Source organism: Hordeum vulgare, chromosome 2H, assembly GCF_904849725.1.
Source record: "Hordeum vulgare subsp. vulgare chromosome 2H, MorexV3_pseudomolecules_assembly, whole genome shotgun sequence".
Taxonomy (NCBI): domain Eukaryota; kingdom Viridiplantae; phylum Streptophyta; class Magnoliopsida; order Poales; family Poaceae; genus Hordeum; species Hordeum vulgare.
The window spans coordinates 494046916-494119004 of record NC_058519.1 but is presented as its reverse complement, the minus strand read 5'-3'; positions in this window follow the sequence as shown (position 1 = coordinate 494119004).

The window sequence follows — 72089 nt, the reverse complement described above, 5'->3', positions numbered from 1 at the left end:
GGAACTCGTCAAAAGACCACATCCTTGCAAGCACAATATCATCGGCACCAAGTGGATCTACTGAAACAAGCAAGATGGGGATGGTCAGATTGTGAGAAACAAGGCACGACTTGTAGCCCAAGGCTACACATAGTTGAAGGAATTGACTTTGATGAAACTTTTGCACCAGTTGCTAGACTTGAAGCTATTCAAATATTGCTTGCGTATGCCAACCATAAAAATATTACTCTATATCAAATGGATGTGAAAAGTGCATTCCTCAATGGTAAGCTTGAGGAAGAAGTATATGTTGCTCAACCCCCATGTTTTGAAGACCCGAAGCATCCTGACAAAGTCTTCAAACTCAAAAAGGCACTCTATGGCCTGAAGTAAGCCCCTCGGGCCTGGTATGACACATTGAAGGAATTCCTCATGAAGAAAGGCTTCAAACCTGGTTCACTTGATCCTACTCTTTTCACAAGATCCTATGACAATGAACTATTCGTGTGCCAAATATATGTCGACGACATTATTTTTGGTTGTACCGACAAATGTTACAGTGATGAATTCGCGTACATGATGGGTGAAGAATATCAAATGTCCAGGATGGGGGAGCTGAAATTCTTCTTAGGTCTGCAAATTCGTCAACAACGCAATGTCATATTCATCTCACAAGAGAAATACCTCAAGGATGTCCTGAAGAAATTCAACATGCATGAATGCAAAGGCGTCAAGATTCCTATGCCTACCAACGGCCACATGTGGACTGACGAAAATGGTATAGATTTTGATTAGCGGGTATATCGCTCTATGATTGGCTCGTTATTGTACCTATGTGCATCTAGGACAGACATTATGCTTAGTGTTTGCATATGTGCACGGTTCCAAGCAAAACTGAAGGAATCATAAGGCTGTGAAACATATTCTTCGATATCTAGCTCACACACCAACGCTTGGATTATGGTACCCCAAGGGCTCAAATCTTCACGTCGTTGGATATTCTGATTCTGATTATGTTGGTGATCGTGTGGATCGTAAGTCAACGTCAGGAACATGTCATTTCCTCGGACGATCCTTAGTCTGCTGGTTCTCAAAGAAGCAGAACTGCATATCACTCTCCATTGCTGAAGCTGAATACATTGCTGCTGGATCTTGCTGTGCTCAACTACTATGGATGGAGCGAAACCTCGAAGACTACGCATCAACATGAAGAATGTGCCGCTCTACTGCGACAATGAGAGTGCAGTCAAGATCACCTACAACCCAATACAACACTCGAAGACCAAGCACATCCAAATTCGTCATCATTTTCTTCGTGATCATGTACTCAAGGGCAATATCATCATCGGCCATGTGAAGACTGATGGCCAGCTAGCAGATATCTTCACTAAGCCCTTGGATGTGAAAAGGTTTTGCGAGTTGCGGTGTGAGCTAAATATCCTAGAATCTTTGAATGTTCTATAATAATGCACACATCCTAACACTTACGCAAAATTGATGACTTAGATGCACAACACACGAAGTAACATTTTTCTTTAATAAATGAAGAATAACACTCTAAGTGTGAAGAAATTAATGAAGGATTTGATTCTCAGGGTCCTATGACAATTGTATGCGACGCTTGAAATCATCATTCTTATACGGTAGGTCACACCACCACCAAACTTTGAAATTCTTCAAATTCGATATTAATCAAAGTTGAAATTCTTCAAATATGAGACTTTGCACAAATTCTTCAATGTTTTGAAAGTCTTCAAAATTTTCAAATTCTTCAAAATTTCCTGTGATGATCTTCATTTACTATATATTATATAATGAGATTTCAATATCCTCAACAACATTCACTTATTTCTAAGTCTTCAAGTTGGTATTTCTTCTAAGTGAATGTGATCGGACCCGTCTCCCCTCTATGCTAATCTCAACCCAGTCTATTCTCAATTCTTCATATGCGCTCTATATGACACTTGTTCAAAGTCCTCACCGAGTCCTTGTCAGCTGTTATCTTTGCAATAAAATCCTCAAATTTCAAAAAAGGAACCATTACCATTGTAACTACACCCAGTACTCACGATAGGATAACCACGATCTCCACTATCTCCATGCTTCATATGTGGGTAGCACGTGTCATGCGGAGACGAAAGGGCAGGGGCAGTTTCATTCAAAGATTTCGCCTCAGACCGTTTTCACTTGAGCTATAAATAGCCCCTTCCCCCCTCCAGTGAAAAACCCTTCTCTCACTCTCGACTTCTCCGCTCGAGCTCAAAACCTAGCACCGCCGCTAGCAATCTTCATCTCAGGTGAGGAACAACTTCACTGCCTTGACCTCGTCGTCGCCAGACTCATGCCGACCGCGGATCATCTCCCTCCGTCGCCGCCGTAGCTGTCTTCAGTTGCCAAGTTAGGGCACTGAAGATCTGAACCAAAGATCTTCTGTTTTTTACTTCCCTAGTTCATCGTGTTCTTCATACAGGGTAATTAAAATCCTATTTTACTGCCCCTGTTGATCCATTTATTTTCTTGACATCTGTGAAATCAGTTATTCCTCAGAAAATCCTTTAGCTGTGCACACCCATGTGTAGAACACTTGATGAATTTCACCAAGTCACTAAATTCTTCACGAGATTCTTCAATTGTGTAAATTTTTGAATCTGCACAACTCTCGAACCCAAGATCAGAATGCTTAGTCAAATTCCTCAACACACTGGTCAAATTCCTCAACAGTAGTCATTTTTAAATTTCGCAAATCTGAGAACGCATATGACCTCTCCAAACTCTTCGCACCTATACTCTATTCACATGTACAAAATATCACCTGATGAATCACTAGGTTCTCATCAACTTAACTCATTTGCAGCATTTCTTGAACAAACTATACGTGTGTCATCAGATTCCTCAAGAATACAAATTCCTCAGCAAAAACCTCAGTTGAAAAAAATGGAGGAGTATAGAAAATAGAAGGGTGGCAAGAAGCTAGACCAAAACACTGCTTTTGAAATCCCAGAATAAATATATGATGATTACTGCACGCGAGATGAAGAAATTCATGGGAAAGAAACCGCTGCAAAACGCAAGATCAGGCTTCAAAGGATTGAACACACATGGGCAAAGGAGTGGAAAGAATACAAGTATGTCACTCCAAAGTATGCCAAGAAGTTTGCCTTCAAACCTCCTTGCAAAAGACTGCCTCTCGGAGACCAACAAAGTGCCCATCCTTCAGGCGTGACCACAGTTGAAGACTATCCTGAAGAAAAAGACAAGTATTTGGCCAAGCTGAGGAAAAGGTCAGACGAAGCTGTAACAAAGTTCAGTGAGGATTCTGCTGCCGTAGCTACTGCTGCCTCCTCCTCTGTTCTTGAGGCTTCTGCTACAGAACAACCCCCCAAGAAGATACTGATGAAGAAAGCAAGTGTCAAGTCAAAACCCTCAACAACATTATCCAAATAGCAAATTCCTCAGAGAGAAACAACAACGACTCCCAAGTCCTCAACTGCAGCACATTCTTCACTTCCACTGTAGCCATAGCCCAGGCAGCATCAAACAGGGAATCCAAATTCCTCATTATCATCTGCCTCTGGCTTAGCTCACAAATCTTCACCTGGCATACTAAAGACAAAGATGACTGCTCGGAGAGGAACAAGGCGATCCCAAGAAAGTTGTCCTCAATATTCCTTTTGCATCAGAGGGAAGTGAGGAATATGATGATGAAACTCTTCAAGCCATCATCAGGAACAAACAAGAAAGGGTTGCACAAGCTACTCGCAACACCATTCCCCTCGCACTCGATCCAAAAGTGATGCTGAACTTCGTCGATCTTTGGTACGAAGATCCAAGCACACCCATTGATGATTTGAAACTTCCACCTGGACTCAGTTGTATGGTAACCTCATTCATAAATGAAGGAAAGTGGAAGGATCAACAAGCCAAACAAGCTCGGGCTGCAAAGGTTAAAAAGGAGAAGTACTTGAAACAAAACCTCCTTAACCTGACACCTGAGAAACTTGTCTATATTCAAGATGAGCTAAAATCCCTCACTGACAGATACACAAGTCTTCATGCAGACCAAAAGGGTGTCAAAGTGAGGTTTGCCAAGGCCGCAACGGATGCCATTGATGAATACAACAACAGGGTTGCAGCTCCAAAGCAACCAACAATTCCTTAGCCCAGCTACACTGTACAACTGGCCGATTCTGATGAAGATGAAGAACCTGTTGCTGATGAGTTTGCTCGGGATGTAACTGCTGAAGAATCTGGCAGGCCTGAAACTGCCTAAGCAATGCCTGAAGAAAATGCCCCTTCACCAATGTATTCAAAAGTGAAGAAAGTGTCACTTCCGTGTGCCTCAGACGTGAAGAAAACAAAAGCTGTTGAGAAGGAAGCCAAGAAGAGAAAGGCATCAACACCTTCAAAGTCTTCAAAGGCAAAAGGTGTGAAGACTCTGTTTACTACATCATCATCTCCAATCGATGCAACTCCTCTCAGCGTTGCACCATCATACATGATTGTACCATTCGGTGAAGAGCATATCATTCTAGAACAGGAGAAGGAAATGGATGAAAATCGCTCTACAACATCCACACCAATAGATGAGGAAATTCAAGCTAATCAATTTCCTCAAGTCCAAACACCTCCTCCTCAAAACCCAGAAACAAATACTGAAGAAAAGGAGGCTGATGTGGACATTGGCTGCACCACACGTGTAATCCATGATGATTTCTAGGAAAAGGATCATCCAAACTCACGAATGACCTCTCAAATTCCTCAAACTACTGCATCTCCTTCAGCTACAGAAATTTTGACTGGCTCTAAAGAAAGGAGCTCACGTGTGAAATTAGCACCAGACCAAGAATCAACTACATCAGTTGATGAAAATGAAAGTGTTGTACCAGAAACTGCATCTGCCCCTAATTCACAACAAATTCCTCAAACTGAAGAACAAGTGCCTGAAGAAACCGCCTCAACACAAAATAAAGATTCAACCGATGAACCACCTATTGCAAATCCAGAAACTGCACACAACTCAATTACTATGTTGTTGTGCTTGTGGAGAAAAGAAAGAAATTTCATGACACACACATTCCTCATTGTGATATGGAGGAAATTCCTTGCTTTACTCCGGTTCTGAGTGTGCTTCACGATGCAGGGCTACTACCATTCTGCATGGATATCAGTGACTGGAATACATACATCATTCTTCAGTTCTATGCCACACTGCATATCTTAGGTGACCCCAACAAAATCAAATCTTGTGTCGTGGACTGGATGACTCAGCACACTCACTTAACAGCTCCACCCACTGAATTGCTTCGAGCTCTACCAATCTCAATTCCTTCAGATGAAGCAATAGACTTGTATGATGAAAAAGAGTTGCCAAATCATCTAATGGAGGACCTATCTCCGGTCCAACCTCCAAGGACTAGATTCCTAGTGAAGGAATTGAAGTATGTGCCCAGAACAGTCTACAGAATATTGGCCTATTCCTTCGCTCCTATCAAAGGGCATGATAATGAAGAAGATGTCAGAATAATGAAGAACATCCTGTTCAACGTCATTCACGGAATAAAAATGAACCTTCATGACTTCTTCTTGAGAACTTTGGCCAACAATGCCTTGTCACCATTTGAGCTAAAGATTTATGCACCTTGGATCATGAGATTCATCAGAACCTGATCGGCAATAAACTATTAAGCACACTATCAGAATCATCTTGGCTATCTGCCTCCTCTCAAAGTCATCAAGAAATCTTTTGAACCAACTGAGGGCAAAGGCAAGTCTGTGATTGATGAAGGAAATCGGCCACTGAATAGTCAATTTTGCAAGGCTGCATCCTACTCCTCATATGATGACATTGCCACCCAAGAATCTGATAGCAGAGCAAAACCTCCAAGTCCAACTTCCCCACGAGTGATGACTAACACAGATCTTCTCCTTAGTCTTCATCAGAAAGTTGATCAAAACCATAAGTGGGTTAAATGCAAGTTTGGCTCCATTGTGAAAACCCTCAATGATACTGAAAATGCAGTGAAGAAAAATCACTATTATCTTCATGAGGTATTTGATCGCACTTGGGCCATATTGTCACATCTCAAGACTCCCGAGGAACTCAAAGAACTTGAATTCACTCAAGACTTTGACTGGTCATGGCCACCAAAGAAGAAATTCAAGAAGATCCCAGTTCTTAACTTGGTGGACAACTCATATTCTTCATTCCGCTCTGCTGATTCTGATGAAGAACCCGCTGATACTGCAACAGCCCAACAAGGAAGACTGACACGAATAATGCTCGCACCTCTCCTCCAACATAGAAGTGAAGTTCTTCATGGGCGTTAGCCCTCAGTTTCGTCCCTTTTTGTCACTTGATGATAAAGGGGGAGAAATCTGAGAGTTAGTCTTCAAGTGGGTTAAATTTATGGGCTTATAAACTTTATTAAGTTACAAACTCTCGTTTCTTCTCAAGTGTTTGATGTAATGAGTTGTAACTTAAGCCCGATGGTGTTCTGACACTTTCGAACATTTTTCCTTGCATGCTTATTCCTCAAGTTAATTAATGCATGCATGCTGAAATTCGTCAAACACCATTTTTCGATCATGCATTTCAAATTCCTCATACTATATGTCAAATGCATTCATGAATTACAAGATACACGGGGAGATCTCCATGATATATATCATCAATGTGCATTTGTTGTCCAACGCAAATTCCTCAAATATGCACATCTTTAGGGGGAGTTTCTCTATATCTTGCAATCAAATTCCTCAAACTCTGTACTTACATTTCATAGTATTATCCCCGTTGAAAACTTAACCTACTTATCATCAACCACCAAAAAGGGGCAGATTGTAAGTGCATCTAGTGCCCCTTAGTGATTTTGGTGGTTTGAAGACTTATAAGTTAAGGGACTAATAAGTTTGTAAGTGTACACATGCTCTAAGTCGCTGAGGAATTTGAGTTATTTGATGAATATCGACCACTAAAAATGTATGTCTTCGGGTGAAGACTTTGGTCATTCCTAGAAGACTATGAATGAGAAGAAATTGATATTCCTCATGAAGATATTGAAGATGAGGAATCCGGTGTGTCCTGAAGAAAATACTTTGAAGCATGAATATTTACTCTTTCTATTTCATATTCTTCATTCTTGAGTCATAGGAACACCGTACTATTAAAGGGGGTCAAGGTACAACTACGGAAAGAATTTCCTCATGATGCTCAACCCAAACCTACACCTACGAAATCATCAAAGTGAGGAACATGAAAGACATGCAGACTTTCACAGTTGAAAAAGTTCCGACCGTTGCCACGCCATGCGCCACCTGTCCCAAATCTTATCCACCCAACGGTCATATCATTAAGGGCATTTCTATCAAATCATGTAGGGATGCTCGTACACAAATAAATAGCCACCCCCACAACCACTAGCTTGTTGGCTGCTCCGAGAGAAACTATCACTAGTCATTTAGAGCAACCCAAATTCCTCAATACCTTTGAGCAAAAATCATCAAGTAAGGAAATACCCCAAACACCCAAAACCAAACAAAATCCAAGTGATTGAGCATCACTGAAGAAGTTATTCCTGTGTGGAATCGACACTTGTTACCTTTGAGGAGTGTGCATCCTCCAGACGGCTAGTCGTCATGGTCTAGAGCATCCAACAGTCAATTGTCGATCGCCGGATGACTGAGTTTGTGAGGGTTTGGAAGTCTGCCCTGAAGACTTACCACGAGTGTTGGGTGAGGACTGTGTGTCCTTAGCTCAAGGAGAATATGGTAGGGACTGTGTGTCCTTTGGTTTCAATACCAAGCCGCTCCAAACCAGACATACAACTGTCACATCAGTTGGAACTAGGTCATCAACAACTGTCTTCATCGAGCTACTGGTTCTATTTCTTCAACTCTTTTCATTTCCTGAATTGCATGTTGAAGACTTTCTTCTGTATTGTTTGAAGAATTTGACTGAAGACCTTCTGTGAATTCCTCACCTCAAATTCTTCACCTGAGTTATTCATCACCTGCTTATTCTGTATACATGGCCTGTGCAAACCAATTCTCACAATTCATGCTGAGTACTTTGTTGTAGTCGTCTTTACAGTTCTCGTAAGTACTATTTTCGATGCACTCAGTTCATGACTGAGGACTTTCCTCACTAGGAATTTCCTCACTGATGAGTTTGTAAAAATTGCCTATTTACCCCCTCTAGTCGATATAACGCACTTTGAATTGGTATCAGAGCTAGGTACTCCCATGTTGTGTGTGATTTTGGTTTAACCGCTTGGAGTTTTAGTTATGTCGAGTGCATGTATGATCAATGTTATTGTAGGCTGTCCTACCTTTGAGGGAAAGGACTTCCCCTACTGGAACACCAATATGCAAATGCATCTTCAAGCAATTGACAATGATCTCTGGTACATTGTGGAAAATGGAGTTCCCTCCATAACTACCACTATCTCTGTTGCTGATGTCAAGAAGTTCAAGCATCTCAACTCGCAAGCAATGAATAACATCTCTGGCCACCAGAGCAAAGGTCAGTATGGCAGAGTCCATGCTTTGGGCACAACTAAGCTTATCCGGGATAGGCTGTCCAAAGTCAATGAGGGAGTCTCAACACAGCATGACTCTCGTGTCGATGTTCTTCGCAATCTCTTCAACCGTTTCAAGAGGCTTGACAATGAAAGGTGCCAAGACACCTTTGGTCGCCTCACTGACATCTCAAAAATTGCCTAGACGTAAGAGCCATGTGCTTGTAGTAAGCATATTTGGTATCCACGGGGCAACACTCCTGCTCTTCTTCTTCTTCTTCCTCATCCAAGATTGCCTTGGCCTTCAAGGCAACGTTGGGCTTCTTTGACCAGTGAACATGAGCTAGAGCATTGTACATGTTCTTGTTCAAGATGTTCATAGCAACAAACTCATCCAACAGTTCGCTCGAGGACAAGGAGTGTAAGTCCGGTCTTCGATGGATCAGGGAAGACATGCCTTTGTTGAATGGCATGATGGCCATGAGGAACTTGCGCTTGCCCAAGTGTCCTCTATGTCCTTGCTCCCATGGTCTGGGTGAGAGGCTGCAAGGGTGATCAATCTCGGGTAGAGCTCCCTTGGGTCTTCATCTCCATTCATCACAAACTCATAGGGTCCATATAGAACCACCTCAAATTTGCATCCTTGAATGCTTGAGATCCCTTTGTACAATGAGTTTTTTATGACGTACAATGAGTTGATGTGTGCCCATGCATCTTTGGCAATGGTGAAAGTACGCAAGTGGGAGAGCCCTTCGGGTGGCATGACATATTTAAGAATGAACAAAGCGGAAGCATTTAGTTGGCTGTCCACTTATTCTCTTGGCGTCATGTTGTTTAGACCATGAGGGTTAATGCCTTGCTCAATCACCCTCCATAATTGTGTTGATCTTTGATTCAAAATGAGACTTTATACGAAAAACCCAATTAGGAAAGTTAGTCAATTCAAGCTTGGGTGGGGGCCCATTAGGGTTAATATAAGGTGAAGGAACAAGTACACCATATGCATTGGTGCCATATCCAATAATTCTATGAGATGTTTTGGGAAGTCCGGTACTAGCCAATTCCTTGTTGGAGTCTCATTTTGTTTCTGAATGGAATGGGTTAACCAAATCCTTCAGATCGGTGGGGAGTATAAAATTCTGAAGGAATTTATTTAGCGTGTTCGTGACCTTGCTCACCATGGATGATTTGAGAGAGGCAATGGCCTCATTCAAATCATCGTGGGTGACCACGGTTGTGGACGCAGCTGCGGAGTTCTGCCCTCCGCCACCCACGTCGACAACCATACTCTTGGGGCAGTTAAGCCTTTAAAAGAGATGTATCTCTCATACGAATTGAAAGGATCGATATGGTTGACTTGAGGGGGTGAATAGGAAACTACCAAATTTTAGCTTTTCTTAACAAATTATGTTTAGTAACAAATAGGTTATCTAGATATGCAACTAGGTGAGCAACCTATATGATGCTAGAAACAACAACAATATGAGAAAGCAAGGAATACGACAAAATACTAGCTTGCACAAAGTAAAGGTAAGAAGTAACGACAAGTGGATCCGATGAAGACGAGGATGTGTTACCAAAGTTCATCCCATTTGAGGGTAAGTACGTCACCCTTGGAGCGGTGTTGAGTCATAATTCTCCCCAAGAAGCCACTAGGTCCATCGTATTCTCCTCACGCCCTCACACAATGCAAGATGTCATGATCCCACTAGTGGTACCCTTGAAGGCCACAACCGAACCTTTACAAAAAAGGTTGGGGAAATCTCCACAACTTAATTGGAGTCTCCCAACACCACCACGAAGCTTCACCATAATGGATTGAGGCTCAGAGGTGACTCAACCGTCTAGGGTTCTCAAACACCCAAGAGTAACAGATCCTCAAGGGATTACTCAGGGGAATCAAATTTCTCTTGGTTGAAGTGTAGATCAAGATCCTCTCAACCAAACCCTAGAGAATCAAAAAGTTTTGTTGGCTAGCGAGATAGATCGGATGAAAATTGAGCTTGGAACAACAATGGAGCTTAGGGAAGGAAGAGGTGGTATTCTTGGGGAAGAAGACCCCCCTTTTTACACTGGGGAAATATCCAACCGTTACTCCCTCTAATCCTACACACAAGCGGTACTACCGCTCATGGGAGCGGTACTACCGCTTGGGCGGCTATGCCTACTACACAGTGCAATGGCACAAGGACACAAGCCGGTAGTGCCCCCATAGTTGTACTACAACTTGTTGTAGCGGTACAACCACTAGGGTTGCAGTACAGGGCCCATGGACACAAGGCACAGACAGGAACAAAGGCAGTACTGCTAAAGCGGTACTACCACTCGCAAGAATGGTATTAGTGCCTATAAGCGATAGTGCCTTGCCCTACTGTCGCCCCCTATATCCATTGAGAGTTTCGAGTGGAAAAGGGGAGCGGTAGTGGCAGGAGGTACTGCCGCTTATAGGGAGTACTACGGCGCCGCACTACCGTCCCCACTATCGAACAGTGCGACATGAAAACTCAAGATTCTAGGGGCAGAGGTATTACGCGTGGTACTAGATAGTGGTACTACCACCTGGAGGCGGTACTATCGTTTGGTACATTCAGGACCAGAACAAAGGGCACAGTGAAGCAACTCCATTGATTCAAGAAAGGAGCAAGGGTGCAAATGAAAGTGTGTACGTGTTGATTCCACTGAAACCTTTCCAATGTGTACTCCCTCTTAATAGTACGGTTCTTTTGCGACTAAATTCGACCAAAAACGAAATGCAGGAAAAATAACCGTCTTCACTATTATCCACCGAGGGGCTAGAATTGTCTTGTGCCATGTGATGAATTATCTAAAGGAGAAATAACTATCTTCACTATTTGCACACGATTACTCCGCAAATGCATTGCCAACAATCACCAAAACCACTAAGGGAGAAATGTGCCCTAACAAGGGGGCACATCATGTGAGCTAGTGGCTCTCTCATAGGTCTTTTTGTCTCCACCCAAAACTTATAGGGTCCCTTCTAGTCCAGAAAAAATAACCGTAAAGTTTCGTTACGTTTGGACTTCGTTTGGTATTGATTTTCTAGAAGTGAAAAAAAAGAAAATCAGAAATTGACACTAGGTAGTGGGTTAATGGGCTAGTTTCCAAAAATGATATTAAATGATCTCTAAAGTATGTAAGATTGATATAAATTTAGCATGAAACAATCAGAAGTTATAGATACGTTGGATACATATCAAGCATCACCAAGCTTAATTCCATTTCATCTCGAGTAGGTAAATGATAAAAACTGAATTTTTGATGTTGAATGCTACCTAGCATGTTTATCTAGTAATATCTTTACGGTATAAATGTTGAGAAACGATGACTTAATAGATATCAAAATGATAATAAAGATGAATGCTAGCGAATGACAATTGCTTTTCAAAATAATGTTATCCCCTAATTCATTTAATCATGTATACAATAACTCTAACTTCCTAATGCCAAGTATAAATCATGATCACCCCCGTGCCTAACCAAGCATTTGGCTCATACTTTCTCACGCGCTTCAACCTTAACAACTTTACTCAATACATGAGCGTCAGCCATGGACTTTAATCACTTGGATAGTCTCACACCAACTAGAAGGATCTTTAGGCTATGGATATGCCTTCTAATCGATATCGGTGTGAGGAATAGAGATTGCAATGTAACTTGTGAAGCACTACAGATGTAAGTTTATGAAAGCTCTCTACTGAAACTAAGGGGGTGTGCATCTAACTCACTTGCTCAAAACCTCAGGAATTTGAGGAAACCCTTCATATGAATATGAAAGACAAGTTCTACAAGGTAAAATTCCCACTAGTATATGAAATTGACAAAACATGAAGACTCTCTATATGAAGAACACGGTGTTACTTTCAAGCACAAATGTTATAAAGGATATTCACATGAAGACTCTCTTTTTATTTTTCCTTATTTTTCCTTTTTTCTTATTTTTTTCTTTAATTTCAGAACCTCATCCTCATTCGTTGGAGGAATCATTAGTCTCCATCATCTCAAAGTTAGTTATCACCAAATAAGGTTAGCTCATGGTGAAAAATTCAAAACTGACTTTCAAACACATAATGTGCATTTTCAATTCAATATGTTGGCATTTGGTTTATCTGGTACACTCGGAACTTTCCAAGGAGCTATAAAATTCACATTAGACCATGTTTCCAGAGTGTGTGCTCTAGTGTTCTTTGATGACATTCTTGTTTTTAGTAAGACATATGTTGATCATTTGAAACACTTGAGGAAGGTGCTCCAGTTGTTACATGAACATCAATGGAAGGTTAAAGTGATGGGTTTACAATATAAAATCATCTACAAGAAGGGTATTTAAAATGTTGCAGCTGATGCTTTATCCGTGTTCCTCAAGTAGATCACCAAGTGTGGGCTAAATTTGTTCCTACCCCTAGTTGGTTTCAATAAATTGTTCTTAGTTATCAACAAGATCCTTAAGCACACGAGTTATTACAGTAACTGAGTGTTTCACCAGTGTCAGCTAGTTCTCCTTATTGTTTATAAAATAGTCTTATCAAGTACAAGGGCAGACTCTGGATTGCGAATTCTCCTACCTTACACTTATCAATTTTTAGGGCATTTCATGACAGTCCCCTGGGAGGTCACTCTGGGATTCCTGTTACTTATAAGAGAATGCATGCCTTGTTTTGCTGGGTGGGCATGAGAAAGTGTATCATAGATATGGTAGTTGGTTGTGTGGTGTGCCAACAGACCAAAATAGAAAGGGTACACTACCCTAGATTGCTTTGCCCCATGCCTCTTCCCAAGGAAGCTTGGGAAATCATTACCATGGATTTCATTAGTGGTTTGCCTACTTGTGTCATATACAATTGCATCCTGGTAGTCATCAGCAAGTTCACTAAATATGGGAACTTTATTCATTTACAAAACCCTTTCAATGCTCAAAAAGTGGTTGAAGTTTTCATTGACAATGTCTACAAATTGCATAGTATGTTGTATCTCAGATTGTGATCCTCTTTTCACTAGTACATTCTGGCAGATCGTGACAAGAGTTACAAGAATTGAATTGAAAATGAGCATGGCCAATCACCCTGAAACAGATGGTCAGATCGACAGGGTCAACTATCAAGTGGAGTGATATTTGCGATGCTTTATAAGTGCTCATCCCAATCAATGGTCAAAATGGGAGTCATTATGCAAGTTTGGGTATAACACCAATTGGCATTCAATGATTTACAAGTCTCCCTTTGAGGTTTTATATGGACATGCTTCTCAATATTATGGTATTACACCATCTGACACTATTGTTCATCCTCACATTGAGGAGTAGTTACAACAATTGGTGCTAGTACTGGATACAGTGTGCCATCATCTAATAGATCTCAACAGTGTATGAAATCTCAAGCACACAAAACTTGTAGTGAGCACTCTTTTCCTGTGGGGGACTCTGTCTTTTTGAATTAGTGTCCTAATACGTCTCCAACATATCTATATATTTTTATTGTTCCATGCTATAATATTATCATTCTAGGATGCTTTTTGGGTGTTTATATACAAATTATTATTATTTTTGAGCACTAACCTATTGACCTAGCGCACAGTTCCAGTTGTTGTTTTCTGCATGTTTTTGGCTTTTCAGATTTAGAGTACCAAACGAATTCCAATTGCCCCAAAATATTTTTATGATCTTTTCTGGACCAAAAGAAGACCTTGAAGCTTCGGAAGGAGACATGAGTCCACATGAGGAATCCACCACACAATGATGACCCACAAGTATAGGGGATCAATCGTAGTCCTTTCAATATGTAAGAGTGTCGAAGCCAACGAGGAGCAGAAGAACATGACAAACGGTTTTCCGAAGGTAATTTCTACAAGCACTGAAATAGCGGTAACAAGTTGTTTTATAGAAAGATAATTGTAACAAGTAATGAGTAGGAATAGTAAAAATAGGTGCAGCAAGGTAGACAAATCCTTTTGTGGAAAAGGATAGGCCAGGACAATTTGTTATAATAGGCAAAGCGTTCTTGAGGGAACAATTTGTTATAATAGTCACTTTCATCATGTCGGGTTAATTCGCGTTCGGTACTTTGATAATTTTATATGTGGGTGGACCGGTGCTTGGGTGATGCTCTTACTTGAACAAGTCTCCCACTTAGGATTAACCCTCCCGCAAGCATCCAAGTATGAAGAATGAATTCTAACCATAGCATTAAACATAGGGATCCAAATCAGCCCCTTATGGAATAGCACATAAACTGGGGTTTAAGTTTCTATCACTCTCTCAACCCACCATCTAATAACTACTCCACAATGCATCCCCTTAGGACCAAATATGGTGAAGTGTTATGTAGTCGACGTTCACATAACACCACTAAGGGGATCACAACATTCATATCATCAAAATATCGAACAAATATCAACTTCACATGACTACTTGCAACATGACTTCTCTCGTGGCCTCAAGAACAAAAGTAACTACTCACAAGTGATAAACATGCTCATGATCAGAGAGGTATTAAACAACATATTGTATTTGAACCTATGATCTTGCACCAAATAAACCATAAAGCATCAACTACAAGATGTAATCAACATGTTGTTTAATGGCCACCCTGGGGGGGGGGGGGCAGCGCGCCCTGGTGCCTAATGGCCACCTGGCAGCCCTCCTCTAGTACTTCTTTCCTCCAATATTTTTTATTTATTCCATAAAAAATCCTCGTGAAGTTTCAGCCTATTTGGAGGTGTGAAGAATAGGCATCTCTAACGTAGCTTTTTCACGTCCAGAATTCCATCTGCCGACATTCTCCCTCTTGATGTAAACCTTGCATATTATGAGAGAAAAGGCATTAGAATTACTCCATAAAGTGGTATAATGCATAAAAACACTATAAATAATAGTAGCAAAACATGATGTAAAATGGACATATCAACTCCCCCAATCTTAGACCTTGCTTGTCCTCAAGCGAAAGCCGATAACGAAAATCATGACCACATGCTTTGAGAGAGAGGTGACGATAAAAACAAAATACGAACATAGTAGCATCATGCCAATTATTATAACAACAAATAGACTATATAAAATACTCCGTCATAGAATTTTCATCATAAAAACTTCTCATAAACAAGTAACAATTCATTACAACATAGAAGTATGAAACATAAACTCTATTGAAAACTAACAAACTACGTTTTCAGTCAACTTTGCAACACAATTCATCACATTTTCAGGAAGGGTCACATATCGGAGCTTTTAAGCACGTCTACATACTCAACCATCATTTAGTCTTCTATGATTTCTAACACTCACTGCATACTTATAGCAAAAGGTTTCAACTGGACACATAGAAAGATAGGGGCTTAAAGTGTCGCCTCCCAATGTATTCACCTCAAGGGTGACGTCAACAATAATATCTCATGACCACCCACATTCAGCTAGATATATATGCCTAGATCTTTTCCCACCATATGATGCTTGCAAAAGAGAAAATAAAAAGGAGTAGAGAGTAATACTTTAACTCTTGCATAAAAGTAAATACATAAAAGTAAAATATAGGCCCTTCGCAGAGGGAAGCAGAGGTTGTCATGCGCTCTTTGGTTGTATGTCAAATCCCTTAGTGCAAAGAAAAGTTATATTATATTTCCCCTTATGATGGCATCCTTTATTATGCATTTTATTGCTTTTATTATCACCATCACAAGTTCGTACAATTCTTAATTCCCTTACACTAAATGATCGAACACATTTAGAAGCAATTTTTATTGCCTTGTGCACTAATGACAACTTACTTGAAGGATCTTACTCAATCATAGGTAGGTATGGTGGACTCTTAGAACATGGATTTGGGTTTAAGGTTTGGATGCACAAGTAGTATGTCTACTTAGTGCGGAGTTTTGGCTAGCAAGAATATTGGGCAAGAACCACATGTTAGAGGATCTATAACAATATAACTTCTATGTGAACGTGAACAAACATAAATCATTATGTTATCTTCCTTGCCCAACGTTAACATTTTTGGCATATTATAATTAATGGGGGCTCACAATCATAAAAAATGTCAAGGATAGTGTATTTGCATGTAGATATTCTCTCCCCTTATTAATTCTTTCATGTGTTGCATCACCGACCAATGCTATGTTTGTCAACCTTCAACAAATTTTACCACTTATACTTTTCCTTATGTGATGTCACTACTTACTATAAGATTATCCTATGATATTTTTCATTATTTTCCTTTATTTTGATTGCAGCAAGAAATTAAATAAGCAAAAGCTCAAACTAAACTTTATTATATAACTCCCACTCGATTACATAGATAGATAGATAGATCACGAAACTAACGATCAAAAAGATGGATCGAACCAAAATTTTATTTGACTAAATCATGAAATAACTAAAGACCAAAATAAGATGGATAAATATAATAAGAGTGATGGTCATACGATACCGGGGCACCTCCCCAAGCTTGGTACAAGCCAAGGGGAGTGCCCATACCCGTGTACCCAAGTCTCCTTCTTTGGTGATGAAGATGAAGGTGGTGGTGGTGCATTTTTCTTCTCCAACTTGTGTGTGATGCTAAAATTATCCTCCCTCATACCCTCATTCTCCAACTCCAGCTTTAATATCTTTTCACACAATGATGCCTTGCTCTCCTGCAGAAAACGGGAAGGGATAAATTGGACCTCAGGTTTGTATTTTTTAGGGAGGCTTGACTTCTTGAATTCCACGTGCATAACCCCTGGTTGAGGCTCTGGATCTTCCTCTTCCTCGTAGATATTCTGCTTTGCCTCCTTCATATGTTCGTCTTCCTCCTACGTAATCTAGCCATAGGGATCCACCTCTGCATAGACCTTAGAATTTGCGATGTAATCGGTGACATAGCTCTCTCCCTTTGAATCTTGAGACGACATATTTTCCAATCTGCCAGGAAAAACAACATGAAACAAGAGCATAGGATTTCTCCATGGTATTGGGGTCAAATCATCGTGGAATATATATAAAGAACTTCTATGCTGGGAAATACTTGTCCTATAAGAAAATGGAGCCAGGAAGGTGCTCGAGGGGCCCACTACCCACCACGACATGCCTGGTGGGGCTGGGGCGCCCTCATGCCTAGTGGCCACCTGGGTTGCCTTCCCGTGTGTCTATCAATTTCCTAATTTTTCTAATATTCCAAAACAACACAAAACATTTTTGCGGATTTTTTGGAGTCCGTTTAATTACCTGTCACATAGCTCTTCATTTTAATGGTTATGGAGTGTTCTGGATGGCCTCCTTTATGTGTTCCTATGGTGTAATAGTTTGAATAATATTTGTTTCAACATTAATAGGTGTACCTGAAATACAGTGCTTTATTCTTTGTCCATTGACCACCTTTGGGTTAGCGCCTTCAGGATTATTGATCTTAATTGCTACAGACAAATAAACTTCTTCGATGACATATAGTCCTTCCCATTTGGAAAGAAGTTTTCCCGCAAAAAATCTAAGACGATAATTGTACAATGGAAGATATTCACCAACTTTGAATTCTGACTTTTGGATTCTTTTATCATGCCATCCTTTAACTTTTTCTTTGAATAGTTTGGCATTTTCATAAGGTTGGGTTCTCCATTCATCTAGTGAGCTTATATAAAAACCTCTTTTCACTGGCAAGTTTGGAATCATAGTTGAGTTCTTTAGTTGCCCAATAAGCTTTATGTTCTAACTCAAGAGGTAAATGACATGCTTTTCCATAAACCATTTTATAAGGAGACATGCCCATAGGATTTTATAAGTTGTTCTGTAGGCCCACAATGCATCATCTAATTTCTTAGACCAATTCTTTCGGGACCTATTGACAGTCTCTTGCAATATTAATTTTATTTCTATATTGGTTAATTCTACTTGACCACAAGATTGAGGATGAGAGGGAGATGCAATTATATGGTTAACATCATATCTAGAAAGCAACTTACGAAAAGCACCATGAATAAAATGTGAATTACCATGAGTCATTAGGTATCTACAGACTCCAAAACATGGGAAAATAATTTCCTTAAGCATTTTAATAGAGGTGTAATGAGCAGCTCTACTGGTTGGAATAGCTTCTACCCACTTAGCGACATAATCAACAACAACCAAAATATGTGTATACCCACTATAGGAAGGAAAAGGTCCCATATAATCAAATTCCCAAACATCAAATGGTTCAATAACAAGTGAATAATTCATAGGCATTTCTTGACGTCTACTAATATTACCAATTCTTTGAGATTCATCATAAGAGAGGACAAACTTACGGGCATCTCTGAAAATAGTAGGCCAATAAAATCCAGTTGTAATACCTTGTGTGCATTTTCATCTCCTGCATGGTGTCCTCAGTAAGCCTGAGAGTGACACTTCTGAAAGATTTGTTCATGTTCATGCTCACGTATACAACGTCTAATAATACCATCTACTCCCTCTTTATAAAGATGCTGGTCATCCCAAAAGTAATGTCTTAAATCAAAGAAGATTTTTTATTTTACTCATAGGTGAAACTAGGTGGTATGTATTTAGCAAAAATATAATGAGCATAATCAACAAACCACAGTGTGTTATGAGAAACATTGACCACATCTAGTTGTTCATCAGGGAAGCTATCATCAATAGGTAGTGGGTCATCAATAATATTTTCTAACCAACTCCTTTCCTATCAGTGATATGCAAATCCAATTCTTGTAGCAAAAGAACCCACCTAATAAGTCTAGGATTAGCATCTTTCTTTTCCATAAGATATTTAATAGTATCATGATCAATGTGAACAATTACTTTAGAATCAACAAAGTAAGATCTGAATTTGTCACAAGGAAATACAACCGCTAAGTATTCTTTTTCAGTGGTAGCATAATTTCTCTGGGCACTGTCTAGAGTTTTACTAGCATAATGGATACTATTTAATTTCTTATCAACTCTTTGTCCTAGAACATCACCAACAACATAATCACTAGAATCACACATAATTTCAAAAGGCAAGTTCCAATCAGGTGGTTGGACAATAGGTGCAAAAGTTAAGGCTTTCTTAAGTGTTTCAAAGGCTTCTAAAAAATGATCATAAAAACGAAAAGAAACATCCTTTTGTAGTAAATTGGTAAGAGGTCTAGAAATTTGGGATAAGGCTTTAATAAACCTCCTATGGAAACCAGCATGACCAAGGAAACTACGAATACCTTTAATATCTTTAGGACATGGCATCTTCTCAATTGCATCAACTTTAGCCTTATCCACCTCAGTACCTTGTTCACATATTTTATGACAAAAGACGATACCTTCATTTACCATAAAGTGGCACTTCTCCCAATTCAACACAATGTTACTTTGCTCACATCTGTGCAAAAATCGATCGAGGTTGCTTAAGCAATCATAAAAATATGTTCCATAAACAGAAAAATCATCCATGAAAACCTCAACAATATTTTCGCAAAAATCAGAGAATATAGCAGTCATACATATTTGAAAGGTAGCACATGCATTGCATAATCCAAAAGGCATACTTCTATAAGCATAGGTTCCAAAAGGACAAGTAAAGGTGGTTTTCTATTCATCACGTTGTGACACAGGTATTTGATAAAAACCAGAATAACCATCTAGAAAGAAAATATGTGTGTGCTTCGATAATCTTTCTAGAATTTGGTCTATGAAAGGTAAAGGATAATGATATTTTATAGTAGCTTTTTTAAATTTTATAAAATCAACTACCGTTCTATAGTCATTCACAATTCTTTGTGGAATGAGGTCATTTTTATTATTAGGAACAACAGTAATACGTCCTTTCTTAGGAACACAATGAACGAAACTTAATTACCCATCTACTATCAGCTATGGGATAAATTACACGTGTTTCCAGAAGCTTTAATATTTCATTTCTTACCACTTCATTCATTTTGGGATTCGGTCTTTGTTGGTGATCAAAAACGGGTTTGGCATCTGGTTCCATATTAATCTTGTGCTAACATAGAGCGGGACTAATGCCCTTAAGATCATCAAGAGTATACACAATAGCAGCTCGGTGCTTCCTTAAAGTTTTTAACAATCTTTTTTCTTCATGCTATGTAAGGTTAGCACTGATAATAACAGGATACAATCTTATTTTCATCAAGATAAGAATATTTCAAAGTGTTAGGTAATTACTTTAATTCAAACACATGATCAACCTTGGGTGGAGAAGGACCTCCTAGAGTTTCAGCACGCAAGTTGTGTTCAAGGATAGGCTGTTGTTCAAAGACATTTTATCTATTTCGTTTCTTTCACGCATATGCATATCATTTTCATGGTCTAGAAAATATTGTTCTAATGGATCAGTAGGATGAATCACAATAGAAGCAAGACCAATTATTTTATCTTTACTAGGCAATTCTTTATCATGGGGTAGCTTACTGAACTTAGAGAAATAAAACTCAGGAGACATACCACCAAAATTAACATTGAAAGTTTCCTTTTTGCAATCTATTTGAGCATTGCCAGTGTTCAAGAAGGGTCTACAAAATATCATGGGACAAAAATCATCTTGTGGTGAGCCAAGTACTAGAAAATCAGTAGGGTATTTTACTTTTCCACACAACACGTCAACATCTTTAACAATCCCAAGTGGTGTGAGGGTGTCTCTATTAGCAAGTTCAATAGTAACATATATTTCTTCTATTTCAGCGGGTGCTATCACATGAATAATTTCTTGATATATGGTAAAAGTAATAGCACTAATACTAGCACCCATATCACATAAAGCATGATAACAATGATCTCCTATTTTTACTAAGACGACAGACATGCCAACAATGGGTCTATTTTATCTTTAGTATCAAGTTTGGCAATTCTAGCAGCATAAAACACAGAAATAAATAGCATGCCCATCAATATTATCGACCAAGAGATAATTAACCATCGCAACACTAGGTTCTACCTTTATTTTCTCAGAGGGTTTGGTTGTTCTAACATAACTTCTGTTAATCATGGTTGAAGCTTTAGGATGTTCTTTTATCCTTACATGGAAAGGTGGTTTCTCAATATAAGCAGTAAGCACAACTCGGTCAACATTGTAAATGATAATTTCATCCTCAACTTTAATTGGTTCTTCAACTTTTTAGTTAATAGGTGGATGATATTTAAACCATTTATCTTTATTAGGGAGACCAATATGAGTAGCGAAGGTTTCACAAAATGAGGCTACTATCTCAAGGTCAAGTCCATATTTAGTGCTAAAATCATTGAAAGCATCGGTATTCATAAAAAATTAACACAATCAAACTCAAGTTTTATACCTGAATCTTTACCTTTGTCGAGTTCCCAATCTTCAGAGTTGTGTTTAATGCTTTCCATAAGATCCCACCTGAAATCAATAGTCTTCTTCATAAAAGAACCAAAACAAGAAGTATCGAGCATGGTTTGATCATTACATGAAAGTCGAGGATAAAAATTCTGAATAATAATTTCTCTCGGGAGCTCATGATTGGGCATGAATATAACATTGACTTAAGCCTACCACAAGCTAGAGCGATAATTTATCCTTCACGAGGCCAAAAAATATAGATAAAATTCCGATTACGATGAACAAGATGCATATGATAATATTTTTGGTGAAACTCCAATTGCAATCGATTCTAGTTCCAAGATCATATATCATCACATAGCCTATACCATCTCAATGATTTACCCCAAAGATAAAGGGAAAAACTTCTTCTTGACTGCATCTCCGGATAAACCTGCAAGATTAAATAATCCACAAACTTCATCCACATAGATTAGGTGCATATCGGGATGTTTTGTTCCATCTCCTGCATACGGATTAGCTAGCAGTTTCTCCATCATACCTGAAGGAGTTTCATAACAAAAATTTAAGTAGGTTCCGTAGGTTCAGGGTCAAATCTTGGTGTTTCCGGTTGAGATGAAGATACCCCAAACACACCCCTCAAAGGATTGCTTTCCATAGTGACAACTGATGGTAAATTTTAGCACGTAATATAAATTTTGCCTTACCAAATTCCGCTTACCGATACGTCTCCATCGTATCTACTTTACGAACTCTTTTGCCCTTGTTTTGGACTCTAGTTTGCATGATTTGAATGGAACTAACCCGGACTAACGTTGTTTTCAGCAGAATTGCCATGGTGTTGTTTTTGTGCAGAAATAAAAGTTCTCAGAATGTCCTGAAAATTTACGAAGATTTTTTGTGGAATAAATGAAAAATACCTACGCAAAGATCCACCGGAGGAGGTGTGCCAGTGGGCCACAAGCCCACAGGCCGCGGCCACCCCCTGTCCGCGCCGTGAGGCCTTGTGGGGCCCACGTGGCACCACCACCTCCAAACTTAGCTCTATATCTTTCGTCTCGCCCGAAAAAAAATCGGAGAGAAGGAGTCATCGCGTTTTACGATACGGAGGTGCCGCCACCCCCCGTTCTTCATCTGGAGGGCAGATTTGGAGTCCGTTTTGGGCTCCGGAGAGGGGAAATTGTCGCCATCGTCATCATCAACCTTCCTCCATTGACAATTCCATGATGCTCTTCATCATTCGTGAGTAATCTCATCGTAGGCTTGCTGGACGGTGATGAGTTGGATGAGATCTATCATGTAATCGAGTTAGTTTTCACGGGGATTGATCCCTAGTATCCACTATGTTCTGAGATTGATGTTGCTACTACTTTGCCATGCTTAATGCTTGTCACTAGGGCCCGAGTGCCATGATTTCAGATCTGAACCTATTTTGTTGTCGCCAATATATCTGTGTTTTAGATCCTATCTTGCTAGTTGTAGTCACCTACTATGTGTTATGACCCGGCAACCCCGGAGTGACAATAGCCGGAACCACTCCCGGAGATGACCATAGTATGAGGAGTTCATGTATTCACCAAGTGTTAATGCGTTGGTCCGGTTCTTTATTAAAAGGAGAACCTTAATATCCCGTAGTTTCCATTAGGACCCCGCTTCCACGGGAGGGATGGACAATAGATGTCGTGCAAGTTCTTTTCCCTAAGCACGTATGACTACATACGGAATACATGCCTACATTAGATTGACGAACGGGAGCTAGTTACATATCTCTTCGTGTTATAGCTGTTACATGATGAATCACATCCGTCATACTCATCCATCACCGATCTAGTGCCTAAGAGTATTTTACTACCAGTCCTTGCTACGTTACTTTGTCCAGGCTTGTCCCTTGCTACAAAATGGATTTGGCCACTTTGTTGCTACTGTTGTTACTCTGCTGTTACTTGCTACTGTTGTCACTACTGCTATTCCTTGCTACTGCTGTCACTACTGCTGTTACTCGCTACTTTGCTGTTACTTGTTGCAAGACTTTTCTGGAGCAGTTGCTGGGGAAGAATAGTCCCCTCTCAACGTGTTATTTACTGGCGCCATTGATACAACAGTTGGGAATAGTCTGCCGTCAACAGATCTTTTTCTGACACCGTTGCTATCATACTACTTTGCTACTTATACTTTGCTTGCAGACACTAATCTTTCAGGTGTGGTTGAAACTGACAAACTCAGCTGCTAATACTTGAGAATATTCTTTCACTTCCCTTTGTGTCGAATCAATAAATTTGGGTTGAATACTCTACCCTCGAAAACTGTTGCGATCCCCTACACTATTGGGTTATCAAGACCATTTTCTGGCGCCGTTGCCGGGGAAGCACAACTATATTCTTTGAGTCACTTGGGATTGACGTATGCTGGTCACTATGAGGAATCCGATTGATCCAAGAACTAAAGTCTTGCCTTCCACTACGAGGACAGGCAAGGAACTGCCATCTAGCTCTGCACTTGATTCACCTTCAGTTATGAGTAAGTTTGCGACACCACCTCCTGCTAGAAATCTTGATATGTCGCATGTGCTTGATGATGCTATGCTTGATACTATGCCTGATGATGCTATGCTTGATACTATGCCTGATGGTGCTATGCTTGATACTATGCCCGATGGTGCTATGCTTGATACTATTTTGCGTGATGATTCTATGCTTGATACTACTTTGCCACTAGGTGCATTCCTTGATGCACAAATTGCTTGAGTTGCTTCTAGATGTGATGATACTTCTGAAACTGCTAATGCTATTGAAGTAGAACCTGCTATTTTTCCTGCTAGAACTAGCTCTCCTATGCCTGAATTGCCTGATATGCCTGATACGCGTTATGTTATGGAGGGAGAGATAGCTGAGGATTCTCTTGCGTGTAAGGATAGCTATGATGTTGAGAAATTACTGCACAAGTGGAAAGAAAAATCTCTGAACGCTAGGATGAAATACGACCCGAAGTTTGCCACTTCGCCTATCTTTGTGACCGGTAAGGATTATGAATTCTCTGTCGACCCTGAGTTAATCACTCTGGTCAAATCTGATCCTTTTCACGGTTATGAGTCTGAAACGGTTGTATCCCATCTTACCAAACTGCACGATATAGCCACCCTATTCATTAGTGAGGAAAAGATCCGCCACTACTATATCCTCAAGCTGTTTCCTTTCTCGCTAAAGGATGATGCTAAGACCTGGTTCACTTCTCTTGCTCCTAGTTGTGTGTGTAGCCCCCAGGATATGGTCTACTACTTCTCTGAAAAATATTTCCCTGCCCATAAGAAGCAAGCTGTCTTGCAGGAAATATACAACTTTGCTCAAGCTGAACAAGAGAGTCTCCCACAAGCTTGGGGGAGGCTTATCCAGCTACCGAATGCTTTGCCTGATCACCCTCTTGAGAAGAATGAAATACTTTATATCTTCTATAATGGACTTACCGATGCTTCTAAAGACCACCTAGATAGTTGTGCCGGTAGTGTTTTTAGGGAACGAACTATAGAACAAGCTGAGATTCTATTGAATAACATCTTGTGCAATGAGAATGCTTGGACTATTCCCGAACCACCTCCTAAGCCAACTCCGAAGAAAAGAGGTATTCTATTCCTCAACCCCGAAGATATGCAAGAAGACAAGAAATCTATGCGAGAGAAAGGAATTAAATCTGAAGATGTCAAAAATCTACCACCTATCGAAGAGATCCATGGTCTCGATAACCCGATACAAGTAGTAGAAGTAAATTCTCTCCGTAGGTTTGATGAGAGTGATATTCCTTTTGATAAACCTGCTAGCCTATGCCTGGATGAATTTGATAACTTTGTTGCCAAACAATAGAGTTTCAATGATTATGTTAGCAGACAATTGGAACAGAATGCTCGTACGCTTAGTCATTTAAGTGCTTGTGTGGACAGAAATGTCAATGATCTTAAACCTTTGAGTAAACATGCTTCTATGGTTACTACTCAGGTAGAACAAGTACTTAAAGCTCAAATTGACTTGCTCAATGAGTTGAATGACAATTCTGTCAGAGTCGTCGCTAGAGGCGGTAGAATGACCCAGGAACCTTTGTATCCTGAGGGTCATCCGAAGAGAACTGAACAAGATTCTCAAGGAGTTAGCACTGATGCACCTAGTCATCCTAGAAAGAAGAGGAAAGATGATAGGAACCTGCACGCTAGCAACCCTGTTGCTGCTACACCTGAGAGTCCAAACGATGTCTCTGTCTCTGATGCTGAAACACAATCTGGTGATGAACATGATAATATCAATAGTGATGTTCATCATGATGCTCAACCTAGCAATGATAAGGATGTGGAGATTGAACCTAATGTTGATCTTGATAACCCACAACCTAAGAATAAAAGATACGATAAGAATGACTTCACTGCTAGGAAGAACGGTAAAGAAAGGGAACCCTGGGTTCAGAAACCCATGCCCTTTCCTCCCAAACCATCCAAGAAAAAGGATGATGAGGATTTTGAGCGATTCGTCGAAATGATCAGACCTGTCTTTCTGCAAATGCGTTTGGCAGATATGCTCAAAATGTCTCCGTATGCTAAGTACATGAATGATATTGTGACTAATGAGAGGAGGATACCGGAGGTTGAGATTTCCACCGTGCTTGCCAATAATACCTTCAAGGGTGGAACTCCGAAGAAACTAGGTGATCCCGGTGTGCCCACTGTACCTTGCCCCATTAAAGGCAACTACGTTAGAACTGCGTTATGTGACCTTGGAGCCGGTGTTAGTGTTATGCCTCTCTCTCTTTATCGTAGACTTGAACTGGATAAGTTGACACCCACTGAAATCTCTCTGCAAATGGCCAACAAATCAACTGCTTTCCCTATCGGCATTTGCGAGGATGTGCCTGTTGTGGTTGCTAACGTCACTATCTTAACAGACTTTGTTATCTTGGATATTCCCGAGGACGATGCCATGGCTGTCATCCTCGGAAGACCCTTTTTAAACACCATAGGGGCTGTTATTGGTTGCAACAAAGGCAATGTCCTTTCCATGTCAACGGTAATGAGCATACGGTGCACTTTCCGAAGAAACAATATCGAGTACATTGCATCAATGCTATCGAAAAAACTTCATCGATTCTTATTGGGAGCTTTGAATGTCCTATTCCTCGTGTCAAGATGAAGTATGACTTGGTTGTTGGGGAAATACACATCCCCATTGAGGTGACCTAATGACTATTCAAAAATTCTCCGTCTTCTTTTGCGATTCGGGAAGTTTTGTCGAGGGGATTTGATCAACCCCATTGACGAATTTCTTTCGATGACCATGAGATGGATAAATCGAGGAGTCACAAACCTCTGTTCCAAGCTTTTACTTTAGGTTGCTTAGAAGAAAAATGATAGATTTAGTTTAGTTTTCCCTGTTTTCTGTTTTAGCGTGTGGTAGAAAAGTACCCCGAAAATAAAAGTTCTCCGAACGTCTTGAAAATCAAGTATGATTTTTTCTGGAATTTTTGAAAAATTCTGAGACAAAGAGCTTGTCTGGGGGCTGCACCAGTGGGCCACAAGCCCTTGGGGCGCGGCCACCCCCTGGCCGCGCCACCCAGGCTTGTGGGGCCCACAAGCACCCCCTCCACTCATTCTTGCTCTCATCTGGTTCTCCTACCTCCAGAAAAAATCGTTCCGCAGCTCAAACCTGTGTTCTTGCTCCTCTTTCTGGGATTTTCGATCTCTTTGCTCAAATCACCATTCTCCGAACTGTTTTGGGGGAAATTACTCTTGGTAAGTGACTCCTCCATTGGTCCAATTAGTTTTTGCTCTAGTGCCTTATACTCCACGTATTTTTGCTGCCTTGGTGACCATGTTCTTGAACTTTGCATGCTGATTTTAGCTGGTCCCAAGTAGTTTTGATGCGTAATATGGCCTCTAGGCACTTGTGGGAGTAGTTGCTACTAGTTTAGTTGAGCCTTGTTCACTTTTCCTTAGAATCACTAAAAATTTCAGAAATTTTCAGAGATAGAAAAGGGAAAAGATGAGGAGGTTCTTAAGAGGCTCTTCAAGCCGTGACCCCAAGGATGATGGGAGTGAGAAGAAGCCCAAGTATGTGGTCCCTCGAGTCGTAGAAGTTCGAGCGTGCGAGTGGCCAAGCGGCGTGTTCTTACGCGCCGCTGGAATTTATGAGGACTTTTATCACTTGGTGGAGAACAGAGGCCTTACCGCCCTCGTTGAAGATAAGTGTCCGCAATACCTCCTCCTCACTAATTGTTGGAAATATGCTCTAGAGGCAATAATAAATTAGTTATTATTATATTTCTTGTTCGTGACAATCGTTTATTATCCATGCTATAATTGTATTGATTGGAAACACAGTGCATGTGTGGATACATAGACAAAACACTGTCCCTAGTAAGCCTCTAGTTGACTAGCTCGTTGATCAAAGATGGTCAAGGTTTCCTGACCATAGGCAAGTGTTGTCACTTGATAACGGGATCACATCATTAGGAGAATCATGTGATGGACCAGACCCAAACTAATAGACGTAGCATGTTGATCGTGTCATTTTGTTGCTACTGTTTTCTGCGTGTCAAGTATTTGTTCCTATGACCATGAGATCATATAACTCACTGACACCGGAGGAATGATTTGTGTGTATCAAACGTCGCAACGTAACTGGGTGACTATAAAGATGCTCTACAGGTATCTCCAAAGGTGTTCGTTGAGTTAGTATGGATCGAGACTGGGATTTGTCACTCCGTGTGACGGAGAGGTATCTTGGGGCCCACTCGGTAATACAACATCACACACAAGCCTTGCAAGCAATGTAACTTAGTGTAAGTTGCGGGATCCTGTATTACAGAACGAGTAAAGAGACTTGCCGATAAACGAGATTGAAATAGGTATGCGGATACTGACGATCGAATCTCAGGCAAGTAACATACCGAAGGACAAAGGGAATGACATACGGGATTATATGAATCCTTGGCATTGAGGTTCAAACGATAAGATCTTCGTAGAATATGTAGGATCCAATATGGGCATCCAGGTCCCGCTATTGGATATTGACCGAGGAGTCACTCGGGTCATGTCTACATAGTTCTCGAACCCGCAGGGTCTGCACACTTAAGGTTCGACGTTGTTTTATGCGTTTTTGAGTTATATGGTTGGTTACCGAATGTTGTTAGGAGTCCCGGATGAGATCTAGGATGTCACGAGGAGCTCCGGAATGGTCCGGAGGTAAAGATTGATATATAGGAAGTCCTGTTTTGGTCACCGGAAAAGTTTCGGGCTCATCGGTAGTGTACCGGGAGTGCCGGGAGGGGTGCCGGGGACCATCGGGAGGGGTGTCACGCCCCAAGGGGTCTCATGGGCTATGGGAAGACATAAACCAGCCCCTAGTGGGCTGTAATAAGTTCCACCTAAGGCCCATAAGGTTTGAGAAGGAAAAAACATAAGGTGGAAAGAGTTTCCAAGTGGGAAGGTGGAATCCTACTCCAAGTAGGATTGGAGTAGGACTCCTCCACCTCCAATTTCGGCCAAACCTTGAGGGTTTGAGGCTGCCTCTTCCCTCCCCCTCCCTCCTATATATACTGAGGTATTAGGGCTGATTTGAGACAACTTTTGCCACGGCAGCCCGACCACATACCTCCACGGTTTTACCTCTAGATCGCGTTTCTGCGGAGCTCGGGCGGAGCCCTGCTGAGATTAGATTACCACCAACCTCCGGAGCGCCGTCACGTTGCCGGAGAACTCATCTACCTCTCTGTCTCTCTTGCTGGATCAAGAAGGCCGAGATCATTGTCGAGCTGTACGTGTGCTGAACGCGGAGGTGCCGTCCGTTCAGCACTAGATCGGAGCGGATCGTGGGACGGATCGTGGGACGGTTCGTGGGACGGTTCGCGGGGCGGATCGAGGGACGTGAGGACGTTCCACTACATCAACCGCGTTTCTTACCGCTTCTGCTGTGCGATCTACAAGGGTACGTAGATCGGAAATCCCCTCTCGTAGATGGACATCACCATGATAGGACTTCGTGCGCGTAGGAAATTTTTTGTTTCCCATGCGACATTCCCCAACAGTGGCATCATGAGCTAGGTTCATGCGTAGATGTCTTGTCGAGTAGAACACAAAAGTTTTTGTGGGCGGTGATGTGCGTTTTGCTGCCCTCCTTAGTCTTTTCTTGATTCCGCGGTATTGTTGGATCGAAGCGGCTCGGACCGACTTTACTCATATGCTTACGAGAGACTGGTTTCATCGCTACGAGTAACTCCGTTGCTCAAAGATGACCGGCGAGTGTCGGTTTCTCCAACTTTAGTTGAATCGGATTTGACCGAGGAGGTCCTTGGATGAGGTTAAATAGCAATTCATATATCTCCGTTGTGGTGTTTGCGTAAGTAAGATGCGATCCTATTAGATACCCATGGTCACCATGTAAAACATGCAACAACAATTAGAGGACGTCTAACTTGTTTTTGCAGGGTATGCTTGTGATGTGATATGGCCAATGATGTGATGTGATATATTGGATGTATGAGATGATCATGTTGTAATAGTTAATATCGACTTGCACGTCGATGGTACGACAACCGGCAGGAGCCATAGGGTTGTCTTTAAACTAACGTTTGTGCTTGCAGATGCGTTTACTTATTGCTAGGACGTAGCTTTAGTAGTAATAGCATGAGTAGCACGACAACCCCGATGGCGACACGTTGATGGAGATCATGGTGTGACGCCGGTGACAAGAAGATCGTGCCGGTGCTTTGGTGATGGAGATCAAGAAGCACATGATGATGGCCATATCATATCACTTATGAATTGCATGTGATGTTAATCCTTTATGCACCTTATCTTGCTTAGAACGACGGTAGCATTATGAGGTGATCTCTCACTAAAATTTCAAGACGAAATTGTGTTCTCCCCGACTGTGCACCGTTGCGACAGTTCTTCGTTTCGAGACACCACATGATGATCGGGTGTGATACACTCAACGTTCACATACAACGGGTGCAAAACAGTTGCACACGCGGAACACTCGGGTTAAGCTTGACGAGCCTAGCATGTGCAGACATGGCCTCGGAACACATGAGACCGAAAGGTCGAGCATGAATCGTATAGTTGATATGATTAGCATAGAGATGCTTACCATTGAAACTATTCTCGACTCACGTGATGATCAGACTTGAGATAGTGGATTTGGATCATGTACCACTCAAATGACTAGAGAGATGTACTTTTTGAGTGGGAGTTCTTAAGTAATATGATTAATTGAACTAATTGTCATGAATATAGTCTAATGGTCTTTGCGAATTACGATGTAGCTTGCGCTATAGCTCTACTGTTTTTATATGTTCCTAGAGAAAATTTAGTTGAAAGTTGATGGTAGCAAACTTTGCAGACGGAGTTTGTAAAGCCGAGGATTGTCCTCGATGCTGCGCAGAAGGCTTATGTCCTTAACGCACCACTCGTTGTGCTGCACCTCGAGCGTCGTCTGTGGATGCTGTGAACATCCGACATACACGTTTCTGATGACTACACGATAGTTCAGTGCAAAATACTTAATGGCTTAGAAGCAAGGCGCTGAAGACGTTTTGAAACATCACGGAACATAACAGATGTTCTAAAGATATGAAATTGTGATTTCATGCTTGTGCCCTTGTTAAGAGGTACTAGACCTCCGACAAGATTCTTTGTCCACAAAGTAAAGGAGAAAATCTCAATCGTTGAGCGTGTGCTCAGATTGTCTGAGTACGACAATCGCTTGAATCAAGTGGGAGTTAATCTTCCAGATGAGATAGTGATGGTTCTCCAAAGTCACTGCCACCAAGCTGTGAGAGCTTCGTGATGAACTATAACATATCAAGGATAGATACAATGATCCTTGAGCGACTCGCGATGTTTAACACTGCGAAAGTAGAAATCAAGAAGGAGCATCAATAGTTGATGGTTAGTAAAACCACTAAGTTTCGAGAAAGGCAAGGGCTAGAAGGGATACTTCGTGAAACAGCAAAGCAGTTGCTGCACTAATGAAGAGACCCCAGATTAAACCCAAGCCCGGGACTAAGTGCATCTGTTATGAGGGGAACAGTCAGTGAGGCGGAGCAACTCTAGATACTTGGTAGATAAGAAGGTTGGCAAAAGTCGAAAGAAGTATATTTGATATACATAATGTTGATGTGTACTTTACTAGTACTCCTAGTAGCATGAGGGTATTGGATACCGGTTTGGTTGCTAAGTGATTAGTAACACGAAATGAAAGCTACGACATAAACGGGGACTAGCTAAAGGCGAGGTGACGATACATGTTGGAAGTGTTTCCAAGGTTGATATGATCAAACGTCGCACACTCCCTCTACCATCGGGATTGGTGTTAAACCTGAATAATTGTTATTTGGTGCTTGCGTTAAGCATGAACATGATTGGATCGTGTTTATTGCAATACGATTGTTCATTTAAAGAGAATAATGGTTACTCTGTTTGCTTGAATAATCACCTTCAATGGTTTACTGAATCTCGATCGTAGTGTTACACATGTTCATGATATTGGTGCCAAAAGATATGAGGTAATGATGATAGTACCACTTACTTGTGGCACTGCCGCTTAGTCATGTTGGTATAAATTGCATGAAGAGGCTCCATGCTGATGGATCTTTATACTCACTTGATTTTGAATCACTAGTGACATGCAAATCATACCACATGAGCAAGGCCTTGTTTTCATTGAGATGAAACAAGATAGTAACTTGTTGGAAGTGATACATTTTTGATGTATGCAGTCCAATGGGTGCTGAGGCACGCAGTGGATATCATTATGTTCTTACTTCAATGACGATTTGAGTAGATACAAGAGTATTTACTTAATGAATCACAAGTCTGAAATATTGAAAAGTTCAATTCTGTTTCAGGAGTGAAGTTCGTCGTAACAAGAGGATAAACTGTCTACGATATGATCATAGAAATGAATATCTGAGTTCCGAGTTTTGGTACGCAGTTAAGACAATGTGGAAATTGTTTTGCAGTTCATGCCACCTAGAACATCATAGTGTGATGATGTGTCTGAACGTCATAGCCGCGCACTATTTGGTATGGTGCATGCTATGTTGTCTCTTATCGAATTACCACTATCGTTTATGGGTTATGCATTAGAGACAACCACATTCACTTTAAATAGGGCACCGCGTATTTCCGTTGAGATGACACAGTATAGACTGAGGTTTGGAGAAATCTAAACTGTCGTTTCTTGAAAGTTTGGGGCTTAGACACTTGTCTGAAAAGGTTTCAGTCGAATAAGCTCAAACCCAAAGCGGATAAATGCATCTTCATAGGATATCCAAAACTGTTGGGTACATCTCCTATCTCAGATCCGAAAGCAAAGTGTTTGTTTCTAGAAATGGATCCTTTCTCGAGGAAAGGTTTCTCTCGAAAGAATTGAGTGGGAGGGTGGTAGAACTTAATGAGGTTATTGAACCATCACTTCAACCAGTGTGTAGCAGGGCGCAGGAAGTTGTTCCTGTGGCGCCTACACCAATTGAAGTGAAAGCTGATGATGGTGATCATCGAGCATCGGATCAAGTTACTACAAGCCTCGTAGGTTGACAAGGTCGCGTACTACTACAGAGTGGTATGGTAACCCTGTCTTGGAGGTCACGTTGTTGAGCAACAATGAACCTACGAGTTATGGAGAAAGCAATGGTGGGCCCGGATTCCGACAAATGGCTGGAAGCCATGAAATCCAAGAGAGGATCCATGTATGAAAACAAAGTGTAGACTTTGGAAGAACTACTTGATGGTCATAGGACTATTGAGTAAAGATGGATCTTTAAAAGGAAGACAGACGATGATGGTGATAAGTCACTATTAAGAAAATCTCGACTTGTCGCAAAGATGTTTCCGACAAGATCAAACAGTTGACTATGATGAGACTTTCTCACTCGTAGCGATGCTAAAAGTCTGTTAGAATTATGTTAGTAGTTGCTGCATTATTTATGAAATATTGCACATAGGATGTCAAAACATTGTTTCCTCGACGGTTTCCTTGAGCAAACATTGTATGTGATACAACCAGGAGGTTTTGTCGATCCTAAAGATACTAGCAACTATGCAAGCTCCAGCCATCCTTTAATGGACTGGTGCAAGCATCTCGGAGTTGGAATATACACTTTGATGAGATGATCAAAGATTTTGGGTTTGTACAAGGTTTATGAGAAACTTGTATTTCCAAAGAAGTGAGTGGGAGCACTATAGAATTTCTGTTAAGTATATGTGGTTGACATATTGTGGATCAGAAGTAATGTAGAATTTCTGTAAAGCATACAAGGTTGTTTGAAAGGAGTTTTTCAAAGGAATACCTGGATTGCGCTACTTGAACGTTGAGCATCAAAGATCTATGGAGATAGATCGAAAGCGCTTAATGGAAGTTTCAACAAGATGCATGCCTTGACAAGTTTTTGAAGGAGTTCAAAATAGATCAGCAAAGAAGGAGTTCTTGGTTGTGTTGTAAGGTGTGAATTTGAGTAAGACTCAAAACCCGACCCCGATAGAATAAAGAGAATAGACGAAGGTCGTCTTCTATGCCTTGGTCGTAGAATCTGAAGTATGCCATGCTGGGTACCGCACCTGATGTGTGCCTTGACTCAAAGTCTGTTGAGAGGTACAGAGAGTGATCCATGATTGAATCACTAGCAGTGGTCAAAATTTATTCTTAGTAACTGATAGACTAAGCAATTTTTCTCGGTTATGGAGGTGGTTAGAGAGTTCGTCGTAAAGGGTTACGTCGATGCAAGCTTTGACACTAATCCGAATAACTATGAGTAGTGAAACGGATTCGTATAGTAGAGTAGATATTTGGAGTATTTCCGAATATCACATAGTAGCAACATCTATAAGATGACATAAAGATTTGTAAAGAACACACGGATCTGAAAGTTTCAGAACCGTTGACTAAAACCTCTCTCACGAGCAAGACGTGATCAGACCCCATAACTATATGGGTGTTGGATTCGTTGGAATCACATGGTGATGTGAACTAGATTATTGACTCTAGTGCAAGTGGGAGACTGTTGGAAATATGCTCTAGAGGCAATAATAAATTAGTTATTATTATATTTCTTTGTTCATGATAATCGTTTATTATCCATGCTATAATTGTACTGATTGGAAACACAGTGCATGTGTGGATACATAGACAAAACACTGTCCCTAGTAAGCCTCTAGTTGACTAGCTCGTTGATCAAAGATGGTCAAGGTTTCCTGACCATAGGCAAGTGTTGTCACTTGATAACGGGATCACATCATTAGGAGAATCATGTGATGGACCAGACCCAAACTAATAGACGTAGCATGTTGATCGTGTCATTTTGTTGCTACTGTTTTCTGCGTGTCAAGTATTTGTTCCTATGACCATGAGATCATATAACTCACTGACACCGGAGGAATGCTTTGTGTGTATCAAACATCGCAACGTAACTGGGTGACTATAACGATTCTCTACAGGTATCTCCGAAGGTGTTCGTTGAGTTAGTATGGATCGAGACTGGGATTTGTCACTCCGTGTGACGGAGAGGTATCTTGGGGCCCACTCGGTAATACAACATCACACACAAGCCTTGCAAGCAATGTAACTTAGTGTAAGTTGCGGGATCTTGTATTACGGAACGAGTAAAGAGACTTGCCGGTAAACGAGATTGAAATAGGTATGCGGATACTGACGATCGAATCTCAGGCAAGTAACATACCGAAGGACAAAGGGAATGACATACGGGATTATATGAATCCTTGGCACTGAGGTTCAAACGATAAGATCTTAGTAGAATATGTAGGATCCAATATGGGCATCCCGGTCCCGCTATTGGAAATTGACCGAGGAGTCACTCGCGTCATGTCTACATAGTTCTCGAACCCGCAGGGTCTGCACACTTAAGGTTCGACGTTGTTTTATGCGTATTTGAGTTATATGGTTGGTTACCGAATGTTGTTCGGAGTCCCGGATGAGATCCAGGACGTCACGAGGAGCCCCGGAATGGTCCGGAGGTAAAGATTGATATATAGGAAGTCCTGTTTTGGTCACCGGAAAAGTTTCGGGCTCATCGGTAGTGTACCGGGAGTGCCGGGAGGGGTGCCGGGGACCATCGGGAGGGGTGTCACGCCCCAAGGGGTCTCATGGGCTATGCGAAGAGATAAACCAGCCCCTAGTGGGCTGGAATAAGTTCCACCTAAGGCCCATAAGGTTTGAGAAGGAAAAAACACAAGGTGGAAAGAGTTTCCAAGTGGGAAGGTGGAATCCTACTCCAAGTAGGATTGGAGTAGGACTCCTCCACCTCCAATTTCGGCCAAACCTTGAGGGTTTGAGGCTGCCTCTTCCCTCCCCCTCCCTCCTATATATACTGAGGTATTAGGGATGATTTGAGAATACTTTTGCCACGGCAGCCCGACCACATACCTGCATGGTTTTACCTCTAGATCGCGTTTCTGTGGAGCTCGGGCGGAGCCCTGCTGAGATTAGATCACCACCAACCTCCGGAGCGCCGTCACGCTGCCGGAGAACTCATCTACCTCTCCGTCCCTCTTGCTGGATCAAGAAGGCCAAGATCATCGTCGAGCTGTACGTGTGCTGAACACGGAGGTGCCGTCCGTTCGGCACTAGATCGGAGCGGATCGTGGGACGGATCGCGGGACGGTTCGTGGGACGGTTCGCGGGGCGGATCGAGGGACGTGAGGACGTTCCACTACATCAACCGCGTTTCTTAACGCTTCTGCTGTGTGATCTACAAGGGTACGTAGATCGGAAATCCCCTCTCGTAGATGGACATCACCATGATAGGACCTCGTGCGCGTAGGAAATTTTTTGTTTCCCATGCGACGTTCCCCAACACTAATATCTTCATACAAAGCTTTAACTTCTATCCGAGGAAGAATCCTCCCATGGTTGAGTTCAAACTTTATGATATCCCCCAGCGCATGTGTCGGGGATATACCCCGCAGTGTAACCCGGCTTGGAGTATGACCCGCGAAAGGACTTGGCGATTCATCGGCGACTCAGAAGTGACCTGGCGGGCGACTCATACTTGTCCCCACAGGCGACTTAGATAAATGACAAAGGCCCAAGGCCCAGCGTGCACCCTGGCATAAGGCGACTCATAGAGAGTCCAGGAGGGCTGACTCACAAGAGAAGGCCCAAGAAGAAAGACTCCCACAAGAAGGAAACAAGACCCGGATTAGGATTCAAGAGAGACTAGTACTATTCCTACTCCTAGTAGGACTCTACATGTAAACCTACCCCTTCCACCTATATATGGAGGGGTAAGGCTCCCCAAGAGGGACAAGAGACACAACTTAGGTCTAGACAAGACAAATCATGAGATAGATAGATTAGACACCCACGAGATTAGAGGTGGCGAGTCTGCACCCTTGTAATCGAGATCATCATCTTGATCAATGAAACACAAGCAGGACGTAGGCTTTTACCTCCATCGGAGGGGCCGAACCTGGGTAAACTCGCGTCTCTCGATTCCGACCAACCCCTTCAAGCCGCCACATGGTTGCAATGGCCTGACACCTAAAGTTCTCTCACGAGGACATCTGCCGTGACAAAACCACGACAGCATGTCACTCCAGGATTTTTGCAATGTTTGCAAATTACCTTACGTTGGGGATATTCATGAACCTCGTCCACGGGACTTGGAAGCTTTCATCGATACAATTGCTGTAGGAGAGGAGAGAGGAGTGTCTTGCGCTAGAGCTGCTAGCATACATTTTCTCGTGCTTCGGTACTTCTCACTATTTGTGGGAAAATGTTTGATTGGCCGTGGGAAGGCTGGGTCACTTAGTTCCCCAGATCTTGCGGTCTTGCGCAAAGCCCTTTATAACGATAAAACTTATAGCTTAGGCGCTATAGTAGCTCAACGGTTGAACACGAACCGTTCTAAGGGCGTTGTCTATGGAGGTATCTATGCTACTCGTCTTGCTAGACACTTTGAGATACTTATTAGACTGGACGAGGAAGAAGAGATTCTTCTTCCCGAGAGATATCTAGATTACGATAGCATGGTTCGCCATGACTTTCTTGATAGAGATATAAATAGAAAGATGATTTTATAACCTGGTATTTAGTCAGGGTACTCGTGAGACTATTACTTTGCCTGCTCCTTCTTTGTTCAATCTTCATGCAGGCAGGTACACTATTATGCCCTCGGACATCTACACACATTGGGGCTTGTCCCAACCATAGGTGCCCGTGCCCAAGCCGCCAGTGGAGTACCAGACGCCATTTTATCAGTGGGAGCCAGAGGAGCTCACACAGCAGTGGCATCCTCAGTCCACTCCGGAGTACCCCGGAGCTGGTTACTTCCCTCCTTGGGAGTATACCAACTTAGGCCAAAAGCCTAAGCTTGGGGGAGTACGTGTTCTCATGGAGTTTACATTCTTGCTTATGCTTTCACTTTGTTAGCCGGTGTTCACACTTTGCCACTGTATCATCCATGGTAGTTTATTTTCTTTTTCTCGTTTTCTTTTCTTGTGTCTCTCTAGTTTGAGAAAAACCAAAAAGATTTTCTTTTTCCTCTTTTGCTTGTTGGGATTTTTCCAGTGTAGATAGTTTTCTTTTTCTTTGGGTCAAGGTAGAAGACCATGGTAACAATGTTTAGTGGCTCTTGCATGCATACCTGTTTAGCTTTTATAGAGCCATGTTACTTTGTCTTCTTCTTTGTGTTTGCCTGTAGATTCCAGCTTTAGTCCAATGCACGAGCACTCTTATTATTGTTCACATCATTCAGTCGTGCAAGTGAAAGGCAATAATGACGATATATGATGAAGTGACTGAGCCTCGAAAAGCTGGTATGAACTCGATCTATTTTTCTTTTGTAAATATGACTAGCTCACTGGTCCTAGTTCAACTTTGTTGTGAGAGAAACATGTTTGCAATGACAACTTAGAGATCATAGTTGCTTATGCCATTCTTACTTAGCTAGGAGCTTATAATGGTTTGTCTTGGTTTCCAACATGAATTTTGAGATGACTATGATGTAGTATGATAGGATGGTATCCTCCTTTGAATGATTCTAGTGGCTTGACTTGGCGCATGTTCACACATGTAGTTGAAACAAAATCAACATAGCCTCTATGATGTTCATGTTCATGGTGATTTATGTCCTACTCATGCTTGTACTCAATGTTAGTTAATCTCAATGCATTTTGATGACTGTAGTCGCTGATGGGGTCATAGTCCTAGGGTAGGGTCATAGGCCTGCCATACAGGTCCTACCCAAGGAGTACCCCACACAAAGGACATGGCCCTAAGTCTGCCCTGACTGAATTAAGGAGTCCCCATCATCTAGTCGGTAACAGGTCCTCAATCATCCAGTCGGGGACTAGCATTCGGAGGATACCGAGCTAACCGACTGGCTACACTCGGTACATCGTAACCTCTCTCGAGGGAAACGGCCGTACGTTTCCGGGTGCATTTATTAGCATTTAGAGCATACGTTACCTGTAACGTACGCATTCAATCCCCACTACTCCACCCCCGCACCGGAACCGTTGTGGAGGGCAGCGTACTCTATATAAGCCGCCCTCCCCCACTGGTAGAGGGGTTAGCAAATCATTGTATTCCACATTACACTCGACAACAAGCTCCGAGAGCACTGAGACGTAGGGCTGTTACCTCCACCGCAGAGGGGCCTGAACTCATACAACCTTGCCGTAGCTAGGACTCTGCCCATCTCATTCGTACCCTACACATCTACTGTCAAGCTTATACCCACGACAGTTGGCGCCCACCATGGGGCAGGCGTCTAAGCGACTTCCGGCGAGTTTGCGACTACTTCTTTTCGTCATGTCGTCCGGTGGAGATTCGAGCATGGGTCACCAGATCTTCTTCGACGCTCTCTCCTTCATCGTCGATGACTCGGCGTGGCTTCGGGATGCACCCCTCGACATCGAGGAGCTTCCCCGTCGCGGGGCTACACACTTCCGTGCCGGTGCTCGCGGCGTCCTTCTTCTTCAACAGTCGACTCCGGTGTCGACCTGCACCACTGCCACGCGCCGCAGCAAGCGGTCCTGCCGTCCGCGGCTCCAGCGTTGGGTGCAACACGCCTAGGCGCGCCACAACGCGTCTTCATAAGTGGCGGTTCTTGAGTCCGTTGTGGTTGCCCCGCCGTCCCAGCACTCGGACTCGGTTCCGACTGAGTTCCCTTCCAAGTATGCGGGTCGCGGAACCGCAGCAGAAGTACACATGGCGAACTCCCATGAAGATCCCCGTCAGGCTGGCCGGAACGAGCACGAGATCGGCGAAGTGTCCGACGCACGTCGTCCACCTCGCCGTTCCGCTAGTCGGCACACTCGGCGGAGCAACGTGGAGCTGTTCCGCACACCCCTCCTCAACTTGGCTGCAGCTGCCAAAATAGCCGATTCCCTCCAGCCGACTGATTCAGAGGCTGGTAGAGGGATCGAGCAGATCCGAGCCCTGTTGCACACGGCGCAGCAGAAGAATTCGGCAGTCTCCGAGTCGCACAACCGGATCTATAACAGTTCCGTCCACGCGAATACGCATCGATCAGTTCACAGCCCTGGTTCCCATCAGCGCCACAGGGGAGGCAGCCGTTCCATGATTCACGAAGATCGTCGCCGCTCACGCACCCCTCCGCGGGGTGGGCCCTATGGGTCCCGACATCATGATGATCGACGTTCAGTCGGCGACACTTACGACCCAAGACCCGACGCAAGAGGACGTATCGCCCAGCGAAGAGTCGACATAGGTCGAGCCCACCGCGATGGTCGCGATATCGACCGTCTGAGTGGAAGAAGGGCCACCGTGTCTGGTCCCGAGTGTTTTAGTCGAGCCATCCGTTCGGCTGACATCCCTCCCAACTTCCGATTGGCGACGGGAATTAGCAAGTTCACAGGAGAGTCCAAGCCAGAAACGTGGCTGGATGACTACCGAGTGGCAGTCCAGATCGGAGGAGGGGACGACCATGTCGCCATGAAGCACCTCCCTCTGATGCTCGACGGCTCGGCACGAGCGTGGCTGAACCAATTGGCCCCCTCAAGCATCTATAGTTGGGCAGACCTGGCCCGAGTGTTCATAAAGACCTTCGAAGGGACGTGCAAGCGCCCTGCTGGCCTTGTGGAGCTCCAGCACTGCGTCCAGAAGGAGAATGAGCCCCTGCGTGACTTCATCCAGCGCTGGACAACTCTCTATCATACAGTGGAGAACGTCACCGAGCATCAAGCAGTCTGCGCCTGCAAGGAAGGCGTGCGGTACAGGGATCTGTACCTGAAGTTCGGCCGAACAGGCGACATCTCCATGAGCAAGATGATGGAGATAGCAACGCGCTACGCAAATGGTGAAGAAGAGGACCGCATCTGAAGCGACAAGCACAAAACAGTCGCTGATGGCGATGGGGGCAACACTCGGAAGCAGAAGCAGAAAGCTCCGGCCGCTCCGCAAGCAGAAGCTGCAGCCGTAACCAATGCCAAGTTCAAGGGCAAAGGGAAGGCTCAATTCACCCCCAAGAAGAAGCAGTTCAATAATCCCATCCTGGACCAGCCCTGTCCGGTTCACACGAAGATGGACGAAGAAGGCAACCCCATATATGCGAAGCATACCACTCGACTGTGTCGCCTCCTGATCCAGGGGTTCAGCGAAGGGCAACCGAGTGAGAACGACCATGAACAGGATGAGGAGGATAAGGAGGATCCGTTCCCCCAAGTCCATGCAACCCTGATGATCTTTGCTGACATCGAGAGAAAGAGCCGACTGAAGCTGGTGAACAGAGAGGTGAACATGGCCACCCCTTCCAACCCCAAGTTCCTCAAATGGTCCCAGACTGCGATCACCTTCGACCAGTCGGATCATCCGGCACATGTACCCACCCCGGGAAGACAGGCCCTGGTCGTCGACCCGGTGGTAGAAGGAGTCCGACTGCGCAAAGTCCTCATGGATGACGGCAGCGGCTTGAACATCATGTACGCCGACACCCTCAAGGGGATGGGCATCCCGATGTCCAGACTCAGCGAGAGCAGCATGCAGTTCCACGGAGTCGTCCCTAGACGGAAGGCCAAATCACTCGGACAGATCGCGTTGGACGTCGTTTTCGGCTCCGACAAGAGCTTCCGCAAGGAGAAGCTGACGTTCGAAGTGGTTGACTTCCAGAGCGCTTATCACGCAATTCTGGGTCGCCCAGCGTATGCGCACTTCATGGCCCGTCCATGTTACGTATACCTGAAGCTGAAGATGCCAAGCCCGAAGGGCGTGATCACCATCACAGGCAATCGGCAGCGGGCTGAAGAGTGTCTGCAGCAGGGATCAAGAATCGTCGACCAGCAGATGGCCGTTCTCGAGCTGGACGAGTACAAGAAAACAGTCGACCCCGCCGACCTGATGCGCTCAAAGAAGCCAGCTTCAGAATCTGCATTTCAGTCGGCGGGAGAGACGAAGAAAGTCAGCATCCACCCAACGGACACCACTGCTACCCTGACGAACATCCCCACCACCCTCGATCCTAAATAGGAAGCTGAGCTCACCCAATTCCTCCGTGAGAACTCGGACATCTTCGCATGGAAACCCTTTGACATGCCAGGTGTACCCAGGGAGTTGGCTGAGCACCGACTGCACGTGGATTCCACGGCTCGGCCTGTCCGAGAGCGCCTGCGCCGGTCCGCTGCACACAAGAGGAAGGCAATCGGGGAAGAGGTGGCCAAGCTGCTGGCAGCCAACTTCATTCGCGAGGTTCACCACTCCGAGTGGCTCGCCAATGTTGTCATGATGCCCAAGAAGGACAAGTCGCTCCGAATGTGCATCGACTTCAAGCACCTCAATAAGGTCTGCCCGAAAGACCATTTTCCGCTCCCCTCATAGATCAAATTGTCGATTCGACTGCGGGTTGCGAGCGTCTGTCGTTTCTCGATGCCTACTCAGGCTATCATCAGATCCGTCTGTATGGTCCCGATGAGTTAAAAACAGCCTTCATCACCCCATTCGGGTGCTTCTGCTACATCACTATGCCATTCGGTCTGAAGAATGCAGGAGCTACCTTTATGCGCATGATCCAAAAATGTCTCCTCGATCAGATCGGTCGGAATGTGGAGGCATATATGGATGATATCGTAGTCAAGTCACGCAAAGGTTCCGACCTGCTGACTGACTTGGCAGAAACATTCGCCAACCTTCGTAGGTACGATATCAAGGTCAACCCCGCCAAACGTTCGTTTGGCGTTCCCAGCGGAAAGTTACTCGGTTTCTTTGTTTCCGAACGAGGGATCGATGTCAACCCCGAAAAGATCGGGACCATCGTCCGAATGGAGAGGCCGGTCAGAATACACGATGTTCAACGGCTCACAGGTTGCCTAGCGGCTTTGAGCATGTTCATCAGTCGACTCGGCGAAAAAGCACTTCCTCTGTACCGACTCATGAAGAAATCAGATACTTTCGAGTGGACAGATGAAGCCCAAGTCGCATTCGACGACCTCAAAGTCCTACTTTCCACCCAGCCGGTTCTTACTGCTCCGCTCAGTAAAGAGCCCCTTCTTCTGTATATTGCGGCTACGAATCAAGTCGTCAGTACTGTTCTTACAGTCGAACGAGAAGAAGAAGGCAAAGCATACAAAGTTCAGCGGCCAGTGTACTACGTCTCTGAAGTCCTAACTCCTTCCAAGCAGAGGTATCCCCACTATCAAAAATTTATCTATGGGATTTACATGACTGCGAAGAAGGTGGCTCACTATTTCGGAGACCACTCGGTGTCTGTCGTTTCTGATGCTCCATTCTCGGAAATTCTCCACAATCGAGATGCGTCAGGCCGAGTGGCGAAGTGGGCGATGGAGATGCTGTACTGTGACATCAAGTTCGAGGCTAAGAAAGCTATTAAGTCTCAAGCTCTGGCTGACTTCATAGCAGAATGGGTAGAACAACAGCAACCGAACCACATCTGCTCGGCCCATTGGACAATGTTCTTCGATGGGTCCAAGATGTTGAATGGCTCCGGCGCTGGCCTTGTGATCATATCGCCAAAGGGCGACAAGCTCAAGTATGTGCTACAGATACACTTCGATTCCTCCAACAACGAGGCAGAGTATGAAGCTCTCCTCTACGGGTTGCGTATGGCCATCTCACTCGGTGTCCGTCGCCTGATGGTCTACGGCGATTCGGATCTGGTGGTCAATCAAGTGATGAAAGAGTGGGACGTCAGGAACCCCACCATGACCACATACTGCAATGCAGTGAGGAATCTTGAGAAGAAGTTTGAAGGCCTAGAACTTCACCATGTTCCAAGACTGAAGAACCAAGCAGCTGACGAGTTAGCAAAACTCGGATCCACTCGGAGACCAGTCCCGAGTGACGTCTGCCTCGAGCACCTCCACCTCCCTTCAGTCAAAGAAGATCCTTTCACAGAAGAACCAGTACAACCAAAGAGTTCAACAGACCCGACTGAAGCCGATGTACCTGCTGTGGTTGATCTGGTCATGGAGATTCTGGTTGTCATTCCCGATTGGACTGTGCCGATCATTGCATATATCTTGAGGCAAGAACTTCCAGAAGACGAAGTCCAAGCCAGGCAGATAGTCCACAGGTCGAAGTCATTCACTGTCATCAATGGCCAATTATACAAGGAAATCGTCTCGGGTGTTCTTCAACGATGCGTCTCTCCAGAAGAGGGGCAGCTGATTCTAGAGGATATTCACTCGGGAACCTGTGGTCATCACGCTTCTTCGAGAGCAATCATCGCCAAGGCGTTCAGAGCCGGTTTCTTCTGGCTGCAGGCAAGCGAGATGGCTAAAGATATGGTCGACCGATGTGAAGGCTGTCAGTTCTACTCCAACAAGTCCCACAAGCCGACGTCTGTGTTGAAGATGATCCCTCTTGTGTGGCCGTTTGCAGTGTGGGGATTAGATACAGTCGGCCCGTTCAAGACGGGCCAAGGTGGATTCACACATCTGTTGGTGGCAGTCGACAAGTTACGAAGTGGATCGAAGCGAAGCCCATCAAGAAGCTCGACGCCTCAACAGCCGTCAAGTTTGTCAGGGACATCATCTTCAGATTCGGTGTACCTCACAGCATAATCACGGACAACGGGACAAACTTTGACTCGGACAGATTCAAAGGTTTCTGTTCAAGACAAGGCATCCGAGTGGATTTTTCTTCCGTAGCACATCCCCAGTCCAATGGACAAGCAAAGCGGGCAAACAGACTTATTTTGCAAGGTTTGAAGCCCCGACTCCTGCGAGAGATAGGACATGCCGCTGGCGCTTGGGTTACCGAGCTACCTTCAGTGCTTTGGGGACTTCGCACAACCCCGAACGGATCTACAGGGCGATCACCGTTCTTCCTCATTTATGGAGCAGGAGCGGTCCTTCCGAGTGACTTGCTTCACAATGCGCCACGAGTGGAACTCTTCTCCGAAGCCGAAGCAGAACAAGCAAGGCAAGACAGAGTGGATCTTCTGGAAGAGGAGCGCGAGATGGCATTAACTCGCTCGACCATTTATCAACAAAATCTGCGGCGTTTTCATGCACGCCACGTCAGAAGTCGGACGTTCCAAGCAGGCGACCTGGTGCTCCGAGTGGATCAACAAAGACCTCACAAGTTAGCTCCGGCCTGGGAAGGACCCTTCATCATCTCCAAGGTGCTGAACAACGGGGCATACAGACTCTACAACATCGAGAGGGAGACAAACGAGCCGCGCGCATGGAACGGAGATCTCCTGAAGCGCTTCTACACGTGACCGTCGACTGAAGCGATGTAACGAACAAGTATTGGCGAAATAATATAAAGCAGATTGAGTTTTTTGCAGGTTCAAAGTTCTTCTGTGGTCGCAGACGCCGGTCTCAAAAAAAAAAACTTAGCTGCGATCCAGAATCGCCTAAGTATTAACTTTCTCCGAGTGTGCACTTAACGTCACACTCGGGGGCTTAGCTACGATCCAACATCGCCTAAGTATTAACTTTCTCCGAGTGTGCACTTAACGTCACACTCGGGGGCTTAGCTGCGATCCAACATCGCCTAAGTATTAACTTTCTTGGAGTGTGCACTTAATGTCACACTCTGGGGCTTAGCCGCGATCTAGCATCGCCTAAGTATTAACTTTCTCCGAGTGTGCACTTAACGTCACACTCGGGGGCTTAGCTGCGATCCAGCATCGCCTAAGTATTAACTTTCTCCGAGTGTGCACTTAACGTCACACTCAGGGGCTTAGCTGCGATCCAGAATCGCCCACGTACTAACCTTCTCCGAGTGTGCACTACACGTCACACTCAGGGGCTTAGCTGCGATCCAGCATCGCCTAAGTATTAACCTTCTCCGAGTGTGCACTTCACGTCACACTCGGGGGCTTAGCCGCGATCCAGCATCGGCTGTTTGCCTTTGGCTTCACCAAGAAACGCCAAACAAAAACTCGAATCAACATTGCAACAGAAGAGCAAAAAAACGGATTCCAAAATTCTCGCACAGATAGCTAACTCGGTGCGGATCAAGCTTACCCGCACCGATTTAAAAGTGTGACAGCCAACAGAAGTGGCCAAAGTACCTTACAGATAAAACACTCGGCATACCGAGGATAAAGTTTTCTTACGCGTCAGCAGGGTCAGCGCCAGGACTAGAGGGCTCAACGAAGGTGTCCAAGTCGATTCCATCGGCGATGCGGGTAGCACTCTCAAGTAAAGTCTCCATGAAGTCTTCGAATCGAAGCTTCTTCGTGTTGGCGACCTTCAGTGTCTTCAGCTTTTCCTCACGCACCTCCTTGCAATGGACTCGGACCAAGGATAGAGCAACATCTGCACCGCAACGAGCTGCAGATTTCTTCCACGACTGCACTCTGTTGGGAATCTCCTCCAGTCGGGTCATCAGGTTCTCCATCTCCTGCCGCGACTCATCTTCTCGCCAAAGCTCCTTGTGGATTCGGCCGACGACTTCTCTCAGTCGACCGATGAAAGGACCAACTTTGCCCACGTGGATGTGCGCACGGAGCAGATCCCGATTGGCGTCATCGCCGAGTGGAACGTTCTCAAGAATCGAACGCTCCACGTCAGCTGCTTCAGCTTCGGCGTCAAAGCAAAAATCTGCGACAATAGGAAAAACAGACAATAAGCGCCGAGTGTTACGTGCATAGCACAACCACTCAGAAAAAGCAGGACTTACCAGCCAGACGCGTCATCATCTGCCGAGCCCAGTCGCTGACATATTTCTCTTGCGCCCTGTATCGTTTGTTCAGCACATCCATCTGACTCATCAGCGCAGTCCTCTGTTTCCCCATCTTTTCCACTTCCTCAGTCAACACCTTGTTCACTTCACGCGCCTGCTCCAATGACTTCTCCCATTCCGCCAGAGCATCCTTCATGCCGGCCATTGCAAGCATGGCCGCATCAAGTTCACCAGCGAACTAATTCCTCTCCGCCTTGAGAGTCTCATAGGCTGATCCCATTTCACAGGTTTTCTGCCACCAAACACCAAGAGACAATCAAAAAGTTCAATAGTTAAAAGTCTAAGTTCTTCAGACCCCTGCCGACGCAAGCAGTCGACAGCGGTCTCGGGGACTACACCCAGTGGGTTCACTGAGAGTGACCCCACTGGCATGCAACTCAAGCAGGCCTGCCCTATTGAGATGCATGTTATCACCTACGCCTACGAGGCAAATGTTACCCGACCTGAGTACATCTTACTCTCGGAGACTCTTACAGTAAGTGCACTCCGAGTGCCACAACTGCTAGCAGTCGGTCATATTATTTACAGACACGACCAAAGCAAAGACAATATGTATAAAGACAACTGTCGGTGCAAGCACTCGACAGAAGTCTCGGGGACTACACCCACTGGGTTCACTAAGAGTGAACCCATTGCAAACAACAACTGCCATTCAAGAACACCCAGTGGGTTACAGGAGAAAAGTAAATACTTACTAGACCACTTACTCGGATATCATCGCGCAGCTCTAAGCTCCGCTGGTACAAGGCCGCAACGGAGTCGTAGGCCCTCTTGGCTTCTCCAGTCATCAACTCCGCATGCACCATAGCCCCCTTGGCCGCTCCCACCTGCTCCTCCGGAAGACGCTGGATGCTGAATTCAGCATTCGACGAACCTGGAATCGTCGGAGGTTCCTGAGGCATCCCAAGGTCCGCCCCAGTCGGCTCCTCACCCACCAGCACTGGTTCAGTCTGTGGCAGCGCCTCAGTCGGCAGCACGTCGGCGGCGAGAGCGGCAGCTGGAGGAGCAGCCTCGAGAACAGGCTCCACAGCTGGGTCGGCTCTCCCCTGGTCGCCCTCACCCACGCAAATCGCCCCTGACAGACCGAATGACACGAGGTCTCAGAAAAACAAAGAAGCACCTGACTTGGACACGATAGTAAAAAACATTCGACGTCCCTACAACGCACCTGGCTGGGATGAGACGACGTTGTCCGTGTCCATGGGGTCATGTTCCTAACGTGCCGGAGAGGTGGCAGAAGTAGCGACCCTGTCGAGTGAGACCCATTCGGCCAGTAAACAGAAGTTCACTCGGATATCAGAAAGAATTGAAAACTGTGTACACTTACATAGAGGTGACGGGGACAGCAACCCTCATTCGCGGCAGATCCTTCCGAGGCTTAGGCCCACTCGGCTTGGCCACCTTAGAAGACTGACCCGCAGGCTCAGCGGCGACATCCCTAGTCCTCTTAGTGCTTCGAACACTCGGGACCGTTCGAGCAGCAGGCGGAGCACTCGAAGACGCGGGAGGAGCCGAGGGGACGGCGGGCTCGTGTCGGCGCTTGGTCCGATGCTCTGGGTTCGGAGGTGGCGAGTCTTGCTCTTCGTCTTCTTCCTCCTCCTCGCTGGTCTCCTCCTCCGATTCCCTGCTGTCGGAGACGTATTCAGCACTCTCCATGCTGCCCTCTTGGCTGCCTTCCTCCTCCTCCTCCGCCAGATTCCCGTTAGAGACGGGGAGAACCAGTTGGTCCACTCCTGCATAAATTTCAGTCGGCAATATCAGACATCACACAGAGATATAGACAAACGACAAGAATTGGGACAGTTCAATGCACTCGGCAATGTCACTCACCTGATTCGATGGAGGATGATCCGCGCTGTAAGGACTCACTCACCGAGATCCTTTGGGATTCTCGCAGGGGCCCGTGATTTGGAGCACCCACGAGGTCACCCTCTCCTCAGTCACGGCCACCACGTTGGTCCAAGTGGAGTCCTCGGGGCCTGTGTAATGCCACATGGCATGGTCGCGAGCCTGCAGAGGCTGGATCTGTCGACCAAGAAAGACCTCCAGCAAGTCTATGCCGGTGACCCCCCTCCTGACGACGTCCACGAGTGCCTCAACCAAGGGCTGGACGTCGTTCTTCTCCGCCCTCGTGAGTGCGAGTTGCTTAGGTGGGGCAGGCCGATCCAGACTGAAGGGAGGCAGCCCTATCGAAACATTTGGACAGGCGATATCCTGGCAGTAGAACCACGTCGACTGCCAGTTCCTGACCGACTCACATAACTGGAGAGCAGGATAACTGCTCCGACTCTTTTTCTGGAAACCTAGACCCCCGCAGAGCTGGAGAAGATGTGTTTTATCGTCCGACTGACTGAGTCGTTTGATGGTCTGAGATCTAGCAGAAAATATGTGCTTGAACAGCCCCCAATGGGGGGGACAACCAACGAAACACTCGCACAAGACTATAAAGGCAGAAAGGTGGGCGATGGCATTCGGAGGAAAATGGTGAAGTTGGGCCCCGAAGTGATTCATGATGCCCTTGAAGAAAGGATGTGGGGGCAAAGAAAAACCTCGATAGACGTGGCTGAGGAGCAAGACGCGCTCCCCCTCCCGGGGCGCCGGCTCGACCTCGTTCTTCGTCGGCAGCCTCCAGGACTTATGCACTATCATTCCTTGCTCCACTAGCTGCAGCAGATCTCCCTCCGTCACCGTGGAGGGGAGGAAGTCTCCTTGGATCCACCCCGCAGGCAGCGGCCGCTGCCGCCGCTGAGCAGGTGCCGCCGCCTTGCCCTTCTTCTTCCTCGCCTCCATCTTGCTGGTCTTACCCTTGGTCATGGAGGCGACGACGAACCCTCGAGAGGAAGGAGAAGGAAGGAGTGTAGGAGCGCTGGAGGTGGCGAGGAAGATGGAGCAGGCGAGAGCGAAAGATTCGGCGAGCGTAACGAAGAAGCCTCGTCGCCCAGATTTAAATAGGGTTCCGACTGGGTCACTGGCGGGTGGCCCCGAAACCTTATCCGCCATACCGGTCGCGGCGATATCAGTGGAGGAGTTGAAGGCGCGAGAATCGAGGCGTCAGGCGCTACTCGAGTACGCTGGCGTCATCCCCGCTGAGCGCGCGGAACCCGAAATTTGAGATCCTAGAAAATCCACCGCGCCGGTCGCGTCAAACGATGCCGCAGAAACACTCGGCTCCCGACAATCTGTTTCGCAAGCACTTCCACTCGGATCGTTGGTCAGAAAAGATAAAATGGATAGAGGCAAGCAACGCCCAAGCCGAATCTAATCCAGTCGGATCTGAACTTCAAGCACCGCTTCGTCGTTCCAACCCCAATCCATTCGGGGACTAATGATGGGGTCATAGTCCTAGGGTAGGGTCATAGGCCTGCCATACAGGTCCTACCCAAGGACTACCCCACACAAAAGACAGGGCCCTAAGTCTGCCCCGACTGAATTAAGGAGTCCCCATCATCCAGTCGGTCACAGGTCCTCAATCATCCAGTCGGGGACTAGCATTCGGAGGATACTGAGCTGACCGACTGGCTACACTCGGTACATCGTAACCTCTCTGGAGGGAAACGGCCGTACGTTTTCGGGTGCATTTATTAGCATTTAGAGCATACGTTACCTGTAACGTACGCATTCAATCCCCACTACTCCACCCCTGTACCGGAACCGTTGTGGAGGGCAGCGCACTCTATATAAGACGCCCTCCCCCACTGGTAGAGGGGTTAGCAAATCATTGTATTCCATATTACACTCGACAACAAGCTCCGAGAGCACTGAGACGTAGGGCTGTTACCTCCACCGCAGAGGGGCCTGAACTCATACAACCTTGCCGTAGCTAGGACTCTGCTCATCTCATTCGTACCCTACACATCTACTGTCAGGCTTATACCCACGACAGTCACTCTCCAGTTGGTCCCCTTCCAGTCTTTTGCTAGCCTTCACTTGTACTAAGTGGGAATACTGCTTGTGCATCCACTTCCATAAACCCAAAGTTGTTCCATATGAGTCCACCATACCTACCTATGTGCGGTATCTACCAGCCGTTCCAAGTAAATTTGCATGTGCCATTCTCTAAATCTTCAAGAAATAATCTGTTTTGCATGCCCGAACCGCTCATGTGGTGACAGGGGGCTATTGGTATCTTCCATGCTAGGCGTGTTATCCTCGATATGTGTTTATTCACTATCATTCACGAGAAAGGGGCCGGTAATTGGAATTCCCAGTTCCATGCTCAAATCGAAAAGATAATTGCAAACAAAACTCCCCCAGGATTGATGTTGGTATGGACGGTACCCGAGGATTCGGCTGGCCGTGGAGTGTGATTGATTGGTGGTGGGGGAGTCAAACCTTTACTTTTCTGTTTGGGAACCGCCTATAGCATGTGTAGCGTGGAAGATGTTGAGAACTCTTAGTCATTGCGTTGACAATGAAAGCATGCCACCCAAAATTATTATCTCTGTTTTCAAAGCTTGAGCTCTGGCACCTCTACAAATCAATGCTTCCCTCTGCGAAGGGCCTGTCTATTTATGTTGCTGTTGAGTCATCCTCCTCTTACAAAAGCACCAATTAGAGAGCACCTCTGTCATTTTTATGCTTTGCTTTTAACTGTGTTGAGTATGACTGTGACGGGATCTTCTTTGCCATGAATTACAATGTTTAGCCAACCCTTGGTCTTTGAAGGTGCTCTGCATTTATGTTTTAAGGTCTCAGAAAGAGCTAGTGAGATACCATCTATTTGTACTGCTTCATGTTGTTTTGATTGAAGTGTTGACGTTTGAGACTTAATATTATTTGCTCGCTAGTTGATTATGCCATTGATATGAGTTTACCGTGAGACCTAGATGTCATTTGCTTATGTGGTTTGCTTGTGATCTTGTTGATGTTCTGGTTATGAGATAGACATAGTTGCAACAACAAGATCAAACAGAGTTCGTCAAAGTTTTTCTTTTGTCTCTTTCAGTTTGTCAACTGAATTGCTTGAGGACAAACAAGGCTTTAAGCTTGGGGGACTTGATACATCTCCGTCGTATCTACTTTTCCGAACTCTTTTGCCCTTGTTTTGGACTCTAATTTGCATGATCTGAATGGAACTAACCCGGACAAACGCTGTTTTCAGCAGAATTGCCATGGTGTTGTTTTTGTGCAAAAATAAAAGCTCTCGGAATGTCCTGAAAATTTACGGAGAATTTTTCTGGATTAAATGAAAAATACCTGCGCAAAGATCCACTGGAGGAGGTGTGCCAGTGGGCCACAAGCCCACATGCCGCGACCACCCCCCTTGGCCGCGCCGTGAGGGCTTGTGGGGCCCACGTGGCACCACCACCTCCAAACTTAGCTCTATATCTTCCGTCTCGCCCGGGAAAAAAATCAGAGAGAAGGATTCATCGCGTTTTACGATACGGAGGCGCTGCCACCCCCTGTTCTTCATCTGAAGGGCAGATCTGGAGTCCGTTTTGGGCTCCGGAGAGGGGAAATCATCGCCATCGTCATCATCAACCTTCCTCCATCGACAATTCCATGATGCTCTTCATCGTTCGTGAGTAATCTAATCATAGGCTTGCTGGACGGTGATGAGTTGGATGAGACCTATCATGTAATCTAGTTAGTTTTGACGGGGATTGATCCCTAGTATCCACTATGTTCTGAGATTGATGTTGCTACCACTTTGCCATGCTTAATGCTTGTCACTAGGGCCCGAGTGCCATGATTTCAGATCTGAACCTATTATGTTGTCGCCAATATATGTGAGTTTTAGATCCTATCTTGCAAGTTGTAGTCACCTACTATGTGTTATGACCCGGCAACCCCGGAGTGACAATAGCCGGAACCACTCCCGGAGATGACCATAGTATGAGGAGTTCATGTATTCACCAAGTGTTAATGCGTTGGTCCGGTTCTTTATTAGAAGGAGAACCTTAATATCCCGTAGTTTCCATTAGGACCCCGCTGCCATGGGAGGGATGGACAATAGATGTCATGCAATTTCTTTTCCCTAAGCACGTATGACTACATACGGAATACATGCCTACATTAGATTGACGAACGGGAGCTAGTTACATATCTCTCCGTGTTATAGCTGTTACATGATGAGTCACATCCGTCATACTCATCCATCACCGATCCAGTGCCTACGAGTCTTTTACTACTGGTCCTTGCTACATTAGTTTGTCCAGGCTTGTCCCTTGCTACAAAAGGGATTGGGCCACTTTGTTGCTACTGCTGTTACTCTGATGTTACTTGCTACTGTTGTCACTACTGCCGTTCCTTGCTACTGCTATCACTACTGCTGCTCGCTACTTTGCTGTTACTTGTTGCAAGACTTTTCTGGAGCAGTTGCTGGGAAGAATAGTCCCCTGTTAACGTGCTATTTACTGGCGCCATTGATACAACAGTAGGGAATAGTCTGCTATCAACAGATCTTTTTCTGACACCGTTGCTATCATACTACTTTGCGACTGATACTTTGCTTGCAGACACTAATCTTTCAGGTGTGGTTGAAACTGACAAACTCAACTGCTAATACTTGAGAATATTCTTTCGCTTCCCTTTGTGTCACTAATCAATAAATTTGGGTTGAATACTCTACCCTCAAAAACTGTTGCGATCCCCTACACTTGTGGGTTATCACTTACCAAAGGCGCTTCACTCCCCGGCAATAGCACTAGAAAAGTGTCTTGATGACCCACAAGTATAGGGGATCAATCATAGTCCTTTTTATAATTAAGAGTGTCAAACCCAACGAGGAACAGAAGGAAATGACAAGCGGTTTTCAGCAAGGTAATTTCTGCAAGCACTAAAATAGCGCTGACAAGTTATTTGATAGCAAGATAATTGAAACAAGTAATGAGTAGCAATATTAACAATAGGTGCAGAAAGCTAGACAAATCCTTTTGTGGCAAAGGACATGCCGGAATGATTTGTTATAATAGGCAACGCGTTCTTGAGGGCACACGACAATTTCATCTAGTCACTTTCGTCATGTCGGGTTAATTCACGTTCGATACTTTGATAATTTGATATGTGAGTGGACCGGTTCTTGGGTGTTGTTCTTACTTGAACAAACCTCCCACTTATGATCAACCCTTCCGCAAGCATCCGCAACTACGAGAAAATTATTAAGAATAAATTCTAACCATAGCATTAAACATAGGGATCCAAATCAGCCCCTTACGGAATAACACATAAACTGGGTTTAAGTTTCTATCACTCTCGCAACCCACTATCTAATAACTACTCCACAATGCATTCAATTAGGCCCAAAGATGGTGAAGTTTTATGTAGTCGACATTCGCATAACACCACTAAGGGGATCACAACATTAATATCATCAAAATATCAAACAAATATAAACTTCACATGACTACTTGCAACATGACTTCTCTCGTGGCATCAAGAACAAAAGTAAATACTCACAAGTGATAAACATTCTCATGATCGTAGAGGTATTAAATAGCATACTAGATTTGAACATATGATCGTCCACCAAATAAACCACAAAGCATCAACTACAAGTTGTAATCAACACTACTGGTCACCCATGGTACCAATCGGAGGTTCTGGTACAAGATTGAGCACAAGAGAAGAACTAGGGTTTTGCGAGGAGATGGTGTTGTTTAAGATTTTGATGAAGATTGGCCTCCCCAAGATAAGAGGTTTGCTGATGATGACGCTATCCTCGATTTCCCCCTCCGGGAGGTAAATTCCTCCGACAGAATCGCTCTGCCGGAGGGCAAAAGTGCTCCTGCCCAGGTTTTGCATCGAGATGGCGACGCTTCTCCCAAAAGTCATCTCCTTATTTTTTCAGGTCAAGAGTGAATATATACCAGAAGATGGTCGTGAGAAGTGAGCTGGGTGGCCCACTACCCACCAGGCCACGCTAGGGGGGCTGGCGCGCCCTAGTGCCTTGCGGCCACCCGACAGCCCCCCTTTGGTACTTCTTTCCTCCCACATTTCTTACTTATTCCATAAAAATCCCTCGTGAAGTTTCGGCCCATATGGAGCTGTGCAGAATAGGTATCTTTGACGTAGCTTTTTCAGGTCCAGAATTCCATTTGCCCGCATTCTCCTTCTTGGTGTAAACCTTGCATATTATGAGAGAAAAGGCATTAGAATTAATCCATAAGGTGGTATAATGCATAAAGACACTATAAATAATAGTAGCAAAAAATGATGCAAAATGGACGTATCACACAACAGGGCGCGCCCAGGAGGGGTGGTTGTGCTATGGTGTGTGGTGCCCCCCTCAGGCTCCTCCTCACGCCCTCCTCGTTCTATAAATCCTCAATTACCCCCAAAACTATAAGGAACCACTCGAAACACTTTTCCCACCACCGCAAGTCTCTGTTCCACCGTGTGCTTATCCGGAGCCCTTTTTCAGTGCCCTGCCAGAGGGGGGGTCGATCATGGAGGACATCTACATGAACCTTGATACTCCCATGGTGATGTGTAAGTAGTTTACCAGAGACCTACGGGCCCGAAGTTAGTACCTAGATGTCTATCTGTCTCTCTTGATCTTCAATGCAATGATCATCGCATCTTCGCTTTGATGTATCCAATGTAATCCTTTTGTGTGGTGCATTTGTTGGGATCCAATGAATTGTGGGTTTAAGTTTAGATTATTCATGGCAAAGATATGAGTCTTCTCTCAATTGTAATTATGATTCTTATTTGCGTGATTATGATAGCTTCATAAATCTCTGTGGTCTATTAAAATAGTTTGGCCAACTAGGTTGATATTTCTCTAGTGATAGGGTTGCGTTGTAGTGGGTTCAATCTGACGGATTTCTATATCCAGTGACAGAAGGGCACACGATCTGTCTTTGTATTGTGGCCACTAAGGATAAAACAATGGAGTTAATTCATATTGATTGAATTCTCTTTGTCTACATCATGTAATTGTTCTCCAAGCATTACTCTATTTTTCTTAATACTCTACACGCATGCTGGATAACGGTTGATGGGTGGAGTAATGGTAATAGGTGCAGGCAAGAGTCAGCCTATTTGTCTATGGACGTGATGCCTATATATACATGATCATTGCCGTGAATATCACATAACTATGCGGTTTTCTATCAATTTCCCAACAGTAATTTGTTTACCCACCGTATGCCTACTACATGAGAGATGCCATTAGGGAAAACTACGACCCTCGGGTCTATTCACTTATAAGTTTACAAACATTATAATTTTCTCACTGGCTTAATTTACTTTTTATTTACTTTGCACTTTACAACTTCTATGTACACACTTGACTTGCTTTCAAATAACAAGTCCAAGGGGATTAACAACCCTCTTGCCCGCGTTGGGTGCAAGTATTTGCTTCCTCATGTGTAGTCACTTAAGATGGGGGCTGGTTGTTAATCCTATTGAATCAATAAACCTTTGTTCTCTACCGAGGGAAATACTTACCTATGTTGTGTTGCATCACCCATTTCTCTTCACAGAAAACCCAACGCAAATCACAAGTATCAAGAAGGATTTCTGGCACCGTTGCCGAGGAGTATCACCAACCTACTATCAAGTTACTTCGCACAAAGTATCATTACCTTGTTCTTCTTATTTGCTGTTATATTTGGCTTGCTTCATAAAAATCAAAAATACAAAAATATTTACCTTTGCTAGTCACTAGTTTACTTCTTTCTTGCTAGTTTACTTGTCTTGCTTATTACTTTGCTTGCTCGGTCACCATGTCTCAAGATACTACGAAGTTGTTTGACTCCTCAAATACTAATAACAATGATTTTATTAGTACACCTATACCATCCACAACTAGTGCAGAGTCTTATGATATAAATGGTGCATTGGTGAATCTTGTAACGAAAGATCAATTTGGGGAAGTCCTAGTGAGGATCTTGCTGCTTATCTTAAAATCTTTGTTGAACTTTGTGATATGCAAAATAAAAAGGATATGGATAATGCTATTGGGAAATTAAATTTATTTCACATTTCTTTACGAGATAAAGCTAAATCTTGGTTCTCATCTTTACCACGTAATAGTATAGGGACATGGGATAAGTGTAAAGATGCCTTTAATACCTAGTATTTTCCTCCTACTAAGATAACCCCCCTTAGAAATTAAATTATTAATTTTAAACAACATGTTGCACAAGCTTGGGAGAGGATGAACACATTGATTAGAAATGGCCCTACTCGTGGTTTAAACTTATGGATGATTATTCAAACTTTTTGTGCTCGACTAAACTTTGTTCCTAGAAATCTTCTAGATTCTGCTGCAGATGGTACCTTCATAGAGGTTACCATAGGAGAGGCCACCAAAGTTCTGGAGAACATCATAACAAACTACTCTCAATGGCATACCAAAAGAACTCCAACTAGTATGAAGGTAAATTCTGTCGAGGAAATCACTACTTTGAGTGAAACAATTGATGCTCTTATCAATTTGGTTGCTAGTAAAAATTCTAATGTTTATCCTAATGACATGCCCTTGTCTACTTTGATGGAACAAAATTATAATGCCATTGATGTGAATTTTATCTCGCGAAACAATTTTAATAACAATGCCTATAGGGGTAATTTCAATGTTAGGCCATATCCCTATAACTCCTCTAATGGTTATGGAAACTCTTATGGAAATTATTTTGGGAATACTTCTAGCAATAATAATAAGTTATCCTTTGATCTCTAGAACACCATAAATTATTCATTAGTTCTCAAAAAGTTTTCAATACTATGGTAGAGGAAAAGTTGCATAAAATTGATGATTTGGTTAGGAACATGGATAGGTTTGCTCTTGATGTAGAAACTCTTAAAAGTAAAAATTTACCACAAAAGCATGAATTTAATGCGACTATTAAATATATCCAAATATATATCAATTAAATTAAGAAGATGACCGCTAAGTTGAAAGCTAAGCTGGAATTCCTAGAAAAAGAACTTTCACCCGGTTTTTGCCGGAATCTTGATGAAGATCTTATAGTGATAGGTACTTATCCTATTGAATGTTTTATTTACTAATCTAAAAATTAATGATAAAGGGACTGGATAATAGTCAACTTTATCTATAGAGCATCCCAATTGCTTGGAGGGTGATGACTATCGTGATAAATCTAAAAAAGTGGGTTTGAAGAGGCTAAAACTTTAACTAGTGATGTGCCCACTACCTCTGATCACAAGTATTTTAATTTATATAATTGTTCTTTAGTAGAATTTATTTCCTTGCTTCAATACATCATCATCTCACCCAATGCCTATGAACAAAATAAAGCTTTTACCCAACATATAGTAGAAGCTATGGTAAAAGCCTATGATGAAAACCTTGAGCTAGAAGTATCTTTTCCTTGAAAGTTGCATGATGAGTGGGAACCTACTATTAAAATTAAAATAAAAGAACATGAATGCAGTGCCTTGTGACCTAGGTGCTAGTGTTTCAACTATACCTACGTAATGTAGTTGGTCTCACTAATATCCATGAGTGTTCCCTTAATTTACATCTTGCGAAATCTACTATCAAGAAACCTATGGGAAGAATAAATTATGTTCTCATAATTGCTAATAGAAATTCTATTTCTGTGGATTTTATATTTTTTGGTATCGAATGCAGCCCATCTTGTCCAATAATACTTGGGAGACCTTTTCTACGAAATGTACGTGAATTAATTGATATGAAAGAGGGAAACATACGGTTCCAATTCAAATAAAAGAAAGGGATGGAACACTTCCCTTAAAAGATAATCAAACCACCTTATGAATCTATCATCAGGGCTAATAATGGGTGGAGTATCAAAGATGAAAACCCTTGAACCATATGCATAATGCCTAGCTAGGGGCATAAAACAATGGCGCTAGTTGGGACGCAACCCAATAGTTAACTTAATTTTTTGGTTTTTTACTCTCTGTTTGTGTGTGATAAAATGACTGTCGCCTCTATAATTATTGTGTTTTATGTTTATATCAGCGTTTGTACCAAGTAAAGCCTTTGGGATGATGTGAATGATAGTAGAATTCATGCGGTGCAAAAATAGAAACTTTAGCGTCTAGTGCATAATTTCTCTCATTTTACAGAAACGTATTTTTGATATGATTTTTTACACAGTATTTTATACAAATTCCTGAGGTCTTCCTAATGTTTAAGAATTTATGGAGTTCCATATGGTACTTAATTATATCGTTACACACTATTCTATTTTAGACAGATTCTGTTTTTTGCTTGCATAGTTTGCTTGTTTTGATGATGCCATGGATTGTATCGGGGGGTATAAGTCATGGAGGAGTTGGAATATAGTGTCTTATGAAATAATTAAATATTAATCAATTAATAACAACACCTAAATTATTTGATATGTTTGTTATACTAATGAAACTCACAAAGTTTCTCTTGAGTTTTGTGTGCTGAAGTTTTCAAGTTTTGGGTGTTATCACGATGGATGAAGGAATAAGAAGAGGCAAGAGCCTAAGCTTGGGGATGACAAACGCACCCCAGGGTAATATTCTAGGAAGACTCAAGTGTCTAAGCTTGGGATGCCCTAGAAGGCATCCCCTCTTTCGTCTCAATCCATCCGTATGTCACTTGGAGCTATATTTTTACTCATCACATGATATGAGTTTTGCTTGGAGCGTCGCTTGCTTTAGTTTGATTTTGTATTAATTTTACACAATCATTGTTCTACGAATACGCCCACTTGAGAGACACACAAGATCACCATGATTTATTAGAATACTCTATGTGCTTCACTTAAATCATTTGAGCTTAGCAGTTGCTCTAGGGATTCACTTACAATTTTTAGAGCACGGTGGCGTATATATTTTAAAGAAATAATTGCACTCCTGTTCTTCACTTATATTTGTTTGAGAGTTAATAAACAATGATGGTAAGTTGCATCGATTACATTACTAGTCCAAAAATAATAAGTATTTAATGAGTGTATAATCAAATCCACATGTAGCACATAAAAGAGAAATCATGGTTAATGATATTAATGTGGTAATGTGAAAGATCATGAGTGCATGATCATTGGTAAATATAAGTATCATGAATTAGAGATTGTTAACTTTCTGGTCATCCAAACATTTTTATGGCATGGTGATGATGTGTGAGCATACTTATTCCTCATTGAAATCCTAGTGCTATTTAAGTCGGGGGCGCGATGGTTAACTCCTACCAACCTCCTCCCTAGGGGCATGTGAGTAGTGCTTTGCTTCGAGAGAGATAATAAAATCTTGCAATAAGTATATGAGTTCTTCGTGACTAATATGAATTCATGGATATACACACTCTGACCTCCACATATTTGCTAGCCTCTTCGGTACAGTGCAATGCCCAATCTCACCTCGAGGAACAGTGCAACCTTAGCCGGTGCATCCAAAACTCGTGACATCATATGCTTTTTTGCACATAAATCTCATTATATCTCCCTCAAAACAGCCACCATACCTACCTATCATGGCATTTTCATAGCCATTCCAAGATATATTGCCATGCAACTTCCACTACCACATCATATGACTTTTACTTCCATTCTCATATTTCTTTGCATGATCATATAAGATGACATATTATTTTTGGCAAAGCCACCATTCATCAATTTGATACATGTTATACTTGATCATTGCACATCCTGGTACACTGCGAGAGGCATTCGTATAGAGTCATACTACATTTTTCAAGGTGAGTTGTAAGTAAATAAAATTGTGATGATCATCATTATTAGGGCATTGTCTTAGTGAGGTAAGCATGATAGAGACAATGATTCCCCCATAAGTCGGGACGAGACTCTGAACGAAAAATGAAAAAGAAAAAAGGGAGAAAAAGAGAAGAAAATGAAACAAAAAAGAGAGAAGGGACAATGCTACTACCCCTTTTCCACACTTGGGCCTCAAAGTGGCACCATGTTATTAATATAGAGAGTCTCATGTTTTATCACTTCCATATGCTGGTGGGATTTTTCCATTATAGTACTTGGGTTGGATATTCCAATGAAGGATTTCCTCAAATGCCCAAGGTCTTCATGAGAAAGCAAGTTGGATGCACACCCACTTAGCTTCAGTTGAGCTTTCATACACTTATAGCTCTTGTGCATGTGTTGCATGGCAATCCCTACTCCTCACATTGATATCTATTGATGGGCATCTCCATAGCCCATTGATACTCCTAGTTGATGTGAGAATTTCTTCTCCACTTTCACCCCTTTGAAACCTACCAACATATTCTATTACACCTTTATGTTGTATCCATGGTTGACACTCATATATTAAGTGAGTAATAAAAAGCAAAAGCGCATTAAAAAGGTACGATCCTGTAGCGACCCGACTCAAAACGAGTCAAGCCTCTGTGTATCTGTGCCATCCCTGGATCAGTATGCTGGCACACACAGTACATCAATGTATATATCAAAGTGCAATCACATGTAAATAACGTAAAACTGATATATACCTCAAAATCTCAGCGGAAACTGTCAAAGGGAGTGGAGTCCCAATAAACACCAACGGCAGGTTGAGTGTAGACTGTAACCCTGAATCATACTCTTACTCGTCGAAGAAAATATCTGCAACATAAGACGTTGCAGCCGTGTAGGTCAGCATATTGAATATGCCGTCACATATGGAGGGGGTAAAATATCATCTATACTATATGCATATATGGCAAGTGGGACTGTAAGTTTTTAGCGAAAAGCAAGTTTTCTCCTACATCCAGAGAGGGTTAAAAGCAAAATATTACTACGTTGTTTGTTGTTAACGAGATGGTTTCGCCGACCAATTCTCATACCAGAGTTGTCAATAATTCCCACATCATTATTAAATTGTGTTGAGAGTTCCTGATAACTTCAGTTCCTTTGGCTCAAGTTGTCCATGACCGTGGACACGGCTAATCGATTAGGTTTGAGTACTCTATAGAGTTTTGCACACGTTCCCCACAAGATTTGATCGCCTCCGTGTATGTCCTCGCACTTCAGGGTGTTTGAAGACCGGATGGTCAAAACATGGTCTTTCAACGAGTCCCTCTGAATCCCTGTCGGTGCCCATCCAATCCTACCATTCTTCTACATCTGCTGGCACCGCCTGTCCAGAGTTGCCGCGTTGTCCAACCAAGCCAGAGCCCATAATGACTTGTGGCTGTGCAGGTAAGCCTTGGGTCTTGAAAATATCCGTCCGTCTCTTTGAGCCTAGGTGAAGCTTTCCGCAAGATGTCATGGCACGTCTCCAGCATCCCGGGTCATCCACTGGTTTCTCCAGGGAGCCGATCAACCGTCCTTCACCTAGAGTTGCATTGCATCACGAGGTCTTGAAAAGTCTTGACTTAACCGGTCTTGGTTATTAAATTATTCTCGCATCACTCGTGATAAACTCTCAACCTGAATCCCGTCTACTCAAGCATAGAAATATGAAATTTGTCGTCCCGGGCCAAGTAACGGGGTTGTTGGGTGCCTACCACATGATACTATAATATGTAACCATAATTTCCAAGTACCTAATCAGCATGCAATTGGGCATAGGATGGTAGAACTACGATGCATAAAACATAGGTGATACATGATCAAATGACTTGCCTGGTGATGTTGACGAAGAAGAATTTTCGTTCTCGAGGAATAACTTGATAGACTACTCGTCACTCTCTGTTGAAATCTATATAACAACCATATCATTCACGTAAGCACTCATACTAGCAATCATTCTAGCAATCAAAACAAAAGAGAGAGCGAATAAGAATCCGAAAGAAACTTCAAATAAAACTAGGGAGTCTTCTACTTACATCAACACTAAATAGTTTTTGTTCTAACTGAAAATAAAACATTAACATAACAGAGAACTAAGATATAAATTTAACCGAGATAAAATAAAATATTTTTCATAAAACTATTTGAAGGTATTTTCAAATGGGAGTTAAACTAATAGAGAAATCAATTGCAAGTTATTAGAGAACTAGAATTGATTTCATAATAACAAATAAAAATAAAATCAAAACTTGTTGCAAACCTACTGTTAACTAACAGAAACAAAACATAATATTTCTGAAATATAAAAGAAAAATAATTTAAAAACAACTAAAGAAAGAAATATAGTCACAATCCTAAAACCAGTGAAACAAAAAATGTTTCACCAGAAATGATGAGCTAAAATACTCAAACAATTCTGAACTTTTTACCACTGATAAATAAGATTACTAGTGATCAGTAGCAAAAAGAATTAATTAAAAATCTATTTTTAAACTCCCAGAATAAGAAAAACTAGGTTTAAACTAAATATGTTCTAATTCAAATTTGAGAATTTCAAACATAGGCCAATTATATGTTTTTGAAAACTACAGAAAAATTGTGATCTACTGGAAAAAGAATCAACCTCATTGGAGTTGTGGATCAAAAGTTATGATCAAAACAGAATTAAAACTCTCTCTGTTTTTGGAGTTCAAACAGAAAAGAAAAATGAATCTAATCACAGAGGGGTACACGTGGTGCTCTCTGATTGGTTGGAAGGTGTTCGCTGCGAGAAACACTAGCAAACAGCCGCATCTTAACAAAAACCTCTTTGGCTATTATTAAGTGAAAGAAAGACCGATCGGTTTTTATCCAAAAGACCGAAGGGGTAACTTAGATCTAATCTAGCGCGTTGCTTAAAGATCTAACGGTAGAAGTAAAACAAAAGAAAAGAAAAAGAAAAAAGGTAAGAGAGGGGGTTACCTCGTACTTCAGAGAACACCCACGATGGCAGGAGGAGCAGCGGCGAGGGGCACTCCGGCGATGAGGCAACTCCGGCGGGGTGGGGTCGCCGGCGGGGGGTGGGGTGGCGGAGGGGGAGGGGCGGTGGAGGGGGGTTGGAGACGAGGGGTGGAGGGGCGAGGTGTTGCTCCTCGGGCTCCTGGGGAGGAGTTCCTGGCAGGAATCTCGTGGGGATGGGGAGGGGTGCAGGGGGGGCCGACGGGGTGGGGGTGGCGGAGGAGGTGCATGGGCGATGGGGAAGGTCGACGCGGGTGGGGAGGGGGTGCAGGGGCGATGGGGAAGGTCGCCGACGAGTTCCTGTGGCCGACTCCGGCGAGGTCCACAGGGGGAGGAGGAGGTGGGGAGAGGCGGCGGTTCCAACGGGAATGGAACAAGGAGGACCTGGGCATTCTTATAGGGGCGACGGGAGAAGCTAGGAGGGAAAGAACTTCGCGAATTCCGGAAGGGGAGGATTTCTTGGCTCCCTACCATGGAAGGTTCCTGAGCACGGGAGGAGGGTGTCCAGAGGAAGGATAAGATCCTCTGTCGGGCGAGAATAGGAAGTTCCTTAATGGGCCAGGGTAAGTTTCCAAAAAAAAACGATTTACTTCCTAATAATTAAAACAGGAAAGAATAAATATGAAAAGTAAATAAATTCCTTCCCGAAAATATAAGTGTTATATACCACAAATATCAGAAAAATAAATCCCAGAAGATGGACATTTTTCCACGGCCAAAATAAATACTTCAAATTTTTTTTTTTTCAAAAAATCCCTAAAAGCTTTATTTTCTTTTTGCAAATATTTTCTCAATTAAATTTTGTTTTCTTGGCTCAAAATACTTCAACAAATGCCCCTGGCTTTGGAGGGTCATGTTCCTCCACTCTTTCTTGCTTGGCAAGATAATAATCCGGGCACTCCGTGAGTGAAGAAGAAAACGAATTTGCAAAACAAGAATTGAAAGAAATTCAAATGCCACCTTCATTCAAAATCTTTGAAATTTGAAGAAGTCATGTCATCTTCTCTCATTGATTTTAAATGGATGAAATTGAATTCATCAGAGAAGGGGAACATCATTTTATTCCCTCACATTCAAAAGTTTTTTTTTGAGAAGTTACAAACACCACTCAAGTTTCAATCACTCAAACAAACAAACAATCATTCTAACAATTATATTAACATTCCAAAATTTGGGATGTTACAGATCCAATTGCCCGACTTGACACCATGGTCCTTAACATTTTTATTTATGTGGTGAAGACGGAGCCATGCTATGCTTATATGATAAAATGAATAGGGGTGAACATTCTTTAAGGATCGTATATTCTGAAACTTGATGATTATGTTGCTTATGTTTATGAATATTACTATGTTAACGTTTATTAATTCATCATTTCTAAATGACCAAACCTGCAATAGATTACATGTTGGGTAGCATGTCACATCAAAAACTCTGTTTTTTTATCATTTACCTACTCGAGGATGAGCAGGAATTAAGGTTGGGGATGCTGATACGTCTCCACTGTATCTATCAGTTTTGCTTGTTCCATGCTACAATATTATCATTCAAGGATGCTTTTTTGGGTGTTTATATACCAATTAACATTATTTTAATGCGATTTGTTGTTTTCTACATGTTTTTGGTTTTTCAAGTTTACAATACCAAACGAAGTCCAATTGCCCCAAAACTTTTTTATGGTTTTTTCTAGACCAAAAGAAGACTTGTAAGATTCGGAAGGAGACCAGAGGCCACACAAGGGAGCCACCACACAACAGGACGGGCCCATGGGTTGGCCGCACCCTGATGTGTGGTTGGCCCCCGAGGCGCCTCCACACGTCCCTCTTCGTCCTATAAATCCTTGATTACCCCAAAAACCCTAAGGAACCACCCGAAGCACTTTTTCCACCGCAGCAAGTCTCTATTCCACTGTGTGCTTATCTGGAGCCCTTTTCCGGTGCCTTGCCTTAGGTGGGATCGATCATGGAGGACCTCTATATCAACCTTGTTGATCCCATGGTGATGTGTGAGTAGTTTACCATAGACCTACGAGTCCGTAGTTATTACCTAGATGGCTACCCCTCTCTCTCTTCATCTTCAATACAATGACATCACATCTTTGCTTTGATATATCCGATGTAATCCTTTTGTGTGGTGCGTTTGTTGGGATCCGATGCGATCTGGGTTTATGTCCAGATTATTCATAATAATATATGAGTCTTCTCTGAATTCTAACTATGATTCTTATTTGCATGATTATGATAGCATCGTAAATCTCTCCAAACTTTCAAAATAGTTTGGCCAACTAGATTGATATTTCTTTAGTGAGAGGGATGCATTGTAGTGGGTTTAGTCTGACGGGTTTCTATATCCAACTATAGAAGGGTCAAGATACATCATTGTATTGCTGCCTCTGATGATAAAATGATGGGGTTAATTCATATTGATTGAATTCTCTTTGTCTACATCATGTCATTGTTCTCCAAGTATTACTCTTTTTACTTAATACTCTAGATGCATGTTGGATAACAGTTGATGGGTGGAGTAATAGTAACAGGTGCAGACAGGAGTCAGCCTATTTTCTTTTGGGTTTGATGCCTATATATACATGATCATTGTTGTAAATATAACATAACTAGGCGCTTTTCTATCAATTGCCCAACAGTAATTCTTTTACCCATCATATGCCCACTACATGAGAGACGACATTAGGGAAAACTACGGCCCCCAGGTCTATTCACTTATAAGTTTACAAATGCTACAATTACCTCGCTACCTTTATTTACTTTTTATTTCTTTTGCATTTATCAACTATCATCTACACACTTTACTTGCTTACAAATAACGAGTCCAAGGGGATTGACAACCCTCTTGCCCGCGTTGGGTGCAAGTGTTTGCTTCTTTGTGTGCAGTCACAGAAAACAGCGGCTGGTTGTTACTCCTATTGGTTCGGTAAACCTTGGTTCTCTATTGAGGGAAATACTTACCTATATTGTGATGCATCACTCATTCCTCTTCACGGAAAACCCAACGCATATCACAAGTATCACGGTCATATGTTCAGTCATCAGTAGTACGTCATGCTAATCATATGCTTTCATTCAGATTTTTTGGGCCTTATGTTATCAGTAAGAAAATTGGAGAACTTTCTTATCGTTTGGATCTTCGAGCATCCAGCCGCATACACCATGTTTTCCATGTTTCACAATCGAAACAATATGGCAAGCCACGACATGAGGTACAGTCTCACCTTCCAGCTCATAATTCTCTTCTTCAGTTTCATTTTAAGATTTTTGAGCAGGCACATGATTCATTGTGGTCATCGCACCATTCCTCAAGTTCTGGTTCATTGGAGTGGAACTAAAGTAGCTGATACTTGGAAGGACATGGATTCACTCCGTCAACAATTTCCGAGATCTCTGGCTTCGCGTCAAGATGAAATTGAAGGAAGTGGGAGTGTGAGGAGAATCACCTCTATGTCTACCACAATCATGGCACCTGTTGGGTCAAGGCCTAGGCCCACAAGAGAGAAGCGCCAACCTGGGTGGCTTGCAGGCCAGGAGTGGGCTATGTAAGCCTTGTACTAGTGTAGCCATATGTTAAGAGGGGTGTGGTATTGAGGAACTTGGCTAGGAAGAAACGGTCGCAAGGTTGGGTTGTAATTGAGACAGAACATAGGTGTGGGAGGATGGGTTGATAGCCTCTGATAGAAATTAACCAAGAAATTGAGTATTGGTCTTCCAATCTAGGTTCATATTTAGCCAATTAGATCCTTCGAAATAGGCTTTAACGCTGCTTTATAGATAAATAAACGGTCCAAACAAAAATCCATACAACCCACATATATGTTCAACCACACATAGCAGTCGGGGCAACGACACACTCTAGCCCAAAGAATATAAAAGGAATACGAAAAAGCCACCTAGTGGGGGGACAACATCGGCCCTACATAGATCAAGGCGACGTGCCTTAGCCTGAAACACATCGAGCAAGCCATCCAGATGGTCCCGGTATTGCTGACTAGGGAGGGGGTGCCAATGTTGAATAAAAGCAAGGGATTTAAAGGAGTCAAACGCCTGCCTCAGCAAGATTCATTCCATCACCATCTTATTGCGAGTCATCCATAGGGTCCATGCCACAACAGCAAAAACCAACCAGAATAGGCGGCGGTGCCGCCCAGTGTTGTTGGCCCTGATTTGAAGGAACTCCGCGAGGTCCTAGACCTCCCAGTCGGGTCCAAGGGACTTGCGTATGAATTCCTACATGGACATCACCTCCGTGCACGTAAACATAATGTGGGTCACTGAGAGAGTCCTGGATTAAGGGGTCCTCGGGCGGTCGGCTAAGTTTATGATCAAGATGAAATGTTCCAAAGACTGGCATGCACTCCAAGTCAAGAAGGATAGGTCGTCCCATCTGTCCCCGGTTAAGGTCTATAATATGTAACCATAGGAACCCTGGTGTCTATATAAACTAGAGGTTCTCATGTGTATACCAGGTTGACTCATCGTTCCAAATCAATATAATCAAGTATGACGTAGGGTTTTACCTCCTTAAGAGGGCCCAAACCTAGGTAAATATTGTCTCCCCTTTTCTCCTGCAATCCATCGAGCCATGGTCCATAGTTTGGCACCGCTGATAACCCACAAGTATAGGGGATCGCAACAGTTTTTGAGGGTAGAGTATTCAACCCAAATTTGTTGATTCGGCACAAGGGGAAGCCAAAGAATATTCTCGAGTATTAGGAGTTGAGTTGTCAATTCAACCACACCTGAAAGACTTAGTATCTGCAGCAAAGTATCAGTAGTAGAGTAGTGTGATAGCAACAGTAGCAACGGTAAGAGTAGCAGCAGTGACAGCAGTAGCGGTAACAGTAGCAGAAGTGACAACAATAGCGACAGAGTAACGTAGCAAGGACCAGTAGGAAAAACTCGTAGGCATTGGATCGGTGATGGATAATTATGCTGGATGACATTCATCATGCAACCGTTATAACACGGGGAGATATGTAACTAGCTCCAGTTTGTCAATGTAGTGTAGGGATGTATTCCGTATGTAGTCATACGTGCTTAGGGAAAAGAACTTGCATGACATCTATTGTCCATCCCTCCCGTGGCAGCGGGGTCCTAATGGAAACTACGGGATATTAAGGTTCTCCTTTTAATAGAGAACCGGAACAACGCATTAGCACTTAGTGAATACATGAACTCCTCATACTACGGTCATCTCCGGGAGTGGTTCCGGCTATTGTCACTCCAGGGTTGCCGGGTCATAACACATAGTAGGTGACTACAACTTGCAAGATAGGATCAAGAACACACATATATTGACGAGAACATAATAGGTTCAGATCTGAAACCATGGCACTCGGGCCCTAGTGACAAGCATTAAGCATGGCAAAGTAGTAGCAACATCAATCTCAGAACATAGTGGATACCAGGGATCAATCCCCATCAAAATTAACTCGATTACATGATAGATCTCATGCAACCCATCACCATCCAGCAAGCCTATGATGAGATTACTCATGAACGGTGAAGAGCATCATGGAATTGGCGATGAAGGAAGGTTGGTGATGAAGATGGCGACGATCTCCCCTCTCTCGAGCCCATAACGGACTCCAGATCTGCCCTCCAGAGGAAGAACACGTGGTGGCGGCGCCTCCATATCGTAAAACGCGATGTACTCTTCTCCTTGATTTTTTTCTGAAAGAAAGGGACTAAATAGAGCTGGAGTTGGAGGCGGCGGAGCCCCGAGGGCCCCACAAGCCTGCTAGGCGTGTCCAGGGTGGCCCGCGCCTCCTGGGCTTGTGGTCTCCTCGCTCCACGCCTCCGGTTGATTCTTGCGCTAGTATTTTTTATATATTCCAAAAAAAATCCTCGTACTCGCTCCACGCCTCCGGTTGATTCTTGCGCTAGTATTTTTTATATATTCCAAAAAAAATCCTCGTAAATTTCCATGTCATTCCGAGAACTTTTATTTCTACGCAAAAACAACACCATGGCAATTCTGTTGAAAACAACGTTAGTCCGGGTTAGTTCCATTCAAATCATGCAAATTAGAGTCGAAAACAAGGGCAAAAGAGTTTGGAAAAGTAGATACGATGGAGACGTATCAACTCCCCCAATCTTAAAGCCTTGCTTGTCCTCAAGCAATTCAGTTGACAAACTGAAAGAGACAAAAGAAAAACTTTTATGAACTCTGTTTGATCTTGTTGTTGCAATTATGTCTAACTCATATTCAGATTTTTAGCAAGATTACAAGCTAACCACATAAGCAATGACATTTAGGTCTCAAGAGGAACTCATATCAATGGCATAATCAACTAGCGAGCAATAATAATAAGTTTCAAACGTCAACACTTCAATCAAAACAATCATGAAGCAATATGAAGAGATGGTATCTCGCTAGCTCTTTTTGAGACCGCAAAACATAAATGCAGAGAACCTTCAAAGACGAAGGGCTGGCTGAACATTGTAATTCATGGCAAGGAAGATCCAGTCACAGTCATACTCAATCTCAATTAAAAGCAAAGCATAAAAATGACAGAGGTTCTCTCTAATTGGTGCTTTTATAAGAAGAGGATGCCTCAACAGAAACATAAATAGATAGGCCCTTCGCAGCGGGAAGCATTGATTTGCAGAGGTGCCAGAGATCAAGCTTTGAAGACAGAGATAAATAATTTAGGGTGTCATGCTTTCATTGTCAATGCAATGACCAAGAGTTTTCACCATCTTCCATGCTACACATGCTATAGGCGGTTCCCAAACAGAAAAGTAAAGTTTTGACTCGCCCACCACCGATCAATCACACTCCATGACTAGCCGAATACTCGGGTGCCGTCCATACCAACAACAATCCAGGGGGAGTTTGTTTGTAATTATCTTTTTGATTTGAGCATGGAACTGGGCATTCCAATTACCAGCCCCTTTCTCGTGAGTGATAGTGAATAAACACATATCGAGGATAACACGCCTAGCATGGAAGATACTGATCGCCCCTTGTCACCACATGAGCGGTTCGGGCATGCAAAACAGATTATTTCTTGAAGGTTTAGAGAGTGGCACATGCAAATTTACTTGGAACGGCAGGTAGATACCGCATATAGATAGGTATGGTGGACTCATATGGAACAACTTTGGGTTTATGGAAGTGGATGCACAAGCAGTATTCCCGCTTAGTACAAGTGAAGGCTAGCAAAAGACTGGGAAGCGACCAACTAGAGAGCGACAACAGTCATCAAAATGCATTGAGATTAACCAACATTGAGTGCAAGCATGAGTAGGGCATAAATCACCATGAACATGAATATCATAGAGGCTATGTTGATTTTGTTTCAACTACATGCGTAAACATGCGCCAGGTCAAGCCACTTGAATCATTCAAAGGAGGATACCATCCTATCATACTACATCATAATCATCTCAAAATTCATGTTGGCATCCAAGACAAACCATTATAAGCTCCAAGCTAATTAAGCATGGCATCAGAAACTATGATCTCTAAGTTGTCATTGCAAACATGTTTCTCTCACAACAAAGCTGAATTAGGAATGATGAGCTAGTCATATTTACGAAATCAAAATAGATCGAGTTCATACCAGCTTTTCCAGGCTCGGTCACTTCATCATATATCGTCATTATTGCCTTTCACTTGCACGACCGGATGATGTGAACAATAATAAGAGTGCACGTGCATTGGACTAAGCTGGAATCTGCAAGCAAACACAAAGGAGAAGACAAAGTAATATGGCTCTTTGACAGATAAACAGATATGCATGCGAGAGACACTAAACATTGTAACCATGGTCTTCTACCTTGACCCAAAGAAAAAAAACTATTTACACGGGATAGCTCCCAACAAGCAAAATAAGAACGAGAAATATTTTTGGGTTTTCTCAAACTAGACAAACACACGAGAAGAAAGCGAGAAAAAGAAATAAACTTGCATGGATGATATAGTGGCAAAGTGTGAACACCGATTATCAAAGTGAAAGCGTAAGCAAGAATACGAAGTCGGTGAGAAACACGTACTCCCCCAAGCTTAGGCTTTTGGCCTAAGTTGGTCTACTCCCAACGAGGGAAATAACCGTCTCCGGGGTACTCCGAAGTGTACCGAGGGTGCCACTGCTCTGTGAGATCCTCCGGCTCCCACTGATAAACTGGCTTCTGGTACTCGACTGGTAGCTCAGGCACGGGCACCTACGGTGGTGCTATGCCCCAATATGCGTAGATGTCCGAGGGCATAATAATGTACCTGCCTAGATGAAGATTGAACAAAGAAGGAGCAGACAAAGTAATAGTCTCTCGAGTACCCTGACTAAATACTAGGTTATAAATCATCCTCTTATTTATATCTTTATCAAGAAAGTCATGGCGAACCATGCTATCATAATCTAGATATCTCTCAGGAAGAAGAATCTCTTCTTCCTCGTGCAGTCTAATAGGTATCTCAAAATGTCTAGCAAGACGGGTAGCATAGATACCTCCATAAACAATGCCTTTAGAATGATTCATGTTCAACCGTTGA